The sequence below is a fragment of the Lepisosteus platostomus genome, chromosome 5 (assembly GCF_059453375.1).
Source record: "Lepisosteus platostomus isolate fLepPlt1 chromosome 5, fLepPlt1.hap1, whole genome shotgun sequence".
In the NCBI taxonomy this organism is placed as follows: Eukaryota; Metazoa; Chordata; class Actinopteri; order Semionotiformes; family Lepisosteidae; genus Lepisosteus; species Lepisosteus platostomus.
In genome coordinates this window covers 24,684,005-24,753,474 of record NC_142615.1, presented here as the reverse complement: position 1 = coordinate 24,753,474, position 69,470 = coordinate 24,684,005, and the positions used below count along the sequence as shown (strand labels likewise).

The 69,470-nt window shown below is 44.9% G+C and overlaps 3 protein-coding genes and 2 non-coding genes across 8 annotated transcripts in view; 2 read left to right on the top strand and 3 right to left on the bottom strand.

Moving 5' to 3' along the window:
• Positions 1 to 2,753, bottom strand: part of LOC148665323 (uncharacterized) — a 7,760-nt gene extending 5,007 nt beyond the window's left edge. The window contains exons 1-3 of the mRNA XM_088631590.1: positions 2,687 to 2,753; positions 2,175 to 2,374; positions 1,073 to 1,227 (exon numbers count right to left, since the gene is read on the bottom strand). Coding sequence (XP_088487716.1) covers positions 1,073 to 1,227; positions 2,175 to 2,374; positions 2,687 to 2,702 — 371 coding nt within the window. The 5' untranslated portion in view covers positions 2,703 to 2,753. The remainder of the gene's footprint in view (positions 1 to 1,072; positions 1,228 to 2,174; positions 2,375 to 2,686) is intronic.
• Positions 2,754 to 8,780: 6,027 nt separating this feature from the next.
• Positions 8,781 to 14,550, top strand: LOC148665322 (uncharacterized). 4 transcript variants are annotated; one of them, XM_088631584.1, is made up of 7 exons: positions 8,781 to 9,041; positions 10,217 to 10,253; positions 10,985 to 11,184; positions 11,511 to 11,665; positions 12,315 to 12,703; positions 13,501 to 13,709; positions 14,349 to 14,550. In XM_088631584.1, the coding sequence occupies exons 2-7, from the start codon at positions 10,238 to 10,240 to the stop codon at positions 14,535 to 14,537; spliced, it is 1,158 nt and encodes a 385-aa protein (XP_088487710.1). In that variant the 5' UTR covers positions 8,781 to 9,041; positions 10,217 to 10,237; the 3' UTR covers positions 14,538 to 14,550. The 4 variants fall into 4 exon arrangements, with proteins under 4 accessions (XP_088487710.1, XP_088487708.1, XP_088487709.1 ...); XM_088631582.1 differs by having other exon boundaries at positions 8,782 to 9,041; positions 10,214 to 10,253; XM_088631583.1 differs by having other exon boundaries at positions 9,033 to 9,166; positions 10,214 to 10,253.
• A 14,266-nt stretch (positions 14,551 to 28,816) lies between these two features.
• Positions 28,817 to 28,888, bottom strand: trnam-cau (transfer RNA methionine (anticodon CAU)). Its single transcript has one exon. It is a non-coding gene; the product is annotated as a tRNA-Met (tRNA).
• Positions 28,889 to 32,651: 3,763 nt separating this feature from the next.
• LOC148665320 (zona pellucida sperm-binding protein 3-like) lies at positions 32,652 to 34,898 on the top strand. Its single transcript, XM_088630933.1, has 8 exons — positions 32,652 to 33,223; positions 33,325 to 33,440; positions 33,516 to 33,622; positions 33,700 to 33,874; positions 33,952 to 34,069; positions 34,268 to 34,368; positions 34,446 to 34,519; positions 34,687 to 34,898. Exons 1-8 carry the CDS (start codon positions 33,080 to 33,082, stop codon positions 34,896 to 34,898), a joined length of 1,047 nt encoding a protein of 348 aa, XP_088487059.1. The 5' UTR covers positions 32,652 to 33,079.
• A 2,973-nt stretch (positions 34,899 to 37,871) lies between these two features.
• Positions 37,872 to 37,944, bottom strand: trnaf-gaa (transfer RNA phenylalanine (anticodon GAA)). Its single transcript has one exon. It is a non-coding gene; the product is annotated as a tRNA-Phe (tRNA).
• Positions 37,945 to 69,470: the final 31,526 nt, after the last annotated feature.

The window sequence follows — 69,470 nt, the reverse complement described above, 5'->3', positions numbered from 1 at the left end:
GCTGCTGTCGCATAATCCAGGTGGTGGTGGAGGGGAGTCCCCATTACCTGTAAAGCGCTTTGAGTCGACTTTCCAGAAAAGCACTATATAAGCATAAGCAATTATTATTATTATTATTATTATTGCTGCTTGAAAGCAGCCTGGGACCCAGTGGAAGGAGCCTCCCCCTGTTCGCCATCAGAGGGCAGCAGTGTGAATGATTCACCGCTACATCTGCTGAACTCCACTCGCCTCCGCGCGCTGCTCTTCTTGCTGGTGTTACAGAGTTATTGCGCATTTACTGTCCAGCACTGCCCGTTTTTGGTGTTGGGTTGTGCATGATGGTGGGCTGTCATGACTGTTGTTATTTACTGTTTTGTAACGTGCCATGCACACTGTGCCGTCTTTTTTGTACTGTGCGCCTCCCGAGAGAACGGGGCCAATACAAACTCCTATGGACTGTATGTGTGCATACTGTAGGGCAATCCTACTCTGTTGGCGAGAAGCGAGGCCCTGCACCCCAGCTGCTCCAGGTGGCACCATATAAATGGCCGACCCTGCGCTTTGACCCCCAGCTTCTCTCTCCCTATCTGTGTGTCTCATGGAGAGCAAGCTGGAGTCTGTGAAAAGACAAATTCCCAATGCAAGAAACTGTATAGGGTTAATAAAGTGATCTTATAAATTACTCTGCCTCTCATCCCCTGCGCTACTTCTGGTTTGTGATCTTTGAGGTTACTGGGTGACCGATGAAGAGTTTTGACTGGGTTGATGCATTCTCATGCATTTGATGCCAACAGCAGAGGAGGATCCCGCAGTACTTTCTCCTAGTTGGTAAAATAAGGTATTCAGTGGTGTCAGAACAACGATAACGGGCACCCTGGGCTGACAGTCTATCTAATATGAAGCAAACGGCAGCTCCCGAGACAGTATGGGAGCGGATAATTCAAGCCTAACAGGAAGTGCTTTTCACAAAGGGTGGTGGGAGGGTGGAGTAAGCCACTCGGTTGGAATGAATCCTGATATCCCAGGATCTCTGGCTGCTTGCAATGACGGGTTCCCCCATGGCAGAGCTGGAGCTCTGGGGGGGTCTTACTTCTCCACCGATCGGTCCACTTGGTGGCAGATGTCCTCGATCCAGCCCTTCGACTTGTCCAGGAACTTCTTGGCCAGCGCCACGTTCCTCTTCTTCACGGCCGTCCGGATCATCGGCAGCATGGTGCCAACGATGTTGGTCCCCGTACTGGCGCACTGCGAGCGAGATCAAGCGCCAGCACCGTTATCTCTGTTTCGCAATCCTGACCCCTCTGCTGTCTCAAGAGTCTCCAGCGCTTTTATTTCAACAGGGAAGACACCCTGGATCTAGATTTTAGGATTGGGATGTATTTTACAGCAGACTATCCATCCATTTTCTCAGAGCTCTCTCCAGTACAGGGTCACAGGGGGAAGCTGGGGTCTATCCCAGCAAGCAACAGGCACAAGGCAGGTTCACCCTGGACAGGACACCAGTCCATCACAGGACACACAGACACACACACACACATGGACAGGACAGGACAGGACAGGACACTAGTCCATCACAGGACACACACACACACACACACACACACACACACACACACACACACACACACACACACACACAAACACACAAACACACAAACACACACACACACACACACGCAGACACGCACTAGGGAAAATGCACCTGCCAGTATGATTTTGTACTATGGTAGGAAACTGGAGCACCCAGAGGAAACCTGCATGAACACAGGGAGAATATGCAAAGTCCATGTAGGAGTTTGTAGGAGTCTATGGAAGCCTCCCAGGGTTCTCCCAAGACCCAACTAAATGTATGGAATACAAGTTCATTTGTAGAACCCTTTGAAAATGAGATTTTTTCCAGATTTTAAATTTCATTAAATTTTCTGCACACACAACTGAGACACATACACAACTGAGACACACACACCTTTCAAAGCATGTGTGCACACACATACACAACTGAGACACACACCGGTAGCAGCAGGTGCCCACACACACACACACAACTGAGACACACACACCTGTAGCAACAGGTACACACACTCACACAAACCTGGAGCTGTAAGTACGAGGACTCACCTGGAGCAGCAGGTACTCTCACACACACACACACACACACACACACACACACACACAGAGAGACACAGACCCACCTGGAGCAGCAGGACCTCGGAGGAGGCGAACAGCTGCTGGCTCTCTGTGGCCTTGAGCCTCAGTTTCCTCTCCAGCTCAGGGTGGGTGGCCAGACACAGGTAGGACAGGTGGAAGAGCAAAGCTGTCTTCTCGGCGGCCGGGACCATATCCCTGAACATCTCCATGTCATTCATCAGCTGCTGATCCGCAGGCACTAGGTCTGAGAGAGACATTCAGGAAAGAAAAGGCTTTTTAAATATTTTCTTCACCCCCACGTCCCCCATGTCAAAACCCTCCCAACCCAGAGTGTCCAACATGAACACCTTGAGCCCTTGAGTCTGTGTAAAACTTTCTGCACATCTGCCTTGTGCAAACACCTTCAGTAACTGAAATCAAGACAGTTCACTGTGGTTCAGCTCGTGAATCCTAAAGCCTCATTATACCTCCATAAGACACCAAGGGGTCAAACACCACAGCTGAAGTCGGAGAATCACAATATCCGAATCGGGTTAACGGATCAGAACACGCTTACCACAACACTGAGACATCTTGAAGCAGGTTTGTGGGCGACCTTAGGCACTGAAACATCTGTCCTGCAAAGAGAAAGAGGGTGTTTTTTTAAGGCAAATATCAAGAAAATAATAAAGTTATTTCCCTCTCACCCCCTGCCGCTCCTATGCCAGAACACCAGCTGAACACCGCCGATGGAGAGCAGCTGGGTTTGAGATGAACTACAATACAAGCTGAGAGACCAACAAATTGCTTGAGATACCCTACTGGGGAGGTATCAAGTAGAGAAAGCACACACCGATTTCAAGTCTACACAAGTTTCAGCCGCATTTTCTAGCGGTCTCACAGCTCACTGGAATGGTGTGCAAATTTTCATAAAACGAGCATCTGGTCTCCTCTTAACAACTAATCATTTTCTTTGACCAGCGGACAAAACACACACACCCCTCCCCCCACATTAAGACCAGGAGAGACAGGAGGACTGCAAGCCTGACTGGTTCAAATCGAAAGCACGTGGCAAAGGCAGCAGATGGGACAACGGAGCCTAAACGGATGTAGTAAGGCATCCTAGAGCATATTAATAAAAAAAGCCTTTAGACTCACGGCTGTACGAAGCTCTCTCAGCTCTTCCCGGAGGACTTTGACAGTGTGCCCTTCTCTGAGCCTGTTTTATAGTGCTCCGAACAGGTAAGAAACACCATATAAGGCTCGCAGGGCTGCAGAACCCCGCCCCTACTCAGACTGCTCCAGGGGAAAAATCTGTAGGGGAGCCGTCTGAAATTCGGAGGGGGGGAGTGAAACAGAGCCGCTGTGACTGCCCCAGCAGAATTTCACAACCAGGCCCCTGATGGTCGTGATCGAAGATACCGATGAGCCATCTGGCATTGAGCGAGGAAGCCCGGTTTCACGTTCACCAGCGCCCGCGCGATTATTTTTATTATTGCCAGGAGTAGCAAAATGCACCGACGTTCTGAATCGTTAATAATAATAATAATAATAATAATAATAATAATAATAATAATTGCAAGTGGAGCTGTATGTCCTGAAGTATAATAATAATAATTAATAATTGCTTACACTTATATAGCGCCTTGCTGGACCCTCCACTCAGAGCTCTTCCCAGGTCATGGGGATCCCCTCCAGCCCCAATAGTGTGCAGCCCCACTAACACCTCTCCCAGCAGCAGCCTCAGCTTTCCCAGGAGTCCCCCCTCCAGATTAAGAAAACAGCAGGCACAGACTCCGATAACTACGGTCCTCGTTATAGAACGACTCTTAAGTATAAGGATAAACTCCAGCAAGGCATCGGTCCACCCGAGCCCTCGAGATCGTAATAATGCTGCAAAGGGACGTAAGGGGTTTATTCCCTGCCACAAAGGAAAGAAAGGCAACGTTTCGGGCCGTGGAGCCTTCTTCAGGCTGAAACGTTGCGCTGCCTTGCTGCTCTTTTCGTTACCTGTCCTTACCTGTTACCTAGAGGAAACCTTCTCGAGCTGCTTTATAATAATGTTGACACCCAGGAATGCAGACACCATGGAATAGGTGCTGTTCATGGACGGATAGCTCTTCCGGCACATCAGACAGCCCGATGCAGGACCTGCGAATTCGGGGGTTCGTGTTCATTATCTGACCATTGACAAAGCACATCTGTTTTTTTAGGGCCCGAGTTAAGTAGGTGAAAGTCCTTTTGTCCAAAACTGAGGGGGCAGGACAGTTGAGTGGAGGGGGCGATGCACAGGGTCTGGACTGCTCTACCACCACACCCTTCGGCAGACACCTCTACCAGGAGGCATTCCTGCAGACCCTATTACAGTGTTCTGACACAAGCAGCCCCCTGTGTTTCTCTCACTAATGTACGCAGCTGTGTGGACATGGGCTCACGTGAGCCTTTTCTGTGAAGTGTCAGTGAAATCACCAGAGTCATGTGTGTTAACAGCAATGTACGGCGATTTCAGCAACCAGACAGAGTACATGTCAGGGTCTGAGGGAGCGTCCCACACTGCCAGCTGGAGGGACTGAGGCTCTTTTGTTTGAAGGGAGTGTCCCACACTGGCAGGCTGGAGGAACTGAGTCTCTTAAATCTGAAGGGAGTGTCCCACACTGACAGGTTGAAGAAACTGAGTCTCTTTAGTCTAAAGGGAGGGTCCCCCACTGACAGGCTGGAGGAACTGAGTCTCTTTAGTCCGACTTTTAATGTCAGGATTTCCAGCCATAGTGTCAACATCGGAATGATATCACCTATTTGATTCATGATGTCTGAAGCTTTCGACTGTAAGCTACAGAAAATAAGCGCTTTGCTCAGGAGTGGGTGCAATAGTAAAAAAATAAAACACAAAACTTGCTCATGAGAATTGGGACCAATAAATAATCCAGTTACTTTTTTGTACAACATGAAAACATATTTCAAATTCATAGAAACATGCCAAAATGGAGGACAATTAAATACAAAACCTGTTCTAAAATCATGTTAAAAAAAAGACCCAATATTTGACAGAAGCGACTAGATTCACCCACTTACAGAGTGCCAGAGACTTGTGCAGACTTGAGCTTCGATTGTGGTAGGAAATGATTTACAGCTGTCGAAGAGGTCTGACAGAGCATGTTCCCAGTCTCTTACACTCCCATCCCCTCCAGCACTGTCCTCTGTTATACATTCAAAATGTCTTTACTTCCGGCCCGGGGATGAAGTCAACCCAGCGGACGTCTTAAAAAGAGCAGAGAGACAGGAGCTCCTTGAAAGGGCAAATTTTAACTCAGAGACTGAGACGCTACTTTACACTGAGGGCGGTGGGGGTGTGGAACAAGCTGCCCAGCTGTGGTTGTTGAAGCCGATACCCTGGCTTCTCTCCAGACACAGGTGGGTGAGCTCCTCCAGTCAGGACAGGAGGCTCTTCATTACACAGAGGGTAGTGGGGGTGGGGAACAAGCTGCTCAGCCCTGTGGTTGAAGCCGATACCCTGGCTCCTCTCCAGACACAGCTGGGTGAGCTCCTCCAGTCAGGTCAGGAGGCTCTTCTGTACACAGAGGGTGGTGGGGGTGGGGAACAAGCTGCCCAGCCCTGTTGTTGAAGCCGATATCCAGCTGTGTCCTGAGAAAAGACTGGGTGAGGTCCTCCAGTTGTTTAACACTGCTTGATTGTTTAACATCAATAAAGTAAACAGACTGCCTAGCAGGGCCAAGTGATTAACTATCCTGCAGAAACAGCAGAGGCGTTGTAGCTGTGAAAGAGCTTTTCCCAGTACTCAGGGTGCAACAGGGACCATTACAGAAGATCATTTGTGCTTTCTGCCATAAGACTTTACATCCCAACTACAGTATGTCTGGGCTGGGGCAGGGGCACTGACCTGTTGCAACACCATACCTGTACTCCTGAAACCTGATTCCTCTGTAACAACTGATGCTCTGTGTTACTGGCGCTCTGTCAACATCTGGTTTATAGTGCAATAGGTGGAAGTGGAATGGGAAATTCATTTATTATTCACAACTGTTCAATAGTTACCTACTCTTTGCAATGTGCTTGGGAGTTTGTAATATCTATACTGTCTATTACACCTTCCTTGTGTTCTGTACATTCATTTTTTTGCTTTGTGTGCCTTTTCTGTTTTGTTTGTAATTCTTTATTCCATTTCATTTAGTTATTGTATTGTATTACTGTATTACTGTATTACTACATCTGTACTGTGCTGTGTTGACTGTGCCTGGCTGCTGTAGCACCTGAATTTTACCGGATGAATAAAGTACCTATCCGTCTTCCTTCTGCCGGGAGAGTGGGGAAGGAGCCGGCTGCCTCACACTCCGATGGCCATGTCCTGGGAGAGGCTCAGCTGGTCCAGCTCTTGCAGGGCCCGGTCGTACTCCCTCTGCAGCTGCTCTGCAGACAGATTGGAGGGGCGCAGGGCCAGGAAGCTTTAGGCGTCTTCGCAGTGAGAGAACTTCTCCCCCACACTGGAGCAGCAGGCACACAGCACCTGGAAGGACTGCTGTGTGTGTGTGTGTGTGTGTGTGTGTGTGTGTGTGTGCAGAGGGGGTGTCCTACACTGACAGACTGAAGGAACTGAGTCTCTTTAGTCTGAAGGGGGTGTCCCACACTGACAGGCTGGAGGAACTGAGTCTCTTTAGTCTGAAGGGGGTGTCCCACACTGACAGTAAAATGTTTTGTTTCATGTTTTGTCAGTGACAGAGTACTCGTAAGCAAGGTCCCCATTTCCTGAGGGATGAGTGTACAGTATGTTCGAATATCAGGATTTCCACAGCTGGAGTCAACTTCAGACTGATATCATCTACTACATTCATGATGTCTGGAGGTTTGGATTACAAGTCCTACAGAAGATAAGTCCTTTTACCTTTCAGGAGTGGGCTCAATAAAAAAATAAAAAAATAAATCATAAAAACTCTGCTTTACAAGAATCTGGAACACAATAAAAATCCAGTTCGTTTTTTTTTTGGCATAATTTTAAATTAATACTAACATGGCAAAATACCAAACTGGAGGACAGTAAAAAAAACAAAAACCTGCTCTCATATCGAGTGAAAGAGAGACAGTGCTCAATACGGAGACGGCTGGGCTCACACACTCACAGAACGCCAGAGGACATGAGCAGGAGGGGTGTGTCCACCTCAGTAGCCACAGTAAGATGATCTGGAGTGATCTGAAGCTATTGAAGGGGCATGCCAGAACACGCCTCTGGCCTCCAACACTCCCACCCCCTCCAGCAGTGGCCTCTGTTAGCAGGATGCTCTTAGCATGCCTTCCCTTGAGGCCCCGGGGACGACGTCAACCCAGCGGATGTCTGAAAAAGATCAGAGAAACAGGAGCTCCGTGAAAGGGCAAATGGAACTGAGAAACAGAGACACTGCTTTACACTGAGGGGGGTGGGGGTGGAGAACAAGCTGCCCAGCTATGCTGTTGGGAGCCGATAACCTCGGCTTCTCTCAGGACACAGCTTGATGAGCTCCTCAGATCAATTAACTCCTAAATACTGAAAAGGCCGGATCTTCTAAGCTTTATTAGGATCATATTGTTGTGTTTAACAAAGTGCAGATATGAAAATACGCACCATAAACGATCATCGAAGTCCTAGCCACTGTTATACTTGACGATATTCCAGCAGATCAGCTGGCATTGTAGAAACCAAGAGATTCGAGCCTGAAGTGTCCGTTCGTCCAGCCAAGCTTTATAGTAGGCATACAAGGAACCACAATAAGGACTATAGTAGATGTAGTAGCTCAGAGGGGACATGCCTCTACACAGCTTATATATACACGTTTCTCTACACCCTCCCCCTCCTGTCTTTGAGGTAGCTTTCTCAGGACACTCCCAGGACTCGGAAAGCACTTAAAACATTCCTTTCTTGTCAGGAGTTCAGTGTAAACTGGGGCTGGGGTATAAACTGCACGAAAGTGGGTTTAAAACTGGACAGCAGGCGCTTCTTTACACAAAGGGTGGTGGGGGGTGTGGCCAGCGGCCAGCTCACCCTGCAGCGCCCAGCTGGCAGTCCCCCCCCCCCCCACTGGAGCCCAGCAGGTGTGAGCCTGGTCAGTACCTGGAGGGGAGACTCCTGGGAAAAACTAATGAGACGTCAAACCGACGTCCTGACTCTCTGTGGTCATTAACAATCCCGGGGTGTCTCTGGAGAAGAGTAGGGGTGTTACCCCAGTCTCCTGGCCCAATTCCCCCCCTGGTCTTTACCCATCATGGACTCCTAATAACCCCCCTCTCTGAACTGGCTTCATCCCTCTGCTCTCCTCCCCACTGAGAGCTGCTGTGTGCTGAGCGGACTGGAGCATCATCCAGGTGGGGCTGCAGGGGATCCCCGTGACCTGGGAAGAGCTGGAGAGTGGAGAGTCCAGGAAAGCGCTATAGAAGTGTAAGGAGTTATTAATTATTATTAACAGGCTGCCCAACCTGTTGTTGAAGCCTCTCTCGGGACACAGCTAGATGAGCTCCTCGGAACAATTAATTCCTCACCAGCAAACAGGGGGCGGAGGGGTCCCACGGGCTGAACGGGCCCCTCGTGGATGCAGGTGTGTTCACACGGAAGCTAAGGCGGGACGCGACAGAGACTGGGGACGCGCCCCGAGAGACACAGACGGGTTGGACAGCGGACGGTTGAGGAAAGCCGACGCCTGTTCTTATCTTGACTGGCCTGGAAAACTCCCACCTCTTCAGAAATCACCCGTTTCAGCAGGAAAGGCTGCGTGTCGCGCGGGGTGAGGGGTTCAAGGGGAGGAGGTAGGCGGGGCCGCGTTCACACAGGTCTGTATCACCAACCTGCCCCACTTCCTCCTCCTCTCGCACGCTTTTATTCCTCTCACGCTGCGAAGATCAGATCCTTTTCAGAAGCGCAGCCGGCTATGCGCGTTTCCAGCAGCTCCTCGGTGCGTATTTGAGCTCGGTCCTCTTCTGCGTGGCCGCTGCCCCGCGCGATCAGCTTACCGGTGCTGACGCGCTTGATCGGGCCGGCCTGCGGGTTTGCGGGTTTTGCTCTGCATTGTGTGTCGGGGTGGGTACGCCGATATTAATCCACGATCCAGGGTCACACGGACGCGCCGATCCTACGCGAGCACGGAGTGTGTGTGTGTGAACTGTGATGGACTGGTGTCCTGTCCTGTGTGTGTGTGTGTGTGTGTGTTTTAAGCAGGCTTAAAAGTTAATTCCACGCCGAAACGTGGACAGAAAAAAAAACCCAGCGTGTGTGTCCGTTTCTGCTTTTCTGCGTGGAATGAATCCCCGCCGCACTCTTTCACGGTGCAGGGCTGTGTGTGTCTCGGGGTTCCTGTTCCAATCAGAAAGGTTCAGATCTGCGTCTGTGGGGGGTTTTAATGACCGATGCGTAACGCAATAAGGTTTAAAAAGGGACACGCGCGTGGCTTTCTTTCGGGTTCCCCTGTCTCGCGTGAAGAGCACTAGAACTGTCATTCAGTAGGAATGTGCAACTTCACTCCGATCCCCAGCAAACGCGGTAGAGGCAGCAGCTATAAAATAAGATGAGATGTCCGTGAGATACACAGACAGGGAGCTGGGGGTCAGAGCGCAGGGTCGGCCATTTATACAGCACCTCTGGAACAGTTGGGGTGAAGGGCTTCCTCTGCCGGCCGCGGGATTGGAACCGGCAGACCCTGAGGCACAGAGTCACCGCTCCGCGCTCCGCCCCTTTGTATATAAGGAATTAATTCATTAGATACAGCGAGGCACTGGCAGAAACACACCAGCGACCCTCTACTCGCCAGCGAAGAAGCAAACACGCATGCTGGAGCTGCCCCTATAATGAAGGACCCTGGAAAAAGTTTCCTCTTACCCAAAAGGGGGGTACAGGTCATATTATTCAACCCCCTTACACCTATATAGCGCCTTTCCGGACTCTCCAGCTCACGGGGATCCCCTCCACCCCCCACCAGTGTGGAGCCCCGCCTGGGTGACGCTTAGGGTGACAGAGATGCAGGGAAAGGAAGAGCACATACTGACCACAGATTTTTTTAAAAAACGAGGGAGGGAGAAACCAAGCTATTTAAAAAAAAAACATTTTAATCTCCGTCTCTCTCTTTTCCAGAAGTAAAGAAGATCAGAAACAAAAATGGCGGAGAACAAAGGTAAGTGTGTTGGTACCTCCGAGGTCGAAAAAAGGATCACCGACTGCATGCCATGTGCGTGACAAGTCGGCTTAAAGATCAGACGCTGTTAAATGAAGGAACTTCTCATCCCGTTATATTATAAGGACGGAAGTCTGAGAAAATCAAAGATGACGTTCTTGAGCAGCGTCAAGTGAGATCTAATTTACAAAATCGAAAATAAATGCCCCCCAAAACATTCCCGGTTACATGCTGGTTATATTATCCTCGGGAATCTCTTCCTTATGTCCAAATGGCTTCAACTGTGGGAACGCGTAGACCTGATGGAAGTCTGATAGGACTTAGGGCGCCCTCTGGCGGAAAAAGGCCGAATTATCAGCGGCTCGGCCCTCTTCAACAATGAGGCGTCCTCAAACAACTAGTAAAAAAAGTTACTCGTTACTACTAAAAGACCCGCTTATTAGATCTCGGTTACCACCATTTCCTCATCGATGTTCTAGAAAATTAATTTTTATTTTTGGATTTAAGTGAAAACAGCGCTGTGGTTCCCCCTTCGGGAATGGCGCAAACTCCCGGCTCTTTCCTCCCTGTTGCTGGGACGAGCTTTTCCTACAGCGGCCGAGGCAGCTGCATTTGAACGCTCTCCTCCCCTCCTGTCTTATCCGTCTGCCAGGCTGTTTTTGGCGGCCCGCGGCGGATTTTAACGTGGCCTCCTGTCCGGTTTCTCTCTCTCTCCCTCCGCCTGAGTGCAGCCGCAGTCCAGGCCGGTTTTCACGCGGTGCAGTCGGTGATCCAGCTCCAGGAGCTGGTCTCCGTGGTGCAGAAGGCGGCCGTGCTGTTCAAGGTGTCCTACTTCAGCCTCTGCCAGTACCCGGATCTGGAGACCAAAGTCCACCAGCGGGGGACGGAGTCGCGCAAGCTGTGCATCTCCACGGCGGCTACGTTTTTACAGGTAGGCAACATACCCTTTAAATATCATTATTGCTGGCCCATCAGCACTAATAGTGATGCTCGTGTAGTGGACCACTGCCTGGAAGTGTATTTAAAACTGATGGGGGTGGGGAGGCAGCACGTCTGTACACAAAGGATGGGGGTGTGGAACAACCTGCCCAGTCCATGTGGTTGAAGCCGATGCCCTGGCTCCTCTCCAGACACAGCTGGGTGAGCTCCTCCAGTCAGGACAGGAGGCTCTTCTGTACATAGAGGGTGGTGGGGGTGGGGAACAAGTAACTTTACCTTTCTCTCTCATTTCCGGTTCTTCCCCCCCCCCCCCCGAAGTGCGCCAACGTGGGGACCGACATCATGAAACGGGTGTTCCCAGCAATTCGGCAGGCGGTGAGGGACCAGCAAATGCAGTCGGCCCGGGTCAGCCTGGAGCTCTCCAAGACCCTGATCCAGAAGATGTGCTCCGATGTGCAGAACGTCGTGGAAAAGTACGCATCTTTATTTTCTCTGGGGAATTCCAGCTGCGACTGCTGGGTCTGTTGATGCTTTCTTGGGAAAGGGGGTTAAATATCATTCTCATCATTTTAATCAGAGTTCAGTCAGTCTCAAGATGGAAGGGTTGAACTGAACAGCTGTGCAAATGGATAAAGGCTTTTGAACGATACGTCAAGTCTCACGTTCGTTTCCCCCCCCCACAAGGCACTTGTTTTTCTCTGTCGTGAGAACATAAGAAGGGCCAAGTCCTCTTTTTCATTTCTAACCGGTCTAGCCAGTTTTAATGGTTCATGGATCCGAGGCTGCAATGGTGCGAAAGTAGCCAGTTTTCAACCACAGAGCTGGGCAGGTTGTTCCACACCCCCACCACACTTTGTGCAAAGAGGTGTTTTCTGTTCTCCGCTTTCAAATGCTTTCAGATAGTTTTACACTCCCTTCAGACTAAAGAGACTCAGTTCCTCCAGCCTGACGGTGTGGGACACACCCTTCAGACTAAAGAGACTCAGTTCCTCCAGCCTGACGGTGTGGGACAGACTCTTCAGACTAAAGAGACTCAGTTCCTCCAGCCTGACGGTGTGGGACAGACTCTTCAGACTAAAGAGACTCAGTTCCTCCTGCCTGTTCTCTCTCTCTCGACCGCAGGTACGAGAGCCTGAACGGCAGCGTGGCCAGCACCTGCAGCGATGTGAAGGCGGTCCGCGAGAGCGAGCAGCAGGAGAGGGAGAAGAAGACACAGGAGGCGGAGGCGCTGCGGGCGCAGGCCCACGCCCTGAAGGACCGGCTGGCCCGCCTGAACGAGGAAAAGGCCCGGGTGGGCCGGCAGATCCAGGACAAGCTGGTGGAGAAGAGGCGGCGCCAGGGCGGCTGCTGGGCCTACAGCGACAAGAGCAACAACGCCCGCCTGAGCGCCCTGGAGGGCGAGCTGCGCCACCTCTACGGGCAGGACAACCGCCTCACACGGGAGATCTGGGACAACGCGGCCGAGCTCAACCGCATGCAGGCCGTCTACTCCCAGGTGCTTGTGGAAATAGGTAAGCGTGCCGATTGAGGGGGGTGTCCATGCCTGGTCCTGGACTGGTGTCCTGTCCAGGGTGTGTGTGTGTCCTGTGATGGACTGGTGTCCTGTCCAGCGTGTGTGTGTGTCCTGTGATGGACTGGCGTCCTGTCCAGGGTGTGTGAGTGTGTGTGTGTGTCCTATGATGGACTGCTGTCCTGTCCAGGGTGTGTGAGTGTGTGTGTGTGTCCTGTGATGGACTGGCGTCCTGTCCATGGTGTGTGTGTGTGAGTCCTGTGATGGACTGGCGTCCTGTCCATGGTGTGTGTGTGTGTGTGTCCTGTGATGGACTGGTGTCCTGTCCAGGGTGTGTGAGTGTGAGTGTGAGTGTGAGTGTGAGTGTGAGTGTGAGTGTGAGTGTGAGTGTGAGTGTGAGTGTGAGTGTGAGTGTGAGTGTGAGTGTGAGTGTGAGTGTGAGTGTGAGTGTGTGTCCTATGATGGACTGCCGTCCTGTCCAGGGTGTGTGTGCTGTGATGGACTGCTGTCCTGTCCAGGGAGTGTGAGTGTGAGTGTGAGTGTGAGTGTGAGTGTGAGTGTGAGTGTGTGTGTGTGTGTCCTGTGATGGACTGCCGTCCTGTCCAGGGTGTGTGTGCTGTGATGGACTGCTGTCCTGTCCAGGGTGCGTGAGTGTGTGTGTGTCCTGTGATGTACTGCTGTCCTGTCCAGGGTGTGTGTGTGTGTGTCCTGTGATGGACTGCTGTCCTGTCCAGGGTGAACCCTGCCTTGTGCCTGTTGCTTGCTGCCCACCCTTCTCCCTCTCTCCCTCTCCCTCAGGGAAGCTCGGGAAGCCCAAGCAGCTGCAGGAGGTGCAGCGCTGCCTGTCCCGCGTCCAGCAGATCCTGCTGAGGCTGCACAACTTCTGCGACACGGCTCGGGTGGCCATCGCCAGCCTGGGGCAGAAGACCGAGGCGGGAGAGAGCTTCCTGGATTACATCCAGGACTTCAAGGAGGAGTACCTGAAGAGCCTGGATGAGGCGGAGCAGGTGGGTGGAGGGGCAGAGGGGCAGATCGGTGGTGTGATTTTCTCTCCCGAATTTCAGTGGGAGCCTCCGTCAGTCAGACGGGTAGCTCTCTACAGTAGCTGGAAATAAGGAAACTACGATATTTTAGGACAGACATTCATTTTAGAGTTAATAACTGCCATTTTTCTCCACACATCTACACACTGTGAACAAATGCACACTACACACATTCTGACTACAATGGCACCGTACACATCAACACAATGCATACACTCAACTGATCTGACACAATCGCACTCTACACCCTACTATACTGTATACATACTACACACGCACAAACATTCGTACTATATCCATCAACACAACGCATACACACTACACACGCACACACATTCATACTGTACACATCGTCGCAACGCATACACACACTGTACACACAACTGATCTGTATTCACAATATACACAACGACACACTACACATGCATGCACATTCGTACTACATACATCAATGCATACACACTTTACACACCACTGATCTGTATACACAATACACACAACCACACTCTACACCCAACTATACTGTATACACACTACACATTTGTACTGTGTACATCAATGCAACACATACACACAATTGATCTGCGCACACGCACACTGCAGTCCTTCCAGGTGCTGTGTGCCTGCTGCTCCAGTGTTGGGGAGAAGTTCTCTCACTGCGAAGACGCCTACAGCTTCCTGGCCCTGCGCCCCTCCAGTCTGTCTGCGGAGCAGCTGCAGAGGGAGTACGACCGGGCCCTGCAAGAGCTGGAGCAGCTGAGCCTCTCCCAGGACATGGCCATCGGAGTCTGAGGCAGGAGGACGAGGGACGAGCTCCCTCACTGCCTCTGCGCTTCCTGCATTATAATGGGGTCCCTGTTTGGCCATCTGTCTAGTTTCTTGACGATGTCATGTGGTGATTTATGATGTCATGGAGGATGGGAATCGCTTTTCCCTGCTCCTGGGGTTCTGGTGAGGGGTTATCATGCAGACTAGGATCAAGGCTAGGGTGTTGCTAATCTACAGCAGGGGGGTTTGGTTATGTCCATGTTTCTAGTGTGACTGCAGAAAATTTCAAATGCACCTTTTTGACTATGTTCATTAATGGCATTTGGACAGCTTAAGTGAGGGAGGTGACTGTCACATAGCTCCACAATGTCATACTTGGGATCCCCCACACACGGTGTAATTCATGTGCCTGATCCCCATCTGTATGGCATAAAATAATGGAACTGCACAATAAAATGGTCTCGTCTGTGATACAAGCTGCCCAGCCCTGTGGTTTAAGCCGATACCCTGGCTTCTCTCCAGACACAGCTGGGTGAGCTCCTCCACTCAGAACAGGAAGCTCTTCTGTACACAGAGGGTGGTGGGGTTGGGGAACAAGCTGCCCGGCCGTGTTGTTGAAGCTTATTCCTTCGCTTCTCTCCAGACACAGCTGGGTGAGCTTCTCCAGTCAGGACAGGAGGGTCTTCTGTACACAGAGTGGGGCGGGGGTGTGGAACAAGCCGCCCATCCCTGTGGTGGAAGCCGAGACCCTGGCTTCTCTCCAGACACACCTGGATGAGCTCCTCCAGTCAGGACAGGAGGCTCCTCTGTACATAAAGGGTGGTGGGGGTGGGGTACAAACGTACCCCTCCATTTGACTAAACAACCTTTTCTCCATATCCCTGCTTTACCCTGAGAGCCAAGAGGGTGGAGTCCCATCCAAATAACAAAAGACAACACATCTATTCAACTGACACTCAGAGGTGACCGAACACATTTCAGGTTTACACCCCAGTTAAACATGCCTTTCCTTCATTTCAGATCGCTCTGCTCCCCATGATCTCTGAAAACCCACTCTCACACACCACGCCCTCACATCGCACATGGCTCTACATTCACCAGCTGTAATACAGCTACGAACAAAGACAGACATTGAAGTTCGCCATTACTAAATGACATTCGTATTAGTTCATGCATGTATTAATGTTCACTGGAAAGCAGTTTCAGTTAAATATTAATATGTTCCCATCGACAGCTGCATAACAGACTCATGACAGTAGTGACCGTATTATGTCCACCCTATCTGGGGATGTTCTAATGTGACTCCAGCTGCTTCAACCACATGAAGAGGTGATGTCAGTTCGTTCCCCTACTTCAGTAACCACTAGAGGGCAGCAGCTCTTGCTCTGAGTTCGCTGAAAGAGAGACTTACAGAAGACACAGGCACAAGAACGGAGCCTGGAGAGATGTTCAAATAAACGCCGCCCCCCAGGGAGACCCGACTGTGTAAGAGCCTGGGACCTGTGAAAAGAGTCTTTTATATTTCTATTTAAGTGATTTTTTTAATATTTATTTTGTATTGCTGTACGCATCTTAATTTTTCGTCTATTCTGGTGTCTGGTTTTCTGTTTTTTTGGCTTGTCTTGGACTGCTGTAACACATCAATTTCCCTTCAGGATCAATAAAGTCCTATATATCTTCTGCTCTGTTTTGTACCTTACAGAATGATGAGTTAAAAGCTAAGTCAGCCATTTACAGAGCAACACCCACACTAACACAGATGATTTTTTTAAATTCCCACAACAGATAACAGTATATTCAAACAAAGCAACAGCAATATAATAAACCTGACAGGAGCTACTTTAACACCTCACGCTCTTTCACACTTCAATTCTCTCAACAGATGGGCAAAAAAAAATTCCAGCAAAGAGATAAGACTTTTATTGTCCCCTGAGGGAATTTTGTATGGACACCCAGCACTCCTGTACATTTAAATAGCATGCACAAAAAGAGAGAAGAAAATAAAATCATTGCACATTACACTATTACAAAAAATAAGAAAAACACTGCACATCATTCTATTGCACATGTACAGTAGAACACATAACATGGAACGTTTATAACACATCGCAAAAACATATTGCACTCAGGTGGGTTGTAAGAGTCAAAATTGTTTATCCTTGACATTTTTGTGTTGACAGCTGTAATGCATAGTGGAACAAAGGAATCTTTGTATCCATTTCACTTACCTTTGGGAACCCTGAAACGTTTGCCCGAAGGAAGAAGTTGGTATTCAGGGTTGAGGATGTGGGAAGGATCTGATATCATTGTTCCTGTCTGTCTGATTAGGGATTTTTCAAAGATGGCCTGCGGGGAGGGCTGCTGTTTCACTCCCTTGACCTTGAAAGCTGTCTGGATGAGGCGGGTCATTTGCCATTTAAAATGAACCGATAGATGACCGAACCACACTGAAATACCATATCTGATAATGCTCTCGATTACAGCTCCAGAGACAGATAAAGTGGGTGACCGCAGCTACTGTCTGCAACACTGTGTGGTGTGAATGATACAGGGTGTAAAGACCTTTTTCAGACGAGCTGCGATCAAATGATCGGAACACATAGGAGACGAAACTGGAAATTAGACCATCTAACAACCCAGCAAACAGGGCTGAATGGATAAGAAAACCCATAATTAATGAAGAAATATAAGGTAACCATATGAGGAATCACAGGAGAAAATATATGAAATAATTTAAAAAACAGGAGTATAACAGTGGAGCTGATGTATGATATGCAAACAGACAAAAGGAAAAAAAATCATTGTAAATGGAAAGAAAAAACATTCTAAGCAAGAAATTATTCTGCAGACTTCATGCTGTCAACACTAAAGTCAATTCAAGTTAAACAGGGGGCTAATTTCAGCGGCCACATTTGTTGCTTCTGGTCTTAAGGCTGAATTCCAGTTTGGGGTGCTGCTTTCAGTTCATTACAACTGACCCGAGCAGGAAGGGCAGCCCCTACATCACAATTCTCGCGAGCTCTCACCCGTGATGAGAGCAGCCTTGCGCTGATCTCCACAAACATGGTGACCATACAGGACTTGCACAACGTTCAAGAATTTGTGAAGGTCTCGGAATTTCTCACATTTTGCAGTACCCTCAATAATTTCTTCTGAGACGGAGATTTAATAACTGGTTGGAGACACTGGGGCAGCAATCCCCGTTTAACACTACAAAGTGTACATTGCCACAAACAGAATACGTGTTCCTAAAAAACGTTGCAAACGCAAAAGATTCCCAATAGCCTCTGAACACAACTATAAAGTTTACTTTTACAGCGGTGAATCTATTTGGTAATAAACAAACAAGCCAATAGCATAATACCTTAACGCCCTCGCCCAGTGGTGAGGAGGAAGCGCACCTAGGCGCTCATAGTACCGCAAAGCAGGCTGGGAGTTGTAGCCGGGGGGAGTCTGAGGGTCAGCAGGATGATATGTATCTGCATACGTAAATATTGTGATAGTAGTTTTAGTGTCCTGTATAGCTCTATAAGTGTATAGCCCGAAGTTAACGAGTTACCACCCTAACCATGTGTAAGTGTTCTGTCGGTCTCCTCATGTGTGTATAGCCTGTGTTTGGTTTTTGTGTGGTTTTGTTTGGAGAATAAAGCCGTCGCTTGGTTTACGATCATGTCTCCACTTGTCCTTTGTCCTGAGGGAACCTGAAAAATGTTACATTGGTGTCAGAAGCGGGCAGGATGGACAGACCATGGCAGACATTCACTGATTTTGTCAAGCGCCGGCTAACCCTAAAAGAGACTGAACCCACCGGCAGCGCACATACAGAGCCTGAGCAACTCCTGGGTGCGACAGGTGGCCACAGCCCTTACCAGGGCTACCCAGTAGTGGTCTCGCTGGTAGAATTGGGGCGACTGCCCACTACTCCTGCCCAGTGGATGCCCAAGAGAGAAGATGCCCTCCCTGCCGGAGTCGGCCAGCTATTCCCACACCCGCCAGCGCGGGTGCGACCCAGTCACTACGACGGGGAAGCGCATGGGAAACCTACGAGGCGCAGTTCCAGCTCGCGGCCCGGACAAATGGCTGGAACCGGGCAGAGATGGCCGGCCACCTGGCAGCGGCGCTGGAAGGAGTGGCCTGCCAGGTTCTCCTGGATGTCCCAGAGGAGGACTAAGGTGAATACGCGGCGCTGGCAGCAGCTCTCCGGCTTGGCCCGGTCGCCACTGATGTCATGTTCCTCGCCCGCTGAGGATACCCGGTTTTCCCCCGGGAGGCGCAGCGGGAGATGGCTCTTCAGGCCTTTCTCAAGGCCCTCTTACCCGAGGAGCCGTGCCGAAACAGGGAAACAGGTGCTTGCCTTCCGTCTGGGTACAGCGACGGTGCGCCTGCTACCTTGCACCCATCCAGGAGGACTGCATCCTGGGGCTGGACCTGCTGCAGGGAGTGGGGACCGGTTTGGACTTGGGCCGGCAGGAGTTGGTGTGGCAGGGAGAGCGACTTCACCTGGTGGAGGGCAGGCCCGGCGAAGGCCGAGGGACGCGGGCTTGCCGGAGCCAGGGGAAAAAGAGGCAGTGGCGGTGGCAGTCGCCGGGGCGGACCGGGCCTGCGAGCCGGGGAGCGAGTGTGCCGGATCCTGCCCCTGAATCACCCGGGGGGTCTGACAAGGCGGCGGTGGCGGTGGCGGGGGCCGAGCATTGCGTGGAAGCGAGGCGCGCCATTGAGGACCTCTACCAGTGAAGCTACGAGGACCAGCGGCAGCGGCTCCAGGAACTACTCGCCCAAAAAGAGGACCTCTTTGCGGCAAGGGATGAGGACTGCACCCGCGCCGCCCTGGTCCAACACGACATCAACACTGGTGACGCTAGGCCCATCTGCATCCCACCGGGACACATGGCTCATGCCAAGCATACTGCTCCGAAAAAAAGACGGCTCATGGAGGTTCTGCGTGAACTACCGCAAGCTGAATGAGGTCACCTGGAAAGATTCCTACCCCCTGCCGAGGATAGACGACGCCTTGGACTACATCACAGGGTCGACCTGCTTCAGCTCCTTTGACCTCCGGTGCAGCTACTGGCAGGTACCGCTCGCTCCCGATGCTCGACCAAAGACGGCCTTTTCCATCGGCCAGGGCCTCTGGCAGTTTACTGTCATGCCCTTTGGCCTGTGCAATGCCCTGGCGACTTTCGAGAGGCTGATGGAGAGGGTGCTGGCATTGGTCCCGCGGAACCAGTGTGTGCTGTATCTGGACGACCTGCTGGTTCCAGGCCTTGACGAACCTCCAAGCGGTGCTGGCCTGCATCTGCTGTGCTGTCCTGAGGCTCAACGCCCACAAGTGAGAGCTCCTGCTGCGGGAGGGGACCTTCCTGGGACATGTTGTTGGACCGCGAGGGGTGGCTACAGACCCAGGTAAGGTTGCTGCAGTGAGGGGATGGCCGACTCCCCGCACCGTCGCAGAGCTGCATTCTGGGGTTGGCGTTGTATTATCGGAGGTTCGACCGGGACTTTGCCAGCATCTCTCCCCCACTGCACTGCCTCACCGACAAGGGCCGCCGTTTCGAATTGGACTCGGGCTGCGAGACGGCTTTCGGTCGGTTACGTGAAGCTGTGGTGGGGGCCCCCGTGCTAGACTACCCCGATCAGTGGTTACAGTATATCCTAGATACCGATGGGAGTGTCTCGGAGGTGGGCGCGGTGTTGGCGCAGGAGGGGCCAGATGGGGAGCGGGTAGTTGCCTACTACAGTCGGGCTTTGAATAAGGCTGAACGGAACTACTGCGTGACCTGTCGCGAGCTGCTGGCGGTGATGGTGGCGGTCCGCCACTTCAGGCCGTACCTGTTCAGGACCCGATTCCGGTTGAGGACCGACCATGCGTCCCTCACCTGGCTGCTCCACTGTAAGGAGCCGGAGGGGCAGATGGTGTGATAGATGGAGGTCCTGCAGGAATACGACTTCACTGTCGTACACTGTGCGGGATCTCGCCATCTCAATGCTGATGCTCTCTCGCGGGAGCAGTGTGAGGGGGCCGTCCGCACCGTGGCGGAGTCGAGCGCCGTGGCCACGGCCCTGGAGGGGCCACTGGGGGTGGGTCTGTCAGACGTGGTGCAGCGACAGGCAGCTGATCCGGATGTGGGGCCGGTGCTCCCCTGGAAGGCAGCAGGAGCGCGGCCTCTGCGAGAGGAGCTTGCCCCGCACCCAAAGTCCGTCAAGGCCCTCTGCGACCTGTGGGAGGCCTTGGAGGTAAAGGATGGGGTGCTGCGCCGGGGTTGGCGGGCACCCTTCAGTGGCGAGATATGGTGGCAGCTGGTGGTGCCACAGTCGCTCCGCGGGGCTGTGCTCCGAGTGGTGCACAGCCAGCCGGGCGTGGGGCATTTCGGCTGTAAAAAAAACTTCTTATTGGGGTCTTTGCCACCGGGACATGGAGCGGTATTGCCGAACGTGTGCGGTGCGCGTGGCCCAGAAGGAGCCCGCCTCCAAACAACACCAGGTGGGGACTCCTGTGGAGCAGGTGGGGGTTGACGTTTTGGGCCAGTTTCCGCGCACTGAGGCCGGAAACTGCTATGTCCTGGTGGCAGTGGACTATTTTACAAAATGGCCGGGGGCATATGCCCTCCCGGACCATAGTGCCCCCACCGTGGCCGATGCACTACTGGAGGGGATGTTTGCCAGGCTAGGGGTGCCGGAGGAGTTACACAGTGACCAGGGGCGTAACTTCGAATCCCACGTCTTCGCCAGAGTGTGCCAGTGCCTGGGGATCTCTAAGACGCAGACCACCCCGCTGGATCCCCGGAATGACAGGTTGGTGGAGCGGTTCAATCGGACTTCAATTGGTTTGAAGAGTTCTGCTGTGTTTTTGTGGTTAAGGCGATGGACTTGAAGTCCATCGGGGTCTCCCCGCGCAGGTTCAAGTCCTGCCGACTACGACAATCTCCTTATGTCATGGTGTGCCTGCATAAAAATGGAAACGCACTGCTCTACTTTTAAAATGCAAAATTGCTTGAAACCGCTGCCTTGGAAACAAATTCTTCAGCGTCCACAAATGACATTTCGCAGCTGAAAGCAGATAAGGATGCTTTTAGTGTTCGTGTGTCTTGTGCCCTACTTCCAGCCTTTGAAAACCTAATTAGTAAAGCTGAAAGAACCGACTCCATGGGTATTGGTCGTGCACAAGGAGGAGCTGTGACAATAGCAGAGCAGGAGTGAGGATGGCACAGATGGAAACTCGTTTTCATGCGCTCCTCTGGAAGGAATGAAAATAAAAGTCGAAACCCAAAACAGTAGTAGCCATAAGAGTAAATGCCTCCTAACAGCTAGCAAGCGCTCCTAGTTAGTGTCATGGTGTGTATCCCTGCCTGTCATGTGGGAAACTGGGGTTTGATTACCGACGGGGAGACAGGTAGCTTTTTTACAATCAGATTCCAATCTCTAATGCTGTGTGTGAGAGTTTACGTAACTTTCCTTTTCTCACATTTTCTGACGACTATTCCAAATGGGCGCCCTGTGAACTCCTAATACTTTTCAAAAACCTGCCTGCATGTTTGATTATTTTTATTTTTAAAAAGTTCAATATTGATCATAACTAAAGAAATTAATGATCACGAACAAAAAAAAGGGCTGAAGATGCGAGTCACTCTTGAATTAGAGCTGGGTGACACGGGCTTCTGTTGTGATATGGTTGTATGAGAAGCAAGAGGAATCGCTTTTCTCCTATGGAGCATGAGCTGAATCAGGAGTGAGACATTTCGTGTGTTCGTGCATATGTCAACGCATTAACCTACATCGTAAAACTAAAACTAAATTAAAAACTAACATTAAGTTATCAGAGACATTAAATTATATACAAACAAGAGACAGGCAAAGTAATAATTCTACATTAAGTGTCCTACACTGACCAAACTAATTGAAATGGTCTGATTCAGAGCCTGTGCAGTTCATGCTAATTAGAACGACACCAGTACTGAACCCTCAGCACCGTACTGAGCACAAGTTGAGCTGCTCTCCAACTTTGCTACCCACGAGATTTCATTCCAATGGAGCTCAGAGAAGGAGCTGATCTCCAGACAGTAGTGTTGTCTGCAGCCTCATGCGAATTTCGACAATTTACCCGAAGTGTTTTCTATAGCTTTCAGGTGCAGTTAATTTATATAAAGGAAGGTAAATCGTTTTAACGCAACAAAAGCCATGCAGGAGTCAAACATACAATTTCCTGATCTTAAGTCAGACAAATAATGAACATATTCTAGCCCTAAATGAATTAATAGCAAACATGGTTTTACATAAAAGACATTTTTCCAAGAAAGTTTGGCCTTTGTCACAAATGAAACCACTAAAGACATAAATAAAGAAATCTTAAGATTTTTAAAATACATGACTTTGCTAAAATGTATTTAAAAATAAAAACGATTACATACGCCAGCAGAGAGAGAGAACAGAGGAGGGATGTTGGGTTTGCATAAGGGGTGGGGCTATGGAAATGAGGTCTATTTGGGAATGTGGAGTTAATGTTCTGGCTGTTTGTGAATTATCGTTGTTGAGTATGGAGTGTTGAGGCAAAATGCAATTTAGCGCTTTCTGGCAAGAGGAGACCCCCAAATTAATAATGTAACATGCTATTGTTTGTGCATGAACATAGTTACTGTATTCTGTTATTTCTTTAGATACGCGATTCTATGTTATTTTTTAATCCCTGGCGGGACTGGGAGTCCATAAGAATCAAGTAATAGGTTTCATTGCGCTTTGACAGATTGTCTTTAAATCAATTGATGATTTAAAGGTTGACAGTAAATGTTTATATTGTAATGCATACTGTACAGCCTCTAAAGATATTAGATATTAGATATTAAGAGAGAGCATCTGCATTTATAACTTAGTTTTTAAAATTAGTCAAGCAATATGAAGCATCTCTTTTTACTTTAAAGTCCCTTAGTTATAATTGAGCACAGCTTTCTCACCACTTAGATTAGAGAGAGAGAGCGTAAAACCTGGGTGTAACAGCTGTTCCTTTTTCTGATCACTCGCTCTCTGGATACACGTCTCACCTGTCCTGTTCTTTGTTTTCCTAATTTGTTGATTATGCCTGCTGCGATCCACTCCTGCCCTCACACCTAAAGAAGACTATTTTAAATTTCTTTGTGCGGTCCATTGTGCAATTAACCCTTGTACAGTATGTGCTGTGCTTAAGGTGATATCACATAAAGGTGATATGTAAAATAATGTTTTTATTATTGTTATAGAAAATCATGATCAGATTTTCCCCCGTTCAGAAAAAAATATCTAAAGTATACTAGTTTGTCACTAGTATACTTTTAATACAGTCTGTGCTCTTGAGGATACTTGTGATATTTCGAGCTCTGTTGAATGATAAGTTTAAATAATTTTCGTAGTTTCGTATGAAACTCTGTTAAAAGCAAGGGAGGTTTTATGTCCGTTACAGTAAAAGAAAATGCCTGACAAAGTAGGGCTTGGACAGATTCCAAGTGCATTTATGCAATTTACGTTGCATTGTGCTGCTGTAATACAGTTTAAAATAATTAGAAGTCTAAACAGTATCAGCTTTATTTACGGGTGGCAATTTAAAAAAAGTCAAAAACCGCACTCAAAATGCAATTTAGAGCTTTCTGGCAAGAGGAGACACCCAAATTAATAATGAAACATGCCACTGTTTGTACATGAACAAGGTTATACTGCTATTTCCTTAGATATGCGATGCTTGTCTGTGCTGGCTGTGCTCTCTCGCTCTCTTGCTCGCCCTTCCCCCCCCTCTCAATTCAATTCAAGGTGCTTTATTAGCATGACAGATGGGTACGATCAGTGTTGTGTATTTGCTTTGAGATGCCACTTTTAAAGGTGATATATAAAATCAAAGCTTTAACAGACTTTGATTTTAGTCTGAGTTCTTGTGTCTGTCCTATCTGAACCCGAAAGTATTACAATATGTATCTTTATAGCAGGTGGTGTACAGCTTTTTAGTATAGATTACACTTTTCTAAAATGTATTTTAAAAATAAAAACGATTACAATCTAATCTTTCCACATTTGATCCCAAGATCCCAAGAAAAATAAATCTAAATGGGGAGAAAGCTATGCTGAAAATGTATTAAGATACTTAGAAGACAAAAATATCAATTTATGTTGCATTTGTCTGATTGTGAATCAAAAAACACATATTTAAACCCGCGTTTGCGATTTAAATCAAAATGCGATTTAAATCAATCTAAATGTTTATATTGTAACGCCTAGGTGACTATTCATTGTTATTAAAATGACTTAAATTCGATCATGTTGTGATATTTAGAAATATAAATTTGCTTGATGCGAGTGAGGTTTTATTTAATCTCTGACTCAGGAAAACGTTTCATTTTTTCAAACAAATGTTTGTTAAAAGAAAGGGTCATAGCTCCAGCAGGATTTGATCACAGACAACGTGATATACAGTAGGAATCAAGAACCTAACCCACTGCGCCACCAGCAAGGTCACATGGGGAGTGCTGAAAAAGCACTACAGAAACATTATCAACAATGTACAGCATGTACTATTCTTGTGTTGCGGTACATGAATATAATTATATCGTTATTAATTTCTTTAGATACTCGATTCCATATTATATTCCCTTTTAATCAAATTCTAAAAGTATGCTTGTTGACTCCGGTATGACGTTAGTTAAAGACTTCGATGCTTAAAATGTTTAGGGAGAAATGGAATACTGGTGTGTATGTTTTCTTTAAAGTACCGAGACAGCCATATACTGTATGTTTAAGTTCCAAAATTAATATAGTTTATGTCCTTCACACACGTTACAGTATGCTCCTATTCTTTTTATGCTCAGGTACTAAGATTTCCCTTCAGTGGTAAAATTCCATATACATATTCAATACTTAAATGGGCACAGTTAAGACATGAAATATACATATACATACTGTATACAGTACAGTTTGCATACGTTAATATGTTTATGTTCCTAAATCAATCTCTTTTATGAGCATGTGAAAGGCATGGTGAATCGATTCTCAAAAATTACTGTATTTTGCATGATTGGAAACCAATGCGTGATTGCGAAATGCTGTGGTGTTACTTTTACAAAGACGGCCAATGAAAAAAAGAATGTGGTCCAGGGCAACACTTTGAGTTTACAGCTTGTCCAAGGTCATTCATTATTAATACTATTAGTAATATCTTCGTTAAAGACTTTGATGGCGACAGCTCAAACATGAGAGGTTGAGCTTTATTAGCTCCACCTTGCGGAAATTCTGGATACTATTATTTTATTGCGGTATTATAGGAGAATTTACGGTAACTCGCGGTAGACTGCGTAAAGCACACCGCAAAATAATGCGGTATCGCCCGCTCATTTTGAATGGCTGCATCTGTATCTGTTCTACCTTTATGGAGGTTGAGCACACTCATAAGAATCATAGATTCGATCACAAGCATCTAAAAATGAGCATGAGAAAATGACATCACGCTATAAGGCTGAATGGCACAAATTATCCTGTTCCTTCTGCAGCAAATGTGTGTTTTTTGCTTCTTAACACTGAGATAGTTGAAGATATTTGGCAGCAGTGGGATTCCAACTCACACCCCCAAAGAGACTAGAGCTTTAATCCACCTCTAAATTAAAAACTGGCTGACTTGTAAAGGCTGGTAGGAGAGGAAAGGAATAAATGCTTCTTTTTTGGACAAAGTCTTTATCTACTAAAAGAAGGAAAGAAATATTTGATTATTATTTTTTCACCAGTTTTTTATCAAATTATTGTAATGCAGTGCCATATTAAGGTATAATATGTACATGAACATCATGTCTGAGTCGATGATGGGAGCTGAGTATCACTGGAGGACAGTTCATCATGAGTGGGCAAGCCTGCATAATGAGGGAGAAGAGATCGGCCTTACTGACGTAGTGTCCAGTGACACTAACCTTCTGTCCTACTGTTCTCTACTTATGTAGAGGGTGAATGTTTATTTAGGTGAATGTTAGGTTTCATTCTTGTAAAATATTTCCGAGCACTTTTTTTGTTGCTGAAAATTAATCTTGTGCATTTGAATTAATTCCGATATTGTCACCTAATTCTATACATTGTTTCATCAGACTAGAACATTTAGAGGAGCTCAATTGCATTTATGAATTGCATAGTGATATTATTTCTTTCCATTTAAATACTTTAGTCAAAAATGTAGAGAAGGTGCTCCTGTTTTCACCATTATAAGAACTGTGATGCACCAGTAATATTTACTCTCACAAAAGTATTGTAATTGTATTGTTCTGTTCTGTAACAATCTTGAGTGACACAAACCTTCTGTTTTACAGCACTACACTTCTCCAGATGCCAGTTCAGCACACAAGGATCCTCAGTCAAACAAACACTGCAATCGCTTGATAAACGCCATTTCTCATCCTTTCTCTTAGTGTCGGTGCTACTATTGTATGCAAAGGAGGCGACTTGACAATTAAATCTTAAAGAGAGTCTTCATGGAGGTGTGCGTCGGCAAGCTGGGCAATTGACTGGGCTTGTGAAGAAACCAATCTCATTCAACAACCATACAAATTGCACAGCTTAAGGCACATGAAGCGAAATCTGTGAGCTGATTGACACATAACAATGTCACTTCACATTATTTGCAAAGTTGTTTTGCTTGTCTGACCACCTCTTCCTACTTCACAGTGAGCACATATATTTCAGTTTCTTTCCCCCATGTGGAGATGTATCCACTGCCAAAACTGCTGTCTGATTATTTAAATTATCTGTAAAACTGTTACATGACTTCATCTAATTGTAAATTTATAAGACAGTCTGTGAGACATTTGTTAGAGTAGCTGAATCCCAGGGCTCGTATGGAATCACACACAGACGGGTCTTCTGTGTGATCTGAGTCCCACTGCCCAGAGCTACAGACTGGTCAAATGGTCACTATTGTAGACACGACCATCGGACCATCGGCTACAAATAATCAATATACTGATCATAGTGTCACTACTGGTGTTTATTACATAAATACTATATATAAATAATAAGATAATTCCACACTCATATGTGTTATAAAACATTTATAAACATTTTGGGAGGCTGACATACAGTAAAGAAAGTAATACTGAAGGGCTGGAAGTCCTAGAAAGCGTTAATAGAACCTTCTTGCTTTCGACCTGGAACAGAGTCCACAACTGCCAGATCAGTGACCCCTGAGCCCAGTTCACAGAGAGGAGAACCAGGAGCTCTTCTATGTCTCTAAGAGGGCTGGGAGGAAGGAAAAAAGGGGGAAATGTGACATGAGTCCAGGCTGTTCTGTCTGATATTGTTCATGTAGCAGCACTGATTGTCTGAATATCTTCTAGTTCTGGATTGTGAGGATAGAGAGCAGTACGGAGTTGAGCTTCTGTCTGAGTGTGAGTCTGAGCTGTGAAGAGAATAATGATTTTTTATTCTGCCTGAGAATTTTTCTTCTTTTCCAAGTGGTGTTACATCCCCTTCAGATACTCTACACAGACTGCCAGAGAGAAGAGGAGAGAGAGATGGACAGATAAGAGCACACACAGCAAGAGACACATACGTCTTGATTTACTTTGAAGCAAGTGTTCATTTCTTTTCTGGAACAATTTGTTTCTGAACTTCAAAAAATTCATACAACTTCTGAAAGATAAAATACAAATCTTGCTTCTCAGGACAGAAGAAATGCTGCAAAAAAATGCCAGTGATTTGTGAAAAGCAATGGGAATGTGTCCCTGTGCAGCTGTTAAACAAAGGGCTGCTGGGTCAAACGCACTCAGGGACGAGCTTCAGATTGTGATGATGTAAACATAATCTCCGCTAAAAATTGAAGGGATTTCTTCGCAAACCCTCTTGAATGTTGCAGGAAATCTTCGTGTTTTACTCGTGTGCAACTACAACAAGTAAACAATTAAGTACCTAAGTCAATGTCCAATAAACCATCCTCACATGTGGAATTTTTCTTTAACTGGCTGTTGGGAGAATTCATTTATACACCCGTTGTATCCTTAGCAAAAATATTTTAACATTAGAACACAGATTTGTTGGAGAACTTGACAATCCTTGACAATCATTATTAAATGAGCATTATACAAATGTGCGTTGATATTTTTAATATGTACCTTAATTGTAATGTATATATATAATTGCTTTGATATGGATGTTCATTTGAAGGAATTGAGGAAACTATGAAGGATCACAGAACAACCAAAGATACATTTGGGCATCTGCTATTGGTAAAGATTAACGAATACAGTAAGTGTGAAGCTTGCACACACACGAGAGAAAAAAATCTGTTTAAATTCACTTTATTAGACTGACGGTGTGTATAGCAGAGGATGGTTTCGATCCATCGACCTCTGGGTTATGGGCCCAGCACGCTTCCGCTGCGCCACTCTGCTGACAGCTGTCATAGGGTGATTCAACACAACTGCTCTATCTTTGCTTTCTAAAAGTGCGCCCGAGATGAAAAGTCTAAACGGTAAACGCAGACGTCACTTTGAGCACTTGGTCTTTTATAGTACAAATATCACACGCTGCACTACATGGGCGTGTCTTCAAGATCGTTGAGAACCAAACCTTCTGCTTTCCCAAGCAACTGATTTTTCTTCCTTAATTCACAAATCTTCAATGAGAATCAGTGAAACGAAAACATAACACATGTGCACACTCGCGTCCTAGTGTGAAAGAAAAATGATGGAAGCATTTGAGAAATAAGAAGAGTAGTCTGAACAGCTCCAGTCTATCAACTGCTCTACAAAGTGATCGCTACTTCCACACCCAGTTTATAACACTGAAAATGATTCAGGAAGCACAGCAAAGTTCTAAAAGCAGTGGTTGAAAAGCGTCTAGATACATAAAATGACAATTTCTCAAAAGTAAAATCTTCAGCTTTTAAATATTGTCATCCACATATTTTCGTTTTTCTCTTTTTTACATAACACGCTTTCGAGAAATAGACTGTCTTGTAATGAAGGCTGCATTAGAAAATGTGTATCTAAATTAAAATCGGGTTTATGACTTCTGCGTTTTTCAGCTTTCTTAGCGCTTGGGTCTCGATTCAGATATTGCAATGAAAGCAACAGGGGAGTAAGTTTTCCTTTTCTAAATCAAAGGTGATCTGCTCACAAGGAAGTATAAAAACTTCAGCGTTTACTTTTTGAAGACCGCAAATTGTCGAAACACTATTGCTTCATGAGCTAATAAGTAACGTTTCTGAGCACGCATTGTATTACTAATGCTGTTATTAATAAAAAAAGCTTAAATTCACATAATGGAATTTGGACGGCTCAAAGTAGTCTATTCCTTGTACAACTAACTTGCCCGCTGAGTAGAGTTTTAAGCAACGGCAGCAGATATAGCAGTAATAGCAACAGCGTAGAGTGTCACAATACTCTATGAAAGAATTGCGGCTTCAGATCGTTTTGTTCTGTTGAAGCTACCTACAGGCTCCGAATTGTTGACATTGGCTGTGATCTTCTTTTTTCAGGTTTCATGAAATTCTTCACATATTTGAAATATTTCATTCGGGTTCGCCCAATACACGGTGCAAACCGTACCTGCAGCAGAATTCTGTGGCACATGAAGCCCTTTTGTTTGCCGGTTGTAAGGATTGAGGTGCGTACTAAAAATCGAGCAAGCGAAAAGAAAATTAAACAGGAGTCTTTTTTTGGATTGCTAATCCACTGTGCTCTGCTCGTTTAGGTTCAAATCCCATCCTTGTCATAGTTAAGGCCTGAGACGTGTGTGTTTTTTCTAAACGGTGTTTGCATTTGTTTCTTCTTTTACTCCTGTACTAGAGCAGTAATATTTCTAGCGGTGGAAGAACATGGTATCACATGCTGACAGCAGGAACACGTGGCCACAAGCTGCAGTACATTGGTTTTGGAACAGCAATAACTTTCCTGTGGAGACAGGTGCGCCGGTATTAATACAGCGCTTTCGAGCGGAAAGAGTTACAAGAACTGACTTAAACTTACCAGTTATGTTCAATAGCTAAAAACACAAAACCAACCTCTTCAGTGGTTGAATCTAAATAACAGAAGCCAATGCTGCCATCAAGGAAAAAAAAATCCTGAGTTATGTAGTTTTGAGACTACATATCTGACTTTCAGTTTGAAGCAGTACAATGGATTCTAGGTCACATTCGTTCTTGATTCAGGATATACTGTATATGAGTGTGCTAATGGTTAGAACTGTGTTTACATGAGGTACAAACGGTAACATTTTCATTGCGAGAAGAAAGTCAGTCCGTGCGCATTTCTCAGCATGCACATTGTCAGGAAAACTAAACCCACAGTGCCAGCAAACCTTTCGATAGCCTGTAGGTACTGCCATTGCAAATGTAACAGGTTGTTCATACACACAAATGACATCGTTGCTATCTCGTAATTAGGAGATAATTTGGTATTTATTAATTAAGATTTTTTTCCTGGGTGGCAACAATGCGCCTCCGCAATAAATCATAGACTCTGCTTTCAAAATAGCTGCACCAGGCACTTGGACACAGATAAACACAGGGATTTAAAATTCAGGAATATGAATGGTCAATTGCTTACAGTTGGGTTTTTACGTTTTCTTATTTAGCGATTTGTGTATCAATCTTTTAACAATTCATTAAAATGCTAACAACATGTAAAATAAAAACAACAGCACCGTTAAATGAAGGGGAGACAGGTAGTTTTTTTTTTTTACAATCAGATTCCAATCTCTAATGCTGTGTGTGAGAGCTTAGGTAACTTTCCTTTTCTCACATTTTCTGACGACTATTCCAAAGGGGCACCCTGTCAACTCCTAATACTTTGTATGTTTGATTATTGTCGTTTTATTTAGAAAAAGTTCAATATTGATCATAACTTAAGAAAATTATGATCACGAATAAAAAAAGGGGCTAAAGATGTGAGTGGCTCTTGAATCAGAGCCGGGTGACACGGGCTTCTGTTCTGATATGGTTGTACGAGAAGCAGGAGGAATCTCTTCTCTCCTATGGAGCATGAGCTGAATCAGGAGTGAGACATTTCGTATGCTCGTGCATATGTTAACGCATGACCTACATCGTAAAACTAAATTAAAAACTAACATTAAGTTGTCAAAGACATTCATTTATATACAAACAAGAGACACACATAGCAATGGTTCTACATTAACTTGTCCTACACTGATCAGACTAATTGAAATGTATGAAAGCCCGTTTCTGCCAGGGAGTTAAAAAAACGCGCTATGGTATCGCAGAATTCCGACTAAGTAACTCAAAATTGCGACTTGGTAACTCAGAACTCCGACTTTATATCTAAAATGTTCTTTAGCTCAGCTAGCAAGGCCTGGATTCAAGCCAATACAGTGAGGCACGAAGTAGGGTGGGAGCGGCGAGGGCACAAGCCCTAGAACCCGAATCCGTTACAATAACAAAAGCATAGACAATGAAATATGGGCTATTTCGAAGTCGCAAATGTGAGATATAAAGTCAAAATTCTGAGTTTTTAGGTCGCAATTCTGAGATACCATAGTGCGTTTTTTTTTACTCCCTGGCGGAAACGGGCTTCCATTGGTTCTCAGTGCTGCGAAGCAAGAGCAATCTCTGAGAAATCAGACAAATTATTATCAGAACATGTCAAAAGCTGATCAGTATTTCTTTACTGGAAAACAAAGAAATGCTTGTATTACACATTATAATATGACATGCAATTACACATGAAAATGAGTAAAATTATTTTCATTGCAGTACGTGTTGATAGAACAACCCCCTCGATAAAAGAAAGTGTGGACGGACGTGTCGCATGTTCCGTACTCTGTCTGACAGCGAGTTTAACACACTGTCCTTGGAAATTAGAAACTAATTGAACAATAAATTAATCTGAGCTAATTTTACACGTGTGGGTGATTTAATTCTGTCGAAATTACGTGGAACTCCTCCGCTGGGGTCAGATACACACGGGAAAGTGTTCAGGCGGCTTCACGGAGTCCCGCCTCTGACTGGAAGCAGGTTCTAATTAGACGCTGAGAACAATCCGGGTCTCTGTGTGTAATTGATTGTGTTGATTGAGCGGTAGTGCGACCATGTGTGTGGTAGCATAGTCCTACTAGTATAAAAACCTAGTCACCGCGTTCACACTTTATGCTCTCTTGCTTCAACACAGTTTGGTGGTTTATGTTTAGCGAGCAGTTTAGCGGGACGTCAATTTGGCAATGCGCTCGTTTCTCTTTGTGCTGTGCCTGTGCGCAGGGGCCGGGCTCCCCGCACTGATCTCCGCCGGGCCGGCTGGCTGGGACTCTCGGGAATTAGCGCTCCAGGCCGACCTCCCGGCTCCTGAAGACGCAGCCCAGTCGGAGGACTTGAACCTGGCAGATGCGCCCTCCGAAGACCTGTCTGCAAGCGAGAACGACTCGCAGTCCTTGGCTCCCGACTTTCGCCGCCTTCCCGTGTCCAGAGACGCGTACTCGCCGTACTTCGACAAGGAGAAGATGAAGCCGGCAGCCGCCCCTTACCCGCCTACATCAAGAGCGTCCTGTTTCCTCCCCAGCGAGGGCGGCAGCCGGCTCGCCCGGCCATCGGGGGCACCCGAGGAGTGGCTGTGTGGTGCGACTCCAGCAGGATGTACGTGAGGGTCAGTCGGCTCCTGTTCGGCTTCAGCTGTCGGCCATCGGAGGTGACCTTGGGCAACTGCAGCGTCAGCCGAACCACACGCAGTTACTTCTACTTCATCTACGGGCTTCACGAGTGCGGCACCGGGCGATCGGTAAGCGGGTCTTCATCTACAGGCAGTGTATCGATGTGAGCTGTAGGGCCAGTATCGGGGTTGCCTTTCCTGGGAATATCCCTTCCTCTGTGACCCTGCAGGTTGTCCAGGGCCGCCTGGTGTACTCCAATACTCTCCGCTATGCCCCGCCCTCCTCCAGTGCACCTGTGCATCGCTTCATTCCCTTCTCTATGCCTGTCAAGTGCTCCTACAACAGGTAGGCAGGGCTCTGCTGCTGCTGAGAAGCCACTGAGAAAGTGTCCAGAAGCCCCTCATCCCCTCTGTCCTGCAGGTTCCACTACTCCTACAAGGCTGGCTATGTCCCCACGTGGGCCAGGAGAAGGACCTTCTTCAAGGACCTGAAGAACAAACACAGCTTTGTGCTGCTCACCACCAACTGTAAGCTCCTTGAGCGAGTGGCTTCACCTGCCTGCAGGGGGTGCTGTGTGCAGGTGTAATGCTGCCTCTCTCTCCAGCCCACTGGGTCCGGCTCTCTCCCAAGGATGAGTACTTCCTGGGTCAGCCCATGTACTTCCAGGCCACTGCCTACTTTGCCACAGCGGAGCAGAGGCTGTACATCCACTCGTGTTGCGTAACGGGGAAACCAGACCAGCACTCCCAGCCCCGTTTCCCCGTGATCGACAACTTGGGGTACGGCCCCTTCTGGGAGGGGAGGTGGGCAGGAGCCCTGAGAGCCTGCAGGGGTTCATCCTTGTCCTTGTCCCCAGGTGCATGGTGGACAGCAAGGCAGATGGCTGCCTGTCCAGGTTTGTCCCCTCCAAGCAGAAGGATGTGCTCCGCTTCACAATTGATGCCTTCCTCTTCCAGAAAAAGCTGTCCAGGAAGGTACTGCTCTCAAAGGCTGCTCAGCCTTCTCGCTCTACTGATCCATTGTCTGCTTTCACAGCCGTGATCTAGATGTGAACCAGACTGTGGCAGCTGTAGTGCCTAGAGCTGCCAGCTTGCCTTCACTGATGGCAGAAGGTCCTTCTCTGTCCCTCTATTGGCCTTGATCCCTTAATGCTGTGCCTTTCCCTCTTGCAGCATGAAGTGACTGAGCTGTACATGCACTGTGTCATGGCTGTGGCTCCTGCTAAAGCAACACCAGGGACCAAGTCCTGCACCTACAACAGGGAGGCTAAGAGGTACTTCTGCAAGGAGCCTGCTGAGGGTGCTCTGGGACATGCCAGGTTTAGGCCTCACCTGTCCTCCTCTCTTCCAGGTGGGAGGAGCTGTATGGTGACCATGAGGTCTGTGCCTGCTGTGAGTCCAGGTGTGCTGGCAGTCGGAATGAAGGTGGGTCTGGTTCTCTATCCCTTGTGGATGCATCTCTGCTCAAGAGACAACCATGCTTGGACAACTGAGGAATGATCCCGTGCTGGACAAAGGGACTGTTTAGATGAGTAGACTGTGGGTCTCTGGGTATAGCGGATCCCTCACTCCTGGGTGTTGCTTGTCCACAGGTACCAGGAGCCTGGTGACCAGTAGTCGGGTGGCTGTGGCACCAGTAGAAGCTCCTCTGGATGTGGGAGCTGACTGGACTGAGGATGAGGAAGGAGACCCTCAGAGCTCCAGTGAGGATGCTGAGAGCACCAGTGAGGATGTGGAGGGAGCAGAGGACTTTGGAGATGTTGGGCAGTGGACAGGTAGGGTCTGGCAGGAGGAGCTCCTGTAGGGGTGGTGTCCTGCAGTGTAGCTGGATTGTTCTCCTTCTTCCTCCACAGGTGCCTGAATGAAGGCTCCAGCCTGGCCCTTGTGACTCTCCTGCCTCCACTTGCCTTGTAATGGCAACATCTCAATAAAGCTGTGAAAGACCCTTCTGCCTGCCCTTGTTTCTTTATGGTTTATAGGTTTGAATGGGGTGGAGGAATTCAAGGGAAGTATTTGTGGGGGTTCCCCTTTCAAGAATGCTTCCCATATTGCTGCCAATGAGGACTGAAAATGGCTGGAGTAATAAAGCGTTGTACTGGGGGAAGATGGCCGCACTATTCCTTGGGCAGGGCAGTGTGCCTTTTTTTTACTGGGGGAGAGACAGAGGTGTTCAATATACTGGAAATCCTCCCGTTTCTGAGAGGGGTAGTGCTTATGGAGTGTGAGTTGCTACTGTTGTGCCCAGTAAGAGTGAGATCTGGTGTCCCATTCTAGGCTGCACAAACTGACTAAAAGAAACACAAGGAAGGAATTGTCAACAGGGGCTTGGTGTAAAGTAGGCCTTCCCTTCCTTAGCAGAGGAACAATACTGGTGCGCAAACATCAGTGAATAGTGGTACAGTTAGAATCTCGGAGGTCTTGTCTTATGGGTGTTGATTTCACAGTATTGGACAGTTATGGGAAGTATTAGGATTGAGACAGGAGATCCCAGTACTTGACTGGCAAGACAGGTGTTCACAACCACCTCTATCAGCAGCACAGACTGTGTAGATTGAGACTGAACGCTTACTACACAAAGCCTCTCCCCTGTTTCAGTGTCCCATGTCATGAATTTCAAGTGAATCCTAGTCTACCTTTGTGACTACCTATAACTTGCACAAATCCTGCTGGCCCACAAAGGCTGTCAATTTTTAGCCCTACTGCACTGCCCTATTAAAGCTTCAAGGATTTAGGATAAACTATTTTATATAATGGTTCCAAAGGTGGCTTCTCAAAGCACTTGAAATAATTACAATAAGAATACACAGGATAAAACAATTCCAATAGACAGAGGAGAACATGGATTGTGGTACTAAGGAAAGTAGAAGCAGAGGGGTAAAGAATGGAACCAGTTCAGTAAAGGCTCTTCTACAGAAGAAGGTGTTGAGTCTGAATTTGAAGGAGTTTAGGGAAGGTGACTCTGCTATCCTTGGGGAGGGAGTTCCAGAGCTTGGGGGCATAACAGGAGAAGGCCTTGTCACTCATACAGTGTAGACGGGCTTGGGGGACAATTAGGAGACCAGAATTAGAAGAGTGAAGGTTATGAGGTGGGGAGTAGGGTGATAATAGATCAAACTGCTACTGAGGTGCAACTGAAATGTGACGGCATGTTCTACAATTTATGCAAGAAAGGGTAATGTTAGGCTTTTATGGACCGTTGGTACAACAGCAGTGCTCAAGGATTCATTTCTAATATTGAGGACAATGGGTTATATACCCATCGTTCTTACCAAAGGATCAGGGACCTCTTGCTATATAAAAAGACTCCTTTCCACCACTAATTTATACAGGTTTGGTTCATTTGGGTTTTATCAGTTAAACATTTCAGTGAAGTCATTGTCCTGCTCGCGGCCGAGCCCGACACACTGTACCGTCTGGTTTCTGTCGCTGGGCGCTCACCCTGCGGTCCATATGGGTCCTAATGCCCCAGTATATGGTAGTGGCAATTTCCCTAAGGAAACAAATACTCCACATTAGTCTGAATGCCACATTCTTCATTGGTCCCATTACATCACAGAAAAACAAAACTACTCACTCTTTAATCTCGTCTAATCCAAGACGCACCGAATATCACAGTCTTCTTTTAACACGCGTGCTGTGATTCCTCTATGTAGCAGAAATGACAACCGAGGAGCCGAGAGATTATTTCAGCATTTCGCGTCTGAACGGAAAACACAAACGACCAACTTGGAATGACTTGCTTTTGACGCTTTTCAAAGCCTTCTTTGTGCACGACGACTGCGCCACCAAGCAAACTACATAAATATGAGAAAACACGCAAGAGAGTTGTCACTCAGAGTGTCGAAGGGTCGATGTATACTGGGGATCAGTTGAAATGCAACGTCAGGACGAATTATGTCATACGAAGAGAGCACAGCCCTTTCCGCCCTGCCGCGTGTGTCTCGGTAACTCGCTGTGATCGTATAGTGGTCAGTACTTTGCGTTGTGGCCGCAACAACCCCGGTTCGAATTCGGATCACGGCAGATTAGGGGCGTCTGCTTTTCTACTCGCACGAATGAAGGCAAAAAAAAGCCAATCGATGTGAACGAACGGCGCTTTACAGAGGAGTACTGCCTGACTGATCGTTCATGAACGACAGAGGCCACTCCGACCTCTTCTCGGTTTTCTTCAATGACTTACTAAGGATCTTCTTCACATTCGCCCATGCAGGGGAAGCCAGTTACACCAAAGCAAACACAGGAAAGTGCATTTCAAGCAGAGACCAGGAGGGACTTGTTTACACCGAGAGTGGGCGGAGAATGGAACAATGCGCCCAGCCCTGTTGCTGGAGCCGATTCTTGATGAGCTCTTGGGCTCACTAAGAGGCCCCCGCTGGATGCTAATCTTTCTGTTGTTCTTGCAGGTCCTGCGCTGCTTTTGAGCCGACAGAGCTCGTCCTGGTTTGCCGGCACAGCCCAATTGCAAATGATCGGCTCCGCGTACAGAAGGAACGTGCGTTTGGTACAAGAGTGCACAAAGGCACCGGAAATACATTGGGAACAAATGACCGGTCGCTGAAGACCTCTGTGAAGTACAGGAGCGTGCAAAACGAGGCTGTTTCCACCCGGTCTCGAAACGGGGACCTTTCGCGTGTTAGGCGAACGTGATAGCCGCTACACTACGGAAACCTGCAGGGACCGCTGCTGGTGTCTCGCTTGCGTTTCGGGCTGAGAAAGGGACGCGTCACTTTAGGCAGGGGGCGCTGGAGAGAGGAACAAAGGGCGCGATGAAACAAAATGCCAAAACCCGGGATCGAACCAGGGACCTTTAGATCTTCAGTCTAACACTCTCCCAACTGAGCTATTTCGGCGGTGCGCAAAGCCCACAGCCACCTGCTCCAGCCTTCCTGTGTTGTGGCATGAGCGCACCAAGAGTAGCGGGAGAGTGTTGCAGGAACGTCACTCAGAAGGAAAGCCACCAAGCTGCGCCCTCTGATCTCTGTCCAGCGCATCTTCCTCGCATGGACTCCTGCCTGCGACGGGCAGGAAACAATTAGCAAGAACAGAACGACACCCCATGGGTGTCTCATGACCGCACCTTAGGTTGTGACACGTGCAGGTGTGAGGGGTTGCCGGGCTACTTTGGAGCAGAGCTTGGGCGGAGGGGGGGCGGGAAAGCAGACAAAGAGGTGACACCTCAAGGTCTGCACGATCACAGCTCTCCGCCGCCCCAGGCTTCCGCTCGATAAGCTACTGGACACACCCGCCCCTCCTCACACAGACCGTGGAAAAGCCCCCGAGTGGGAGGGCTCGCTCTTCCTCCCAGGAGCTCTTGGACACGACGCCCAGACAGGGCGCGGGGAGCTGCCGCCTGCAAACACGACTCCAGGCAGGACTCCACTCCGCAGGAGCCGCAGAGCAGAGGAGATGAGGGCAGCTTAGCTCCTGTGCAGAGACCTGAGCTGTTGTTGCTGTGGATGCTGTCTTTTCTGCACTCGGGGTAGGAGTGAATGTTGAGTTGCCCTTAGAAATGAAGCAGAGCACTTCAACGGCACGGGTGTGTGTGTGTGTGCGCCCTGGTGATTCTGGGAGACAGATCGAACCTGGGCTAAAAGAGAGGGGGCTTAGCCCTCTTCCATTTGCTAGTTCAAAGTTGTACAACCCCTTTGTATCTGCTAGGCGGCGCAGTCGTCGTGCACAAAGAACACTTTGAAAAGCGTCAAAGGCAAGTCATTCCGAGTTGGTCGTTTGTGTTTTCCGTTCAGACGCGAAATGCTGACATGATCTCTCGGCTCCTCGGTTGTCATTTCTGCTCCGTAAAGGAATCACAGCACGCGTCGGCTTCCAGCATGCTGGGTCGGGACACGATGCTGGGGGTTGGAGAGAGCGATGTCTTCCTCGTTAGTATAGTGGCAAGTATCCCCGCCTGTCATGCGGGAGACCAGGGTTCGATTCCCCGACGGGCAGTAGCTTTTCTTTCACCTCCTTAGAGAAATGACTGCCTTTCACTTCTCTGTTTTCTTTCACAGCGTCGTGCACCTTTTCATTGCTCTCGCTTTCAGAGCCTCCGCACGGCACACGACTCGACATCAGGAAGCACATTGAAGTGAAAGCAGGAAGCGCTGCGACATGCACTGTGCAGATCCCGCCACACTAAGAGGTGAGTGGGTCTGTTCGATGCACAAAGAACGCTTTGAGAAGCGTCAAAGGCAAGTCATTCCGAGTTGGTCGTTTGTGTTTTCCGTTCAGACGCGAAATGCTGAAATGATCTCTCGGCTCCTCGGTTGTCATTTCTGCTCCGTAAAGGAATCACAGCACGCGTCGGCTTCCAGCATGGTGGGTCGGGACACGATGCCGGGGGTCGGAGAGAGCGATGTCTTCCTCGTTAGTATAGGACCTGTCACCTGTCCCCACCTGTCACGCGGGAGACTGGGGTGCATCAGGACGCGCCTTGAAGTGAAAGCAGGATGCGCTGTGACATGCACTGTGCAGATCCCGCCACACTAAGAGGTGGGTCCAGTGGGTCTGTTCGATCACAGCGCTAGGCGAATCCCCAATCCCCTTTTGTGCGTGGCGACAAAAGAAGTCTGTTCCCGCCTGGTTTCAAACCGGGAACCTTTCACGTGTGAGGTGCACGTGAAAACCACTACACTACGGAAAGGTGGTAAGAAGGTGTCCAGCGGCCCAGCGTGATTCAGCTGCTTCCAGTGCCTTTATTGGAGTGCGCTGATGGACCGTGCTCTCTCTCCAGAGACCAGCACGCCTGTCATGGACGGAGCAGGAAAGGCGGCGCCACATTCTACAGCCCTCTCCACGCAATCGACGAAATCGGGCTACTGAAGTGGAAAAAATCGCCTCTCCAGAAAGTGCAAATATCATCTTGGAGAATATAAATCCTATTGCCAAAGGTCAGCCCTGTCTACCAGAGTAACCCTCCCATCTCCTGCAGCGATGATCAGCTCGTCTCACACGCGAGAAGTTTCAGCTGGAAACAAGCGCCCCCTCTTCTCGCACGTTTTGCACGTTCGAGTAGTTTAATGCGGCTCCTTCGTACACGGTGCTGATCTTTTGGAAAGCAGGAGGCAAAACTGACACGTCCCCATACCGGGAATCGAACCCGGGCCGCCTGGGTGAAAACCTTTAATCTTAACCGCTAGACCGGAGCAAGCAACCGGGCATCATGCAAGCAAACTACATAAATATGAGAAAACACGCAAGAGAGTTGTCACTCAGTGTCGAAGGGTCGATGTATACTGGGGCTCAGTTGAAATGCAACGTCAGGACTTTCCCGAATTATGTCACACGAAGAGAGCACAGCCTTTTCCGCCCTGCCACGTGTGTATCAGAAACTCGCCGTGATCGTATAGGGGTCAGTACTTTACGTTGTGGCCGTCCTGATGTACCCCGGTCTCCCGCGTGACAGGTGGGGATACTCGCCACTATACTAACGAAAAAGACATCGCTCTCTGCTTAGTGTGCAAAACACTTACTTGCAGCATTGTGGGTGCTGTGGTTTAAATGCTATTGGTTTGTGAACAGAATACCCCTATCCCAGTGCATTGTGCCACATTAAATTTAACGCACGAGAAAAAGAGATTCAGAACGCAAAGCTGTGTCAGTGTTCTGTGTAAACAATCGGTTTGAACATCACGGGAGCTGTTTTTAATAAGCTGCTGAGTAAAGATTATTGAAGCACTTACAAGTTCTTTTCAGAACAAAGGACAAGTGGAGAAGCAATTAACAAACAAGCATTAGCTTTATTCGCTTACAACAACACAAAACCAAACACAGGATTTACACACACATGAGGAGACTGACGGAACACGTACACACATTTAGGGTGGTAATTACCTAACAATACACTATACTTTTACAGGACTACACAGGGCACTAGAATTACTAGGACATTATTTACAGAGGTAGGGTCAGCCGCTGGTCATCGTGCTGACCCTCAGACTCTCCCCGGCTACCACTCCCAGCATGCCCAGCGGTACTACGAGCGCCTAGGGGCGATTCCTCCTCACCACCAGGCGAGGGCGTTACAATATGGACTCCCAGGAGGCTCCCATACTTCGGATTCTTGCGTTCTTATCAGAACATACTGATGCGCAAACATATTCATTACCATATTTCAAAGCATTGGAATAATATATGTCGTACAGCAACACAAAAACAGGAAGACAAGTATCACAGCTACTATAATCGGTGTTAGTAACTTAAAGAAAAACATTCCCCCTGGCCCAAACAGTGATTCTAACCAGGAGAGAAATGGGTGAGGCTGTAGAATGAGGCATTAAAGCACATACATAACAAGATGCATTAAATTTCTTTAACTTTACAGTATGATTTATAAGTTTATACTCATATCCCCCTCATTATCAGTTTCATTCAGCCAGTTTGTATACAAAGAGGCTTCGCATTTAGATTCTTCCTCTTTCTGGGTGGTGACAGGCTTCCACATAAAAAGGAAAAAGGCTGGGCACATCAGTCCCAAGCATGTGATCCCCATCTATCCCTGTGGAGACATCACTCCTGCGCGTTGCTCAGTTCGTTTGTGACCTTTTTACAGTGGGAAGCATGAATTCAGGGCACCCTTTCCGTGACTTTCACAGCAGTCGCAGTGGTCAGCAGCCTTGCTACGGCCCCCTCCACCTGAGTGAACACCACTTCTTTTTCCTGAAGTCTTTCACCAGAAGAGTAATAACTCTTAGAAAAATCTACACATTGTTCCACTGCCTCAGCTGTGCCATTTTGCAGAACAATTCTAGCTGAAGTTGTAAAATTTCTCATTGGCCCGTTCCTGCAAAACATCTTATTATGAACAAACAAATCATAATAATAATGTGCATCTAGAGGAATCACTCCCAAGGGTAACCCCCCCTTAAAACTATATTGTTCTACCCATCAGGTTCTGCCACTAGATAAGAGAACCTTTCCCATGAAATCATTTTTTGACCTTCATGATCCCTTCAGGGCGTACAATAAGCACAGAAGCAGCAGCTTTAGTCCACATGTTTTTCAAGCAGGATATTAACAGTATGATCATAACGAATAATACCAGACACACAAATATGTATTGAACCAGAGACCCTCTCTAGGTTCCTAGCACAGACTGTAGCCATGCACCAATGCCCCAATTATCTGGATTATAATTATGATATATATTTTTCTTCATCATAGATGTGCTTTGCTAAGTCATTCATTTGCTAATAATTGTCTAGAATACAAGTACTGTTTAGTCTTTGCTCACCTAAACAGCTGTCTATCACCCTAATAGAGAATGGCCTAAAACTGTGATTATAGCGAGGAGCATACAGTTATTTCCATTCTAATACATCTGAGTTACACTCAGACTAAAAGCAGGGCTATTTACCCATGCCAGTAAACCTAAATAATCACCTCTATCAAAGGGGATTACTCCCATGAGCATCTTTTATAGCAATACAATCCCAACATGAGCTCCGATTATTATTTGTGGCTGACTGATAAAGTATTGATTCCATATCCCCATTTTATCAAAGTAAAACTCATTACACTTAACAGGTACACTGTCATCCCCCCTCAGGAAGCTCAACAAACACAGAAACAGTTACAATATAATAATTAATGTTCACTCAGTCTCTGGTGCAGTGGTTCGGTGTCGGCGCAATGCGTAGATCCAGCGATCTCATCCTGTCACTCAGATGGCAGAGTCGGTAGTCAGTTGCACTTGATATGGTCCTTCCCAGCAGGGTTGCAACATCTGGCAGGGTATATCTTCCTCACCTACACCCCACTCGCCAGGTATCAGGTCGTGTCTTCCCTCTACTGGAGGTCTCCAAGCGTCCAGCACCTTTTCACCAGCCCCGTGCACCACTTCAATTAACAACCTACAATACTACAATAGAGAATTAGCAAATTCAACAATCCATTAGCCAAATTCATCCCTCCAGGAAGTTTTGTTGATTGGCTTGTGATGACATCAAACAGGTCTATTACACAGTTCTGTTTGATCCAGCCCGCATTCCATGGCGTTCCTTCAGTCTGATGTCTAGTCGATCTTTTAGAGTTCTGTTCCTTCATTGCACTGTTCCAGCAGACTGAGGGTGATCTCAGTCCATCTCACCCCGAATAATGCAGCCACAGCCTGTCCCTTGATCATAATACAAGCGGTAGGTCAGTGCCCACCGAGGGCTTATCTCCATCATCAAGTGTTTGGTAGACACAGAGGCAGTGACAGCAACCCACTGGGAAAACAGATGATAAGAGCCAAGGTTTCCCTTTACAATTGTAAATTGTAAACATTTGCTACTGCGTGAAAGGTTTCTCAGGAGCAGGCCTTTTGAGCTGTAGCACCTGCACCTGAACTGTAGTTGAGTTCCTTTGATAAGCATCACATTGAGTTACCACATAAGTGGCTACTGCTTCAAACACGGTCCCCACCCAGGTGTCCGACAGAGTGCATTTGTCGAGCTACAAAGGGCATTAGGCTGTGAGGGCATGCAGAGCGTCCAGTGTGCTGGCAGCACCACACTCTTTTCTAACCATGTCCTTTTCTCTGCTTTAGAGGCCTCAGCCTGAATATCCTGTAGCTGTCCCCTTTTCACCAACAGAGGTTTCACAGGGGTCTCAGACTCCTGTTCTACCTGGACTGTGCACCTGACAGCTACATCTGCAAAGTTGTTCCCTCGAGTTACTGGAAACATTTCTTTATTATGTGATTTATACTTTACCACAGCTACTTCAGCCAGTAGCTGCAAAGCTTCTAACAGTTCAGAGACAAACCCAGCATTCTTGACTGGAGTCCCTTCCATGTTGGGGAAATCCCTATTCCTTCACTGCCATCCAAAATTGTAGCATACACCAAATGTATATATACAGTCTATATAAATTGCTACAATTTTCCATTTAGCATATTTACAAGTTTCAATTAAATATTTTCATTCGGTCTGCTAGTTCTACACCAGATTATTCACAGTTTATACAGCCAGGCAGGTAGCCTGCACAACACATAAACACGGCCCCTTGGCCACCGCATCAAGGGGTCCTGAATAATAATAACCCACCAGACGATGCCTATCTCCATGCTCCTGCACCAGCACAATGGCTCACAACCCATTTCTTTCACTTACAGACAGATTACATACAGATGATCCGTCTGAGGGAATCCAGTCCAGGGCCAGTGCCTGCAAAAAAGCTTGTCTCAAAACATCAAAACCGGTTTCTGCTGCAGGGGTCAAGGCAATTTTGTCTTTAGACTGCACTACCCCCCTTAAACCAATACGTCACTGGACAAGCTCGTTCTGAGAAGGCATTCACCCTGGCTTTATCATGTAGTTGGTTTTATACTCCTTTTTCTTCCTCTCAAGATCCAATACTTGGAGTAGCCCGGCCTTATGGATTCCCTCATTAGGTAAAACAATCACAATATCACATAACTCTATTGAGTTAGGTTTACATAAATGCTATTTCATGCAGTAATTCCTTATAAAATGCTACAGTCTGGGCCTAAAATAGGTCTGGGGTGTCCCCCACCCACATCAGTAGTTGAAACTGTACATCTTTACCCAAGCAGACTCTGACAGCTTATATTTGCTTTAAACACAACCCTTGCACTCCTTCTCCTGTAGCCTCCTGTTACCTGTTAGAAAACTTTATATCACATTTTTATGCTGTTTTAGTCTAAAAACAGAACAGCTGTGCTCCTGTGTCCCCCAGTTACTGCACACTGTAAGATTATTTCACTTTTATTTCAATCCTGAGATAAATTTAGGAAGGCTAAAGAGGGGTTTACTAGATTAAAGCTGTTAGTTCACGCACGGCTCTCGTTTCAGCTTCTGACATGTTCTTTAATTGTGAAATCAAGCCTCTTTCTTCCAATTTCTCCAAAAAACACATTTTTTTTTAGTAACTGCACACCAGCTTATTAGTAGTTTTGTCTTTGGGGTTTTATATCTCGGTATAACATGAAAGTCGCACAATAGTTTCGACAAACTGGCGGCTCCCTTTTCTCCTCCTTGGGAGTCTTTTTACCTCCCATTTGCAGCGCTCGCACTTCTGCATGCATGCTTCGCGAGTTATTAAATCAAATCTGTCTCCACTGTCCGTAATATCAGGAAAGCATAGTTGTACATTCTTGGCAACATCAGGTTTTAACACACTCAAGTAAATTTGTTTTATTACTGTGGAAGTATCTTCATTCACTTCCTTTTCATCGGCTAACCCCGAGTATACTATCCATAAAGCTATAAACCTTTCTGTAAAATCTGAAAACATCCTCACTTCCTTCTGCTGACATGCTGTTACTTTTCTCTAATCAGTTTTCCGTGGGTAATGCTCTTTCAAAAATCTCCACACTAATTCCCACCCTTCTCCCAGATTCTCTCTTAAGGCGTTCTATTTCTTCTTTCGCTGTTTCTTTTTCTGCATATATAACTTCGTTTCGTTCAGCCATTGCTTTTAGCTTTTCCATCAGGGATTTTTGCGTCTCATCTATGATATTCTGTTGAATTCTCAAATATTCCTCTAACTATTGTTTATTTTTATCCAAATATTCATACACTTTTCTACATTCCTGTTCAGCCTAAATTCCGTCTGACAGTCAATATTTCTTTTAAGTTTCACTTTGGATTAATCAAACTTTTTTTCTTCACACCAAACCATTTTCACGTCTCCCACGCGCCCCGCGGAATCCCCCAGTCGAGACAAACTGACGAACTATCACAATACAGGAACACGGACCAGGTTCCAAATCCTGGCTTTAAACACACAGTTGAATTGAGTTACCATTTTCGGCTCTTCTGCGAGTACAGTTCTAGTTACTACCTTCAGCCGTACTGCAGTCGTGTACCAGGATGCAACACCTGGATTTTTTCGCACGGGCAGGGCGAGACGCTATTCCTTTAGCAATCCCTCTTTTTCTACCCCACCTTCACAAAAGAGGCATCTAAAAACACATACACCATTAACTCATTTTTCTGTTGTATTTGCTTCAGCTTCAGGAAAACCCTGAATCCACCACAGCAACATGGAGAGGACAAGGGACTTTTTAGAAAAGAGGAGTCCTTACCTCTTTTTAGAAGCGGCCGCCTATCTTTTCCTCTCCATGTCCGTGTGGTTTAATTTAGATGGACACTTCTTCATCATTTGGGTCATGTATCCGCCAATCTGCCTCCTCCTTTTTAGAGGATGTTGTAAACCTTTAGGAACAATATGATCTAGCAACAAGGTTATGTCACTGTAATTACAGATGCAGCCATTCAAAGTGAGCGGTACAGAAACGTACCGCAGGTATGATGACACGGGGTACCGCGGTGCGTGATTGGTTGACCGACAGGGGCACTCGTGGTCCGTTGGTCTGTCGTAGAAAGACTTACTGTAAACGTCTTTACTGTGCCCGTTGTAGATATTGAATTTTACCACTGAAGGGAAATCTTAGTAGCTGAGCATAAAAAGAATAGGAGCATACTGTAACGCGTGTGAAGGCCGTAAACGATATTAATTTTGGAAGGTAAACATACAGTATATAGCTGGTCTTGGTACTTTAAAGAAAAAAATACACACCAGTATTCCATTTCTCCCTAAACATTTTAAGCTTCTTAGTCTTTAACTAACGTGATACCGGAGTCAACAAGCATACTTTTAGAATTTGATTAAAAGGGAATATAATATGGAATCGCGTATCTAAAGAATTTAATAACGGTATGATTATATCCGTGTACTGCGGCAGGGCTGTGTAGGGCTGTTTCGCCTGCCTGATCATGCGAGCTGTCTTGTAGCCTACTGGTCTAGGTGTGTGACTACCAACTGGCAGGTTGTGTGTTTGAATCCAGCTGGTGCTGGACTTTTATTTTAACAAACATTTCTTCGAAAAAATAGGTAAGCGATATTATGGACAATCAATTGACTTTTATATTTCAAAATATCGCAACATGATCGATATTTGCGATATTTTGAACATATCTTCCCTTCTGACAGCGGTTCCTGCTTCTATTGTGTGTGTGTGTGCAACAGTAAATTTTTACTGTTAAATGGAGGCTGGACAGTATGCGTTACAATATAAACATTTATATTGATTTAAATCGTGTTCTGATTTAAATCGCAAACGCGTGTTTAATTATGTGTTTTTTAATCATGATCAGGCTAATGCATTTCTACATTTTCTGTATGAACCAGCTTAGAGGTTCATACAGAAAGACAGCTTGTGTTTAAATTGAGTGTAAGGTAATTTATGCTTCTAAAGTCATGGTCAGTATTGTTGTACTGTGCTGTACTGTGTCACATTATTTTATAGCGTTTTTATTGCGTTATTAAATCCGGTGGCGCTGTGTTAGTTTCCTGACTCACATTATTTAAACTGCGACACTGATCATTCATCTCTAAATAAACTTTATTTTATATAGCGTTTTAAGCGAATAGGTAATTAGATTGCTCATAAACCTAATCACTTTTTCTACATAAACAGTGTGATTGCTCTCTGAAAATGCTTTTCCTTTATTTTTAAAGTAGGCTCAGATTTCAACTATAGATCGTATTATTATAAACTTTCTTGGAAAAATGTATTTTATGTAAACCATGTTTGCTATTAATTCATTTAGGGCTAAAATACGTTCATTGTCTTCCAATCGAGTCGAGTTGACATTGGAAGCCTGCCACACCCGGACTGTTAAACCAACGCATTAGCACGTCAAAGCCCATTGAGCCAGTATTGGCTTTAGTATTTAGTATTTAGTATATTGTAACGCTTACGGCAGACAGGCACTGTGTAGGAGCCGACGCACCAGAGCAGCGCATAGAGGGAGCGTCTGCATTTATAACTTAGTTTTTAAAATTAGTCAAGCAATACGAAGCATCTCCTTTTACTTAGTGCCTGAGCATACTGCAACGCGTGTGAAGCCCATAAACGATATTAATTTTGGAACTTAAACATACAGTATATGGCTGGTCTCGGTACTTACACACATACACACCAGTATTCCATTTCTCCCTAAACATTTTAAGCATCGAAGTCTTTAACTAACGCGATACCGGAGTCAACAAGCATACTTTTAGAATTTGATTAAAAGGGAATATAATATGGAATCACGTATCTCAAGAATTTAAAGACCAGACAATCGCAAACTCGTTTTCAATAAAATTATTTTATTCATTCAGCAGTTTGTGAGAGGGACATCCAGCAGGGAGAGACACACACACCGGTTTTCATTGACAAAATTTTTTTTTTTCAATTCTTCTTGTCTAACAGGAATGTTTTGTTTGTGGACAGACTGTTAGACAAGAGGAAAAGACCGCCTCCTCCTACGAAGCATTTCGTTGATCCGATCACGAATTCTTTTCCAGTCGTACGCAGCAAGGGTTGAGAATCTCCGATTCACCATCGTACTAATGGTTTCCCGGAGATTGCAAGGCAAGGCTCTTTTGCCTCTGGACCCATCGAAATTTACAGACGTGGTCCACCCCCAGTAAATTTCAAAAGTCACAAGATTTCGAAACACGAGGGCGGCGTAGCGGTCGGCTCTTGCTTTCCCGTCTATGCCGATGCACTGCAAGTACAACCCCCCCTCCATCTCCTGGGTGATGGGTAGCAGTTGGACATCTGGGAGAATTATTCCTCCCACTGGCATCTGTGAATTCCGCTGTGCTTCCTGGGGGGAGATAGCCGGCGGGGACAGCATCAACAGATTCCTGCGCGGTGGTGAACTGAGAGGCCGGGATGGAGTGTCCTGAGGCGGTGTGTGCTCTGCGGGGGGCAGAGCTTCCGCCAGGCATTGCAGCCTGCGCGGTGGGGAGAGGCACTTTTCGGGAGACAGCTGCTCAACTGTTTGACTGCTGGAACTCTAGCCTCCCAATTCTCCCCAGTAATGCATCATAATGCTCCCGCTGCTGCCGAAATGTCTCCATACAGGTGCTGCTTCTACAGGTTGGCACCCTGGCCAGTGGCCGAGAGCAGAGACCCACGGCCTGTGGCAAAATAACATAATTCATGTAAGAAATAAAGTCACACAGTAGTATTCATCAGTCGCGGAACAGAAGTCAAAATAAACTTTTCTTTTTTCCGTCTTACCGCTTTCTTTTTTACTGTCCTGGCGGTAGATCGTTTCGCCGGTGCGGTGTTTTCTTGAAGAACAGGCTACGAATAAATAATTATAATTGAATTTAAAATTCAAAACAGCAATAATACCTTGAAATATACGCTGTAATCATGTATTTCAGATGAAGTCTGCTGTATTTGCTTACCCTTCGCTCTTTGGAAGTTGGGGCGGCAGAAGCACCCCGTCTCTTCCCGTAAAAGGTCTTGGTCTCCATACTGTACTGTAGTCGCTGTAGTGCAGGTTCGCAGTTTTTTTTGTGATGGGAGCTCACCCAATCCCTTTGTGTATTTATGCTATATTCACATGTACGGCTAGAATGTTCATTGTCTTCCAATGAAAGGGGGGTGCCTCTTGCCGAAGTCGGGAGACATTAGAGGCTTGCCACACCCGGACTGTTAAACCAACGCATTAGCACGTCAAACCCCATTGAGGAGCCGGGCGCAATAATTGTTTTGTCCCTTGATTTACTGATCTGCATTAATTATGGAAATCGAGTTCCTGCTCTTTGCAGACGACCTGGTCCCGCTGTCGCCCACAGAACAGAGGCTGCGCCAGAACCTGGCGCTGCTGGAGCAGCACTGTCAGACCTGGGCGCCGACAGTCAATCTGGACAAGACCAGAGTTATGGTTTTCCAGAAAAAAAGCCAGACCTCAGGGAAACAGGTACAAATTCACACTTAACAACACATTAACACCTAACAACAGGAGCAGGGACGAATAAGGCCAGTACCCACTATTGTTAAACATACAGAAAAGAATATTAAAGTATTGAATATTAGTATTGGCTTTAGTACTAGCCATACAGAACATTAAAGTGCCCCTTTTCCATTCAGCAGGTGCCTGAGCCGCTGTGTCCTATCTTCTGACAGTCGCCGTTGTGAATGTCTGTAGAGTGTATCTTATTTTTAGTACTAAAATAAATACTTAGTACTTTAGTACTAAGTACTAAAATACTAGTACCGAGGGAGCGTCTGCATTTATAACTTCGTTTTTAAAATTAGTCAAGCAATATGAAGCATCTCCTTTTACTTTTAAGTCCCTTAAATACATTGAGCACAGCTACTCACCACTTAAGATTGCTTTTTGATACCATCCTTACACAAAGCAGAAACTTTCCGATGACATACAGTACAAGTGGAAAGATTACAGATTTTAATCGTCTTTAATTTTGTTACGTTATACGTTTTAGGAACGTTTCATCTAAACAAACACCACAAAACTATTCTCGATTGTATTTCTGAATGTTATGTTACACCTACAGTAGTTCACTGCTTTAAATACATCGAATTAAGAAAGTTATGTGTAGGACTTTAGATCTTTTTTTCTGAAGCAAGGAAAATCTAATCATGTTTCTCTATAACAATAATAAAAAACTTTATTTTACATATCACCTTTAAAAGTGGCATCTCAAAGCAATACAGTAGATCGAAAAACAGTTAAAAGGGACCAAAGTAAATACCAGACAAACACAAACGCATTTTTAATAAAATGCTTTTATTCATTCAGCAGAGAGTGAGAGGGACATCCAGCAGAGAGAGACACACACACCGGTTTCCATTGACAAAATTGTTTTTTTTCAATTCCTCTTGTCAAACAGGAATGTTTTGTTTGTGGACAGACTGTTAGACTAGAGGAAAAGAGCGCCTCCTTCTACGAAGCATTTCGTTGATCCGATCACTAATTCTTTTCCAGTCGCACGAAGTAAGGGTTGTAAAGCGCGAAGTAAAGCGCTGATTCTTATGGAATGTGTTCCGCCGGGGATTCAAAAAAAGTATTTGACAAAATTTGTTTTTTTTCAATTCCTCTTGTCTAACAGGAATGTTTTGTTTGTGGACAGACTGTCCACAAACGTGAGACTGTCTTTCTCAGACTTACATTCCCGAATGTCCCCCGCCCCGGTCAACAATCCTAGGAAGAACACGAAACAGCCTGTTAATAAAATTTTTACAATTTTGTTCGGTCAGTTCTTCCTCCCAGAATTTATAGATTGCATTGATCAGTTCCTGCTTTGTGACGGGCTTAGCAGTTTTCCGAACGTAGTCTTTCAACGAATGCCAAACCATCTCTATCAGATTTAGATCTGGGGATTCGGCTGGAGTTTTCACCCAGTTCACTCCTTCTGCTATAAGCCTCGCCCTTGCTGCTGTGTGTTTCGGATCGTTGTCTTGAAAGAGACGGTGCCTTGATCCAAACTGCTCCCTGATATATGGGGCAGCATGCTGTGTGACCACAACTTCCTCGAAGAATACACGGTCCATAATTCCTTCGAAAATAAGAAGTGGTCCCGGGCCTCTTCTAGATATACCCCCCCAGACGTGAACCTTCAGTGGATGTTTGGGCTTTGGCTTGTCCACATATCTCCCCTTTTTGCAAAATGCCATTGTTGAAAACTGTTCCAGAGCCACTGTTGTTTCGTCGGTGAAAAGTACATCCTGAAATGCCTCCCCCTGTTCAATCCATTGGAGCGCTTGCTTGAGTCTTTCCTCTTTGTTTTTTTGCCTTATCATGGGGCTTGTGTTGGTTTTTCTGTATCTCCATCCAAGCCTCCTGCGTACTCTTTTTATCGATGTCGGGCTAATGTTCGCACCGAGGTCAGCCCATAGCCGTCTTTGGACTTGCATCGCCGGTAGCTCATCATTTTCATCAGTCAGTTTGTCGATAGCTCGCACAATAAGACTTGAAAAAAAAGAGATCAGCAGTTAGTTTTAAAAATAATGTGCGTAGTTGTATTTACATGCAAGAAAGGTATTTTTAAAAATTTATTTACCTTTGAATCGTCCTCGGTTTAGATTCTCTTTGCCTCCTCTCCCCTTTATATCTCACTGTGCTTTCAGAAACGAAGATGTCCATCGAAGCCAACTGCTGTACAATGTCCCGTGTTGACTTCCCGTTTCTTTTCATCTTCATTATTTGGTGTGAGAGAGTCTTCGTGATTTTAGTCATTGTCCGTCCCCTTACCAAAGCGATACAGTGGTGCAGCTTGAATTCTGTACCTATATACTGTATGGTATGGTACAGATAAAACTTACACCATACCGATGAGCTAATGCCAGGGAAAGACACTCCTATTTTATTTAAAACACAATACGCAAGGAAATGTGTCTGATGCATTAGCAAGTTAAAACAATTGGGTCGAAAACCTGGGCGTAACACCATTTCCTTTTTCTGATCATTCGCTTTCTGGATACACATTTCACCTGTCCTGTTCTTTGTTTTCCTGGTTTGCTGATTATGCCTGCTGTGGTCCACTCCTACCCTCACACCTAAAGAATACTATTTTAAATTTCTTGGTGCAGTTCATTAACCCTTGTATGTGCTGTCCGCGCCCAAAATGCAATTTAAAAAAAGTCAAAAACCGCACTCAAAATGCAATTTAGAGCTTAATAAGATACACTCCACAGGCATTCACAACAGCAACATATGAAACGTTTATTTTTTAATCGCTGTCTAAGGAAATCTCAGTATAACTTTGTTCATGAACAAACAGTGGCATGTTACATTATTATTAGTTTTTTTGTTAACAAGGCTCGCCAGCTAATGTGAATTGAAACCTGTCTTGCTAGCTTTTTAAAGTCGTGCATGTGTAAACGACAATTGAAATAGAGAAAAAAGACCTGACTGACAAGCCGATACATACTCTTAGAGTTTGATTAATAGGGAATATAATACAAAAATATAGTACTAAAAAAGGTACTACCAATTTTAAAGGTGATTTTACTTTTAAATAAAAATTTGAATCCCCTGCGGAACACATTCCATAAGAATTAGCGGTTTTACAGTATATATCGCCTTTAAAGGTGGCTTCTCAAAACGCTTTACAGGATAAAAACAACCAGAACAGCAACAACAACAATATTGTATTTCATTGCACTTTGAAAACCAAGTAATAACTTAACTATACGTGCAAACGTTTCATATGTTGCTGTTGTGAATGCCTGTGGAGTGTATCTTATTTGCCTTGAGTCCTAGTTATCTCTCTCCCCCTTCCCCCCTCTCTCCCTCAATTCAATTCAATTCAAGGTGTTTTATTTGCATGACAGATGGGTACAATCAGTGTTGGGTATGTATATTTTGATATTTACACCCGGCGCGGCACCGAGGGAGCGTCTGCATTTATAACTTCGTTTTTAAAATTAGTCAAGTAATATGAAGCATCTCCTTTTACTTTTAAGTCCCTTAAATACATTGAGCACAGCTTTCTCACCACTTAAGATTTCTTTTCGATACCATCATTACACAAAGCAGAAACTTTCCGATGACTCACAGTACAAGTGGAAAGATTACAGATTTTAATAGTATTTTATAGTACTAAACTAGCACTTCGTAGAAGGAGGCGCTCTTTTCCTCTAGTCTAACAGTCTGTCCACAAACAAAACATTCCTGTTAGACAAGAGGAATTGAAAAAAAACAATTTTGTCAATGAAAACCAGTGTGTGTGTCTCTCTCTGCTGGATGTCCCTGTCACTCTCTGCTGAATGAATAAAATAATTTTATTGAAAACGCGTTTGCGATTGTCTGGTATTTACCTTGGTCCCTTTTAACTGTTTTTACGGTCTACAGTATTGCTTTGAGACGCCACTTTTAAAGGTGATATGTAAAATAAAGTTTTTTATTATTGTTATAGAGAAACATGATCAGATTTTCCCTGGTTCAGAAAAAAAGATCTAAAGTGCTGATTCTTATGGAATGTGTTCCGCAGGGGATTCAAATTTTTATTTATTTATTTTTTAATTGCGTATCTAAGGAAATCTCAGTATAACTTTGTTCATGAACAAACAGTGGCATGTTACATTATTATTTGTTTTTTTGTTAACAAGGCTCGCCAGCTAATGTGAATCGAAACCTGTCTTGCTAGCTTTTAAAGTCGTGCATGTGTAAACGACAATTCAAATAGAGAAAAAAAGACCTGACTGACAAGATTTAATTAATGCACATCAGTAAATCAAGGGACAAAACAACTATTGCGCCCGGGTCCTCAATGGGCTTTGACGTGCTAATGCGTTGGTTTAACAGTCCGGGTGTGGCAAGCCTCTAATGTCTCCCGACTTCGGCAAAAGGCACCCACCTTTCATTGGAAGACAATGAACATTCTAGCCGTACATGTGAATATAGCATAAATACACCAAGGGATTGGGTGAGCTCCCATCACAAAAAAAACTGCGAACCTGCACTACAGCGACCATAGTACAATATGGAGACCAAGACCTTTTACGGGAAGAGACGGGGTGCTTCTGCTGCCCCAGCTTCCAAAGAGCGAAGGGTAAGCAAATACAGCAGACTTCATCTGAAATACGCGATTTCAGCGCATATTATAAGGTATTATTGCCGTTTTGAATTTTAAATTCAATTATAATTATTTCTTCGTAGCCTGTTCTTCAAGAAAACACTGCACGGGCGAAACGATCTTCGAAATCTACCACCAGGACAGTAAAAAAGAAAGCGGTAAGACGGAAAAAAAGAAAAGTTTATTTTGACTTCTGTTCCGCGACTGATGAATACTACTGTGTGACTTTATTTCTTACATGAATTATGTTATTTTGCCACAGGCCGTGGGTCTCTGCTCTCGGCCACTGGCCAGGGTGCCAACCTGTAGAAGCAGCACTTGTGTGGAGACTTTTCGGCAGCAGCGGGAGCAGTACGACGCATTACTGGGGAGGATTGGGAGGCTAGAGACACTCCTGAAAATGCAGAGGAAGGAGACAGTATGTTCCAGCAGTCAAACAGTTGAGCAGCTGTCTCCCGAAAAGTGCCTCTCCCCGCCGCGCAGGTTGCAATGCCTGGCGGAAGCTCTGCCCCCCGCAGAGCACACACCGCCTCAGGACACTCCATCCCAGCCTCTCCGCTCACCACCGCGCAGGAATTTGTTGATGCTGTCCCCGCCGTCTATCTCCCCCCAGGAAGCACCATTTACAGAGCGGAATTCACAGACGCCAGTGGGACGAATAATTCTCCCAGATATCCAACTTTTACCCATCACTCAGGAGATGGAGGGGGGGTTGTACTTGCAATGCATCGGCATAGACGGGAAAGCAAGAGTCGACCGCTACGCCGCCCTCGTGTTTCGAAATCTTGTGACTTTTGAAATTTACTGGGGGTGGACCACGTCTGTAAATTTCGATGGGTCCAGAGGCAAAAGGGCCTTGCCTTGCAATCTCCGGGAAACCATTAGTAGCATGGTGAATCGGAGATTCTCAACCCTTACTGCGTGCGACTGGAAAAGAATTAGTGATCGGATCAACGAAATGCTTCGTAGAAGGAGGCGCTCTTTTCCTCTAGTCTAACAGTCTGTCCAGAACAAAACATTCCTGTTAGACAAGAGGAATTGGAAAAAATCAATTTTGTCAATGGAAACCGGTGTGTGTGTCTCTCCCTGCTGGATGTCCCTCTCACTCTCTGCTGAATGAATAAAAGCATTTTATTAAAAACAAGTTTGTGTTTGTCTGGTATTTACTTTGGTCCCTTTTAACTGTTTTTCCCATCTACTTTTTTGCTTTGAGATGCCACTTTTAAAGGTGATATGTAAAATAAAGTTTTTTATTATTGTTATAGAGAAACATGATCAGATTTTCCCTGGTTCAGAAAAAAATATCTAAAGTGCTACACATAACTTTCTTAATTCGATGTATTTAAAACAGTGAACTACTGTAAGTGTAACATAACATTCAGAAATGCAATCTCATATTTGAAAAACAAAAACGATTACAATCTAATCCTTCCACGTTTGATCCCAAAATCCCAAGAAATATAAATCTAAACGGGTAGAAAGGTATGCTGAAAGTTTATTAAGATACTTAGAAGACAAAGATACTGTATCAATGTATGTTGCATTAGCCTGATTATGATTAAAAAACACATATAATTAAACTCGTGTTTGCAATTTAAATCAGAACACGATTTAAATCAATATAAATGTTTATATTGTAACGCATACTGTCCAGCCTGCATTTCTCTATAAAAATTTACTCTATTGCACACACACACACTAGAAGCAGGAAGCAGAAACAGGGACCATTGTCAGAAGGGAAGAAGGTGACTATTCATTGTTATCAAAAATGACTTAGAATCGATCATGTTGTGATATTTTGAATTATAAAAGTCAATTGATTGTCCATAATATCGCTATTCTGTTTTTTAGAAGAAATGTTTGCACAAGCTGGATTTGAACACACAACCCGTAAGTTGATAATTGGGCACGTAGACCAGTAGGCTACAAGGGAAGTTGCATGAAGAGAGAGGCGAAACAGCCCTACACAGCCCTGTCGCAGTACACAAATATAATCATATCGTTATTAAATTCTTTAGAAACGTGATTCCATATTATATTAGCAGAAAAGCTTAAAACTACCACTTTTTTACACGCTATTTCACATGCTAGTTATATACTTCGATGCTTAAAATCGTTAGGGAGAAATGGAATACCGGCGTGTATTTTTCCTTTAAAGTACCGATTCCTGGAATCTGACTGGCTGACACCCCTCCGAAGTGGTTCCATAAAATCTGGTATACGGAAAAGAAAGCGTTGCTACATACAAGTATCTTTTAATACAGTCTTTGCTGTCTTCTTGAGTATCCATGTGATATTTTGAGCTCTAGTTGAATGATAAGTGTCGCATTTTAAATCATTTTCGTAGTTAGAAATTATGAAACGCCCTGTTAAAAGCAAGGGAGTTTTTATGCCTGTTGAAGTAAAACAAAATGCCTGACAAAGTATGGCTTGGACAGATTCCAAGTGCTTGTACAAATGTGCTAATGAAATTATACTTTGAGTATACAGCTTGTCCAAAGTCATCCATTAATAATACTATTAGTAATATCTTCGGTAAAGGTTTTGATGCATGAATATTTCTGATAAAGGTAGGTTGTGTACTTTTGTCCAACTGAGCAATCTTGCTTTCATAAAATATACCAACATTTTAATGACTGATGATTAACATGCTGTTATACAATTCAAAATTAAAAGCTCAAATGCTGTACATGAGAGGTTAAGCTCCCCCTGGCGGTTTTACAAGGTGACGCCGGATAGTTTCCGGGATGACGCAATTAACCGCGTGATACTGCATGACACCGCGACACGCCCACCGGGGTATGCCGCGAAATACCCCACCCATTTTGAATTGCTGCATCTGTAATACCTTGTGATACATGCAAGACATCTGTACACGAAGATGTAATTACAATAAAATTGGCAATTCACAGAAAACCACAATTTGTATAATATTATTCCTCGATATCAATGATCAATTAAAGGATTTGAAGAAACAGCAGCAATAGCAGATGATTTTGGTTTTGAACCCATCTTTACACCTCAATAATCCATTTGTCCTCGAAAAAAGAAAAGACAGGCATATTTTGAGTCTCATAATTAAATCTTTCGTGTAAGGTATGCCATGTGAAAGCATGAAGTAAATCCCCTGATCTCTTTTGAACATGGATAAGGTATTTCTGATGGAGCGCAATGAGCAAAGATTTAATAAGCTACTCCTGCCGATGATTCAGCTTAAAGAAGTAAAGGCTTCACAAACAAAAGCAGCTCGCTACCACAGCCAATATTAAATATACTTGGTGGCACATTACCATTTGCACTGACTCAAAAGTTGTCTCGGCAGACGTTGTTCCCTACGTAAAGCTGAAAGTGCCGAAGAGCATTTCCATTGAGAAAAAAAAAAATCTTTCTTGATGTTAAACATAGAGAGCCTGCCTTTTAGAAGTTCTCCCTCTAAACACCTTGTGCAGCCTCCCGACAGACTAACAAAAAGCGCCTTTTCACCAACTCAATTTATAATACGCCCCTAAAAACTCCCAACCGAATAACAATCCATCCGTATATTTGATTTCCAAGATCCATTCAAGGCAACTTGGCTCTTCGCAAGCAAATCATTTCAGGGAAGAAACTCAGTTTAGTCAACTACTGGTGCATTCAGCACACCGCTTGCTTGTGCTTGTCAGGGTGGCCAAGTGGTCTGTAGGGAAAACCGGTTCAGGGACGCCAAATATGTAATCATAGTGGCTCTCTGAAGGCACCAGTTCTGTAGGGTTTGGGCATTTACTGAGACAATTATTAATTGTAGCAGTAAATCACAAAGTTGATTCTTTTGATGGCTTTAGAATCCAACCATGCGACATAACTCAAACAACGCGCACACACAGGTACTAATACACGGGGATACATTTATTAATACATAGAATATGCATATAAACCTAACAGATCTTATCGAGAGGGTTATCAGAATACAAAAGATATATATTCAATCAGTTACAAAGAGTTACACATATCAAGAGGACATACGTTCAGTATATCATTCATTTAGACCGTTTCATAAATGAACTTGGTTACAACTTCTACATTAGATACTCAAAACAAGTACATAACTCTTAGGAATTAAATTGATATCAACTGGTTGGGATAACAATTGAATTCTCGAGCTGTAATGCATTGAAGTTGAATACTCATCCAATCTTTGGGGATTCAGATCTCCTGCGGGCACAAAGAAACAGTTGCAGGCTGTTGCTGTCCAATCCGCGCTCTCTGGCTCCGTGCCAGGCTGTGCTGTGCGGCTTGCGACGGTGCGCTGCTGATGCTCACTGTTGGCTTTAACTAGCACAGTTTGTGCACAGGAGAAAAGATGACTGTGGGTCCCAGCAAGTCAGGAAGAGGACCGGTTCGTTCCTGATGAAGAGCTAGTTGAGAATAGTAATTCAGCTGTCCACAGTTCCGACCTGTTCACGAGGCCTGCTGCTGGTTACTCTCTGGCAACCTCCACTCTAGACTCTTAGAACAAAGGAAAGTTCTGGCACTCGGCCCCACTGGCCGTTCCGTGGTTGTCCGGGCTGAGTCTCAGGATGGTCAGGAGGCGCGCTGCGAGAATGTCCTGCCCTTGGGATTCTCCTTTGAATTCCCTTTAGAATTGTTGAATCTGAATCTGAATCTCAATCTGAAGCTCCCAGGCTCTCTGTGTTGCCTGTTTTTACCTGGAGGAACTTCAGCTCATTGATTGGCTGAAAGTTCCATGGGCATCAGAGTCCCACGTGGGTTACTCGGCCCTACCAGTCCCTGATTGGTTGATCAAGGTGAGATATGAGTCACTTACTCCTGACACTTAGTAATGCAGTCCAGATGTCCAACTGGCACTCCCTAGACAGATAGGCGCCAATGGGTGACCATTGATCATGATAGCCAGGCTTAGCTAAGTGCATCCCCCTTTGGGAGCTGTCCTTGGACCTTAAATCACCTTGCATGAATGGTTTCTCTGTGGCTGCACCGCAGAGATGAACAGAAAAATGAGGCCTAATTTGGGAAAGCTCAGAAACACTTAATTCTGCCTTATTATTAAGCCTCACCGCTACAGGTCTAAGGCGCCAGACTCAAAGACATGTGTTTTTCCAGCTGGCTTGGGTGTTCTGGTCTCCAAATGGAGGCGTGGGTTCAAATCCCACTTCTGACAGCTTCTGCTTTTACCTCTCTTGAATTGTTCCAGTGCTACAGTGAATGACTGAAATATAAAAGCAGCAGAAGAAAGCAAGCAACTCAGTGCAATTTGTGAGTATTCTGCACTGTTAAAATGCACAGGTTTTCATACTTTTTGGAATTCGTAGCTCAAGAAGTGACTCCTGTTTCATTTTCTATTCACCAACTCAATTTGCATTCCGCCCCTCACACCTCACAACAGAATAACAAACGGCTTCATGTGCCACAGCATTCCCCTGTAGATTCGGTTTGCACTATGAATTAGGCGACCCCGAATGAAATATTTTAGTGTTGGCTCAAATGTGAGGAATTTCATGAACCCTCAAAAAGGAACGCTTGCAGAAAATGCCAGCAATTCAAAGTGTGTAGGCAGCATGAACAGACCAATTCTGCAATTTCTTTTATCGCGGGCGGTGCTTTCCGAGTCGATGGCTCTGCATTAGAAATGAGAAGTGCTGAACTCTAAACACGTTCTTGCCATAACTGCTACTCCTGCTGCTACTCCTTCGTCCTCGAAAAAAGAAAAGACAGGCATGTTTTGAGTCTCAAAATGATCATCTGGATCCACAAGAAACATGTAAATTTGATTGATTCCGCAGTATTTTGGATGTACAGATGCAGCCATTCAAAATGGGTGAGGTATTTCGCGGCATACCCCGGTGGGCGTGTCACAGTATCACGCGGTATCACGCGTTTCACGTGTGTCACGTGACTAACTATCCAGCGTCGCCTTGTAAAACCGCCAGGGGGAGCTTAACCTCTCATGTACAGCATTTGAGCCTTTAATTTTGAACTGTGTATTACAGCATGTTAATCATCAGTCATTAAAATGTTGGTATATTTTATGAAAGCAAGATTGCTCAGTTGGACAAAAGTACACAACCTACCTTTATCAGAAATATTTATGCATCAAAGCCTTTACTGAAGATATTACTAATAGTATTAATAATGGATGACTTTGGACAAGCTGTATACTCAAAGTATAATTTCATTAGCACATTTGTACAAGCACTTGGAATCTGTCCAAGCCATACTTTGTCAGGCATTTTGTTTTACTTCAACAGGGCATAAAAACTTCCTTGCTTTTAACAGGGCGTTTCATAATTTCTAGCTACGAGAATGATTTAAAATGCGACACCTATCATTCAACTAGAGCTTAAAATATCACAAGGAAAAATACACACCGGTATTCCATTTCTCCCTAAACATTGTAAGCTCCGAAGTCTTTAACTAACGTGATACCGGAGTCAACAAGCATACTTTTAGAATTTGATTAAAAGGGAATATAATATGGAATCGCGTATCTAAAGAATTTAATAACGGTATGATTATATCTGTGTACTGCGGCAGAGCTATGTAGGGCTGTTTCGCCTGCCTGATCATGCAAGCTCTCTTGTAGCCTACTGGTCTAGGTGCGTGACTACCAACTGGCAGGTTGTGTGTTCGAATCCAGCTGGTGCTGGACTTTTATTTTAACAAACATTTCTTCGAAAAAATAGGTAAGCGATATTATGGACAATCAAATGACTTTTATATTTCAAAATATCGCAACATGATCGATATTTGCGATATTTTGAACATATCTTCCCTTCTGACAGCGGTTCCTGCTTCTATTGTGTGTGTGTGTGCAACAGTAAATTTTTATAGAGAAATGGATGCTGGACAGTATGCGTTACAATATAAACATTTATATTGATTTAAATCATGTTCTGATTTAAATCGCAAACGCGTGTTTAATTATGTGTTTTTTAATCATGATCAGGCTAATGCATTTCTACATTTTCTGTATGAACCAGCTTAGAGGTTCATACAGAAAGACAGCTTGTGTTTAAATTGAGTGTAAGGTAATTTATGCTTCTAAAGTCATGGTCAGTATTGTTGTCACATTATTTTATAATAATAATAATAATAATTGCTTACACTTATATAGCGCTTTTCTGGACACTCCACTCAAAGCACTTTACAGGTAATGGGGACTCCCCTCCACCACCACCAATGTGCAGCATCCACCTGGATGATGCGACGGCAGCCATAGTGCGCCAGAACGCTCACCACACATCAGCTATCAGTGGGGAGGAGAGCAGAGTAATGTAGCCAATTCACAGAGGGGGATTGTTAGGAGGCCATGATTGATAACAGCCGATGGGGAAATTTGGCCAGGATGCCGGGGTTACACCCCTACTCTTTTCGAGAAACACCCTGGGATTTTTAATGACCACAGAGAGTCAGGACCTCGGTTTTACGTCTCATCCGAAGGACAGCGCCTGTTTACAGTATAGTGTCCCCGTCACTACACTGGGGCATTAGGACCCACATGAGCCGCAGGGTGAGCGCCCCCTGCTGGCCCCCCTAACACCTCTTCCAGCAGCAACCTTAGTTTTTCCCAGGAGGTCTCCCATCCAGGTACTGACCAGGCTCACACCTGCTTAGCTTCAGTGGGTTGCCAGTTGTGAGTTGCAGGGTGATATGGCTGCCGGTTATAGCGTTTTTATTGCGTTATTAAATCCGGTGGCGCTGTGTTAGTTTCCTGACTCACATTATTTAAACTGCGACACTGATCATTCATCTCTAAATAAACTTTATTTTATATAGCGTTTTAAGCGAATAGGTTATTAGATTGCTCATAAACCTAATCACTTTTTCTACATAAACACAGCGTGATTGCTCTCTGAAAATGCTTTTCCTTTATTTTTAAAGTAGTAAAAATGTATTTTATGTAAACCATGTTTGCTATTAATTCATTTAGGGCTAAAATACGTTCATTGTCTTCTAATCGAGTCGAGTTGACATTGGAAGCCTGCCACACCCGGACCGTTAAACCAAAGCATTAGCACGTCAAAGCCCATTGAGCCAGTATTGGCTTTAGTATCCCCCCCTTCTCCCCTCAATTCAATTCAATTCAAGGTGTTTTATTTGCATGACAGATGGGTACAAGCAGTGTTGGGTACTGTATGTATATTGTAACGCTTACGGCAGACAGGCACTGTGTAGGAGGCGACGCACCAGAGCAGCGCCTGCAATTTTTATATTTATAACTTAGTTTTTAAAATTAGTCAAGCAATACGAAGCATCTCCTTTTACTTAGTGCCTGAGCATACTGCAACGCGTGTGAAGCCCATAAACGATATTAATTTTGGAACTTAAACATACAGTATATGGCTGGTCTCGGTACTTTAAAGAAAACATACACACCAGTATTCCATTTCTCCCTAAACATTTTAAGCATCGAAGTCTTTAACTAACGCGATACCGGAGTCAACAAGCATACTTTTAGAATTTGATTAAAAGGGAATATAATATGGAATCGCGTATCTCCAGAATTTAAAGACCAGACAATCGCAAACTCGTTTTCAATAAAAGTATTTTATTCATTCAGCAATTTGTGAGAGGGACATCCAGCAGGGAGAGACACACACACCGGTTTTCATTGACAACATTGTTTTTTTTTTCAATTCCTCTTGTCTAACAGGAATGTTTTGTTTGTGGACAGACTGTTAGACAAGAGGAAAAGACCGCCTCCTCCTACGAAGCATTTCGTTGATCCGATCACGAATTCTTTTCCAGTCGTACGCAGCAAGGGTTGAGAATCTCCGATTCACCATCGTACTAATGGTTTCCCGGAGATTGGGTTAAAAAAAACAAAAAACATACTAACAACTGTGCCATCCTACTCCTTAGTTAATACATTTTATTATTCATAAACAGTTAACATTGTTAGCAAAATATTTTGAATTATATTTAACCCTATTTTTTCTTTAGTTTTGTATTTAACTTATTATATGATAGTCAGACTTAATGTATATTTGAACAATGAAAATATATTTTTACAAGATTTTACATTAAGCACTTAAAATTAATATGGTTAATAATAGTAAACTGTAACATGCTGTAACAAGATCGGTTAAACTGCGAAGAAAATGCTTTCAGAGAAAATGTTTCAACCAAACCTGTTCCCACACACCCCGCCCCCACTACCATTAGAATATACACAAACATTTTAGCGTTTCATTCTGAGCAGAAGACCCTCACACCTGAAGAGTGCTGGCTGTGACGAATTAACCCGTTTTACAGGTTTCAATCACAGACCGTGTGACATGGGACTCAGTAAACTACAGTAACACCGTATTTGATAACGCTTTAAAAACGCAATAAAATAATGTGACTTGGCACAGAACAAGTTTACAGCACAGTACAAAGATAAATGCTGACCATGACTTTAGAAGCATAAATTGCCTTACACTCAATTTAAACACAAGCTGTCTTTAGCCCTCTAAGCTGGTTCATACAGAAATGTAGAGATCTAGGCTCAGAACACACAGCTTCATTAGCGAATACATATGCAGGACAACTAGAGAAGACGTTTTACAGAGGATGGATTTTTAGAAACATCCCATCAGACATCCCATCATATTCACAACGTGAAATCTAGAAAATAATATTACGTAACCAAAATCCGCAATATGGAAACAGAACCTGTGTAATTGTTGATAGATGATGTACTCGTAACATTTTTTCAAGACGAACTACAACATTTAAAAAATGACTTGTATGTACTTGATATCTCTAATCAATCCACGGGTCCCAGCACAAAACGAAAGTAAAACGCATACCGTTTCGCGCTTCTTATTGCTCAAAAGTAATTTGACCGTATGAAATGCATAATATAAACCTAGAAACATATACGTGAGCAGTACTTAAGCACTGTAGTATCGGTGTTAAGACATACCTCTCAAATACTGTAAATCAAGTTAAAAATATCTCAAGACCGATTCTGGTCGTAATGAAACCATGCAAGGGAGTTTTTATGTCCGTTGCAGTTCTTTTGCAACATGAATATAATTATATCGTTATTAATTTCTTGAGATACGCGATTCCATATTATATTCCCTTTTAATCAAATTCTAAAAGTATGCTGGTTGACTCCGGTATCACGTTAGTTAAAGACTTCGAAGCTTACAATGTTTAGGGAGAAATGGAATACCGGTGTGTATTTTTTTCTTTAAAGTACCGAGACCAGCCATATACTGTATGTTTATGTTAAGATTTCCCTTCAGTGGTAAAATTAGATATGAATATTCAATACTTAAACGGGCACAGTTAAGACATTAAATATACATATACATATTGTATACAGTACAGTTTGCATACGGTAATATGTTTATGTTACGCGATTAAAAAATAAATAAATAAAACTGGAAGGTCCAGCACCACCATTATGTTTATATGGTTGTTTTTGTTGGTTGGTTGTTATTATGGTTATTAATAATACGATCTATAGTTGAAATCTGAGCCTAAATAAAAATAAAAAGCAAGTGATTAGGTTTATGAGCAATCTAATTACTTATTCGTTTAAAACGCTATATAAAATAAAGTTTATTATTAATTTGCTGGACAGAGCGGTGAACATTATTATGCATAAGACAAAGATAACGATCCTGATCAGTTTAGAAATCTGTGTACGCTGTAAGGTTTTTACTTCTTAAACTTTTAAAATACACGTTTTGAATAGAAAGAAATCCTCTTCCTGGTAGTGTGTATAGCACACCAGCACGTCTTTTTTCTCCAATCAGAGGGGTGTCAGATAGTGTCAGCCAATCACCATTCTGCGTTGGGTAGCAACGGGTGACTGTTCTCAGGCGGAAGATGTAAACAGCTTAATGTTCGTGTTAAATATTTTTTTTTAATTCAATTAAACGGGCACAGTTAAGACATTAAATATAAATATACATACTGTATACAGTACAGTTTGCATACGGTAATATGTTTATGTTACGCAATTAAAAAATAAATAAATAAAAATGAAGAGTCCAGCACCAGCTGGATTCGAACACACAACCTGTTAGTTGGTAGTCACGCACCTAGACCAGTAGGCTACAAGAGAGCTCGCATGATCAGGCAGGCGAAACAGCCCTACATAGCTCTGCCGCAGTACACGGATATAATCATACCGTTATTAAATTCTTTAGATACGCGATTCCATATTATATTCCCTTTTAATCAAATTCTAAAAGTATGCTTGTTGACTCCGGTATCGCGTTAGTTAAAGACTTCGAAGCTTACAATGTTTAGGGAGAAATGGAATACTGGTGTGTATTTTTTTCTTTAAAGTACCAAGACCAGCCATATACTGTATGTTTACGTTCCAAAATTAATATCGTTTATGGCCTTCACACGCGTTACAGTATGCTCCTATTCTTTTTATGCTCAGCTACTAAGATTTCCCTTCAGTGGTAAAATTCAATATCTACAACGGGCACAGTAAAGACGTTTACAGTAAGTCTTTCTACGACAGACCAACGGACCACGAGTGCCCCTGTCGGTCAACCAATCACGCACTGCGGTATCGCGTGTCATCATACCTGCGGTATCTGTACTGCAGTGTCTGTACCGCGCACTTTGAATGGCTGCATCTGTACTGTACTTATAACTTCCATTGAAGAGAGATTTCATCAGTTGCATGAAATTGAAACTTTCGACATTTTGTCTGGTATTGAAAATATGTTTAAAAAAAAAACATAAACAATTTTCTTACAAACAACTCATGAATTATTGCCAGGATCTATATTTAGTGTTCGGTAGTGATAACACTGCTAATATTGATTGAGTAGAAATCTATGATGTATTGACAGCTTTATCTGAAGCGAGAAGTCCTAGAACGCCATCTATGAAGTTTAAGGATTCATACCAAGAAATGCCTTTTGTTTCCCACCCCAACTGCTGCTTTGGCATTACACATTATGTGAACATTACCAGTTTTGGTAGCTTCTGGGCTTCTGGGATTTTCCTAAACTGAAACTTATTCCAAAATTCTTGTAAATCAGTACTAATTTTAATATCAAAGGAAATTACTACAGAAGAAAAGGCTTAACTGAAATATGAATAAGACTATGCAAGCCTAAAAAGTAGAACAATTCAATTTCTATAACTTATTTTTTAATGTTTTGAGAAATTGGCTCACACACCGGAAGACACTAACGTTTCTCTTTGTTAGAGTATGTGAATAACAGTTTAACCCCAAATATTTGTAATTGTGATTCTGTTAAAATTCAATAAATCGTCTATCAACAGTAAGAAATTATAAAGAAAGTAAAAAATTGTTTTATTACATAAACTATAAGACAATGAAGAGAGTTTACTTCGCTTTTGTTCTTTTGACTTAAGCGTTCAGGATCCGAACCCATCTGCGGACGGTTGTGTTTCTTGAATCTCTTGTAATCATCAAAAGTCGCTGTTTTGTGCTTCACTTTTTTCTCGAGTTGTACCACGGATATTTTATATGATCAATACTTTACATGCTCTTTTGCATTTTCCTTCACATACAGAAAAAGTTCAAGTTGTTCATATCACTGTGCTGCACATTTACGCTGGACCACCTGTAACAGTACAGGACACACAGTGAGGAATTCGTGCAGCTTTCAGCTCAATGCCGTGTCCAGAGGGAGGACTCACTCGCTGAATGATCTCTCAGGAAATCCCGGGTGAGATTCAAAAGGTAAACCTGGCTCTCTATGAACACGAGCAAAGAGTTCTCACTCAACAGAAGATTTCGATGTGAGTACAGTTATAAAAAACACCTGAAGATGCCAGGGATTGAACCCCAGTCCTGTGGAGCAGTAAGTGACTTGTAGCGCTGACATAAGAGATACTTACATAAAGTGCTTTTACTGACCATATTACAAATCACAGGAAGTAAGGTCTTGAAACATTGGGCAGTAGTGGGATTTAAACCCACGCCCCTGAGAGAGTGGAGCCTAAAATCCAGCATATTAGACCATTCAGCCACACTACCTCTGGCCCCTTCTCCTTTCCTCTCGTTGCTGAGTATAGGTGCCTTCATGCAATTGAGCCAGGTTTGAATCCCAGCCAATGCATCTCCAAATCTTTTCAAATGAATCTGTGATCTTGTAGCACATCCTCTGAAACCAGCAATCGAAATTGGAAACGTCTTCTTCAACACTGAAAAGCTCAATTAGGATGAAGCAGTAATACACTGGACAGCAGTACCATATGTGTTCTTGATTGATTCAGACTCGTTCTCAGTGGTTCTTGCTCACCAAATAACTAAAAAGCTGAGGAAGAACGCTACAAAAAATACTAATCAAAATACAAAATAATAATCAGTATTAACCAGAAACAGCAGAAAAACTGGTCACAATTGTGATTATGTCGCTTCTCTGCTTCAGCAAGGTCAATAAAGGACTCTCTGAAAGTAGTAAAGCACTAAAGCACTGCAAAACTGAATTCAAAATCATATTACGAATTCTGAGTGGTGCCTGCTTACATGCAATCCAATACGGATGTTGTCTTTAAATAAGAATTCTCTATGTTTCCCTGCCTTTTCCCTGGAGTGAAACTATTGGATTGAAGGAATTCTTCTGACAGGTTTACAAGGTCCCGTTGATATTTGGATAAGTCTATGAACTCGTGATTTTTATATACTTTAAATAACTGCCATACACACAGAATAAAATGACAGTACTGATGATTTTTCCTGAGATGAAGCACAGCTTATCTTTCCAAGACTGCTTATAAAGGCAAGCGAGTGGATACTCTAGCAGAACATGGACAAACGTTCAGCTTCGTAACCAACAAATTCCCCATTTAGAACTGACATGTGAGGTATGCTTTGTGATTGCTTGAAGTGAAACCCACAATCTCTTTTGGACTTTGACAAGTTATTTCTGATGGAGCGCTATGCGGAAAGACATAATCAGCTCTACCCCTGAGGATGACTCGACTTGAAAATGCAGAACATTAACGTTTCACAGATAAAAGGAGCACAACCGACATTAAAATTGAGGGCGCACTGTGATTTGCACTGACTCAAAAGTGATCTTGGTAGACAAACTTCCCTGCTGAAGGTGGAAACGATAAATTGTATTGAGAAGAAGAAACAGTTTTTTCTCCCTGCTTTGATGTTAAGCTGATAAAGTAGCTTTTAACACATTGCTCCATTTGGTGGTTGTAACACAAAAACTCCTAGCAGCAGTGGGATTCAAGCCCACGCTCCCAAAGAGAATGGAGCCTTAATCCAGCACCTTAGACTGCTCGGCCACGCTACCAACTGGGCCCTCTTTTTTTGTCTCTACTTGCCCGGAGGAAGCCGGGTGGGTTTTGCTCTTGTCGCCCGACTTAGTGGCGTTATGACCGTGGAACCGACTGCACCTGCTTTTTCTGAGATGCTTCCCCTCTCATGGCGAGATCTCGACTTCTTTAACACCTCTGGATAAAGATCTTCTGTGGAGCAGGTTTCAGACCTCTGCGTACAGCACCCTTGATGTCATTTTATTTTTACAGCAGCCGCATCCGGAAAGTTGTGTCTTTTACGTTTTATTTGAACAACAAAACTACATACAATACAAACAAGAGCACATATAACGTATCAAGAAAATCGTCAGGGGCACATGCTATAATACAATTACACTTTATGAAAAACGATTACACAAGGTAAATAAAGATAAGGTCCGCACAGCTTGTTCTTACATTTCGAAAGAGTCTGTAAATACCCCTTGACGTCTATTTTGAACTGTTCAAACGTAGGACTCTTCCCAGACCATTTCACTTTATACCACATTCCTAAACGAGGATGCTTCTCCTGTTTTAGAACTATTTTGGGCGGTATGGCTTATACAGCACACCCACAGTATTCTAATGGTGGACTGCAGATCTGTGCTATAGTTCAGTCGAATTCAAAGGATCCAGCAATCGTACTGGATTTGACTGGGATTCTGAAATGTCTCTTGCAAAAGTATTCGGGTTTGCTTGAACCTTTGATACAAAAAGTGATCTGATCTGAAACTACCCAGCTTACAATAACTGAGGTAGTTGTCACTCAACTCGGACGTGATGTGGCACACATGTG

Coding starts and splice junctions, on each gene's coding strand:
- LOC148665322 (XM_088631584.1), top strand. Junction 11,185..11,510: donor CGGCGGCTACGTTTTTACAG/GTAGGCAACATA, acceptor CCCCCCCCGAAG/TGCGCCAACGTGGGGACCGA. Junction 13,710..14,348: donor GCCTGGATGAGGCGGAGCAG/GTGGGTGGAGGG, acceptor CGCACACTGCAG/TCCTTCCAGGTGCTGTGTGC.
- LOC148665320 (XM_088630933.1), top strand. CDS start 33,080: ATGTACGTGAGGGTCAGTCGGCTCCTGTTCGGCTTCAGCTGTCGGCCA. Junction 33,224..33,324: donor AGTGCGGCACCGGGCGATCG/GTAAGCGGGTCT, acceptor GTGACCCTGCAG/GTTGTCCAGGGCCGCCTGGT. Junction 33,441..33,515: donor GTCAAGTGCTCCTACAACAG/GTAGGCAGGGCT, acceptor TCTGTCCTGCAG/GTTCCACTACTCCTACAAGG.